Source organism: Sorex fumeus, unplaced genomic scaffold, assembly GCF_029834395.1.
Source record: "Sorex fumeus unplaced genomic scaffold, SorFum_2.1 ptg000035l, whole genome shotgun sequence".
Lineage (NCBI taxonomy): Eukaryota > Metazoa > Chordata > Mammalia > Eulipotyphla > Soricidae > Sorex > Sorex fumeus.
The window spans coordinates 18268571-18340659 of NW_026606092.1; positions in this window are offsets into that span (position 1 = coordinate 18268571).

Consider the following 72089-nt stretch of genomic DNA (forward strand, 5'->3'; position numbering starts at 1 on the left):
GAAAGAAGAATTACTTGTGAAATTTGTAATTTACATGTGAAATTTCTGAAAAATTTCTGGGAGGGAATATTATCCTAGCGTTCTTGTAATTTAGGTGACAGAAAATTTTACAGATTTCTACTATCAATTATTTGGAGTCTTTAAAGTCCTTTCCATGGATGATCAATTATCATAAAATTATTTTATTAGAATATTTCTAATGAAGAGAGAGCATAGCTAAAATAGCATCTGCATCTTTGAGAGCAGGTAGCAGGATGGTGTTAGTGTAAACTAGAAAAGTCAGGAGACTTTTCTCAGTGTATTTAGTATTTTTGAAGTTTACCTTTGGGTGATATTAAGTAGGGTAAGTGTGATCAATTTCTTCCAAAAATGCATTCAAAGATTAAAGAAGCAAATGAAACATTACATGTCTAAATATTTAGTATATAATAAATAACACAGCGGATAGGGCGTTTGGCAACCAACCCCGCTGACCCGTGTTTGATTCCTCCGCCCCTCTTGAGAGCCCGGCAAGCTACCGAGAGTATCTCGCCTGCACAGTAAAGTCTGGCAAGCTACCCATGACAAATTCGATATGCCAAACACAGTAACAACAAGTCTCACAATGGAGACCGTTACTGGGCCCGCTCAAGCAAATGGATGAACAACGGGAGAACAGTGCAACAGTGCAATAATAAATAATATAATGTCATGCAGATACATAGTAGAAATTAGATATGATAGCTTGCTTATTAACTATCTTGCAAATGCATCAGTGTGCAATTCCAGTTTTTTTTTAGCAGATGGGCTTTCTAAAATCCCTAATCTTCTAAAATATATTTTTTTAAAAAGAGACAAATTAATCAGATTAGGATGTGTAACTTCCTCTTGGATAGTTAGTCATGTTATTATGTTGCTTAATAACCTTTTTGGAATAAGACAAAGTATGAATAAATGAATACATGAAAAATCATGGTTCCTAAAGGAAAGTCTTATGAATCAATAATTATACCAACATAAGCTAGAACAATGGATAAAAATGGAATAAATATTTGGGAACATCCAGATTGCTTAAGTTTTTCATAATGTGTTTTTTAGAACTGGAGTTTGAATTTATGAAACGTTTATTTCATATTTTACTTAGATCCCCCTAGTTCCTATATTTTTATTTTTATAATCTATAGTTTATTTGTTACTGACTGAAATTTATTTTATATTAAGACAAATTTATTTTATTTTAAGACAAAAAACTGTATCTTGCCTCTGCCTCTAAGGCAGAGATAACCTCTATTCTGAAACTCTAATGTTCCTCTTATTGTGAAATTCAACTTTAATTTGAACCCATCATATTTATAGAGAAAGTTCTTATTCAGCCCCATATTAAGGGGTTAATGGTAATTTTATTCTGTTCTTTACCCTTTATCTCTTTGGAATTTAAAAGACATCACCATAATGACATATTTATGTCCTTAAGGTACAGGAAACTTGTATACCAGTAAAATGCAGCTCAGTCAACATAACAGGTGCCTGCAATTCAGATTACTAAGTCTTCATTCTTTGAAGGGAGCCAAATGCACAGAAAAGTTGAGATTCCAAACTTCCATGGAGGAAAAGATAGCAGTACTTTGTTCTGCTTACTTATTATTTGTCTTATAGTTATAACAGGTTTATGGGGATAATCTTGGAGTATTTTATTTGCTTTTCAAAGTAACCAAAAATCTTTGAAAATACTGATGAATATAGTGCTAGTATGTGAATTCTTGAGTATGTGATGAGCTTAGGTTTTATGTCCAACCAGCAAGATTATTAAAAAAATTCACCCCACTACTTATAGTCCTGAAATAAGGGACATGCCCAGAGAAGAATAATGTATTTTTTTCTCATTTCTCTTGGCTAATCACATCTCTGAATCCTTTTTATATATTTTAATATAAGGAATCAACAAAACTGCCCACATGAGGCTACAAGTATATTAAAAAATTCATTGTCAAACATGTTACAGGATTGTAGCAAAACATAAAATGCTAACAATGAGTTTGACTCCATATCTGTCTCTCTGATTTTGATCACATCTATACTTGCACACACACACAGACATATCAAGACAATCCATTTGTGCAAGAAGCTTCCTTCTGTACATTACATGGATGGTTTTTGTCTGCTATAGATAGCATTTTATTTAAAGTATACATGCTTACGAAAATTTTCTACTACCCAGTAAGTCTACCCAAAATGAAAAGTGAGTAACTGATCAGGATAGGCTAAATAAAGACTGATACTAGATATTGACACAGTACAAACTGTGTTTAATGCTTTAATAAATGAACTATATTCAGAATCTACAGATAATAAAATTGTAACCTCAATAGAACTATTATGAAAACTAACATTTATTAGGTATTCACTAATTAGCATTTAATTGCTAAACATTTTTAATCTTCATTTAAAAATATTTTTTTTAATTGAGTCACCATGAGATACAGAGTTACAAAGCTGTTCATGATCTGGTTTCTGTCATACAAAGTTCCAACATCCATCCCTTCGTTGTGTTCATTTCCCACTATCAATGACCCTAGTTTCCCTCCCACCACCTCCCTCTTACCCAGCCTGCCACTATGACTTTCTCTCTCTCTCTCTCTCTCTCTCTCTCTCTCTCTCTCTCTCTCTCTCTCTCTCTTTCTCTCTCTTTTTCCCCTTCACCCCTGCCTTGGTTACTATAGTGTGCAACACAGACACTGAGAGGTTATCATGTTTGTTCCTTTACCTACTTTCAGCACACAGTTCTTATCCAGAGTCATTATTTCTAACTACATTTGTCATATGCCTCTGCTCTATTCGAGTTGCTTTCTCCCCCAGTATTTGAGGCAGGCTTTCAACTATGGACTGAAAAAAAATCTTCATTTTTTACTTATTGTCATCATGGCTGAAGTTTATCAAATACTACCTTATTTTTACATAAAAATATGCATTTCATATCAAAAGATCAGAAAAGTTACTTTGCATATGGCAAAGATTGTTCTAAATTCAAGGTACCACAATTACAATTTAATATGTTTTGTATTCTGTAGTTTTACCAGTTCTTTTATATCATCCTTATTTTGCATCCAACACTGATATAGATATATGGTTATTCTGAAACAATTATCTACCTCCCTTGATAGGTGATTTGATCTTAAAGGTAAAATATGTTTTTTACGTGGAATTATTTACATATATACATATATACACACATATGTATGTACTAATTATGTAATAGCATATTATACACATATATAAATGTAACAATTTCAATTTATTCACAGAATTCATCTTAAGATTTATTTAACAACACAATGCAGAGTGCTGAATGAAACAAATATTACATTGTTAGATTTTAAAAGAGAACATAATGTTTAACAGTTGCTAGGCACAATGGGACACTCATTCTCTCCCAGTTTATTAAAGTAATGCCATTTATTGTTTGACTGTGCCAACTATTTCAGATGGCTTTGAATACTAACTTGGTAAATGCTTTACTGAAACAGTCATTAAGTTCTCCCACTCCTGAGGCAACCAAATTTTTATCTCTCCAGATGAAACAAAAGTGATCTGAATGTTGCCCAAATCAGCATCTGAGAGGGATGAGAAAGGTCACTCTTGAATGGAACCAAGTTCTGACTACTTTGCAAAAAAGGAAGTAAGTCAAATTGTAAGTCATGCACTGCTGATTTAACGTGCGGGAACAAGAAAGACAGGAAAAAAAGATTAGAATGCTAGAGTCATGTACCTACTAGTATCATAAAATTCTTTTTGTAATTCAAAAAAACCCGACATTTTGTTGGAAAGAATCCAAATTTGGCAACAATAACTTTCTATTCCTATGTCTGAAAGGTTATCAGTAACTACTATTGGATTTGAGTAATTTTAAAATAATGATTATCTCTTAGGAATTATAAATTGATCACACTTTAAGCCAGGCAATTAATCTAACCCTTTAGTTTGGAAATGTTTTGTGCTCTATGGAGGGTAACTAGAATTTAAGGTGTTGTCAAAGCAGTTTCTTGGCATATAACTATACATCTATTCAGCAAATTCTTCTGTTGTCACAAAGGCGATGCCCTGCCACTTATCTTTCAAAACTGCAACTGTCATTTTCCTTGTACGTCATTCCTCCCTTCTATTTCCTCTTGAACCTATTTTTAAACTGGTTTCACATATTGTATAACGAAAACGGTTAAGTAAATCCCCACATACGGTAGACACTTCTTGCTTTTCTTCAAAAAAACCCAAGTTAGAAAACCGTTCTTGTGTCTTAGCATTTGAGTCTGATGCAGACACAGTCGTGGCAGTACAAACCTGACGTATCTGTGAATATTTGATTTGCCTGATGTTCAAAAGGGCCAATCAACTAACAAACAGAAAAATGTATGGAGAAAAAAATGGTTTTTATGAAGTGGGCAGGTTGGAAGATGGTGTACTTGTTTATGTCTTGTAGAGCAATTATGCCTTCACTATTGCAAGATTATTTAAGAGAAGAAAAATAAAGTCTATTTTACAACAGGATGTAATGCAGATTGAGTACCAGGGTGGATAATACATTTCATTGTAAACTACTTCTCTAATGCATGCATCAATATCTGTTGTGAAAATCTAAAGATTTATAATGGAAGGGTCTAGTGAGATGTCTTTTGTATGTAGACTTTCTGAGGATGGAATAAAATAAGAACTAACAGAACACCACCCATATTCCATTTGTTTCTCAGAATTGTTTTGGCTATTTGGGGAGTTTTATGGTTCCATACAAATTTTATAAGGTTTGTTCCAAGTCCTTGAAGAACAGCATTGGGAGTATAATGGGATTGCTCTGAATTGGTATTATGCTTTGGGCAGGAAGGTTCTTTTGACAAAGGTGATTCTTCTAATACTTGAACAGAGATGATTTTCCCATTTCCTGTCATGTTCTGCTATTTACACAGTTATTTATAACATTTATTGAATAAGTCTTTTACCCTTTTTTATTAAGTTGATTCCTAAGTATTTGATGTTTGTGAACACTATTTTAAAAGAGGTTATCTTTCTTTCTTTCCCTCCTAGCTCACTGTTTGCCTTCAGAAATACCACAGATTTTTTGTGTGTTAGTTTTGTAGCCTGATACTTTAGTGTATTGGCTTATTGTTCCTAATAATTTACTGATGGAGTATCTAGGTTTTCTATATATGTTATCATGTCACCAGCAAATAATGATAGGTAATATACTGTTTTCCAATTTTGGTTCCTTTGATTTTTTCTTGAAAACAAAAGGTATTACAACCCCTAATTTTGAATTGTACTACAAATATATCATAATTAGAGCTGCATGGTACTGGAACAAAGATAGACCCACAGACACATGAGACAAAAGTGAGGTGACTGAGATACACCCTCATATTTGTAAATAGTTAATTTTCAACAAAGGAGCCAAATACTTGAAGTAGAGAAGGAACATCTTTTCAATAAATGGTGTTGGGAAAGGTGGGTAGCAAACCATTTTTAAAAAGAAAAAAGAAACTGGAATCGTATCTCACACCACTCATAAAAGTCCATTTAAAATGTATTAAAATTTATTTTATGGATTTTAGGGCTGGAGCGATAGCACAGCGGGTAGGGCGTTCGCCTTACACGCGGCCAACATGGCCGACCCGAGTTCGATTCCTCCGCCCCTCTCGGAGAGCCCGGCAAGCTACCGAGAGTATTCGATATGCCAGACACAGTAACAACAAAGTCTCCAATGGAGACGTTACTGGGCCCGCTCGAGCAAATCGACGATCAACGGGAGGGCCTTTACCAATTACATGAGAATTTATAAAATACAATACAGAAAATATATGCAGAACGCTCTAGAAAATGGACTGCAGAGGAGATTTCCAACAAACTGACAACAAAGGCACAAACAGCAAACCAAAAATAAACAAATGAAATTATACCAAGTTTAAAAAGGTTTTAAATGGTAAAAAAAAAAACTTCAAATGGGATAATATATTTTCAGAAGATACATTGGACAAAGGATTAACATCCAAATTTGTAAATCTCTAAACAAGAAAATATCCAATAACTTTATCTAAAAAGAGAAAGAGAAGATGAACAGACACTTCTCTCCAAAAGGCATACTAGTAACTAGTAGGCATATGAAAAAGTGCTCATCATATTAAGTAAATGTAAATCAAGACAGATATCATCTGATACTAGTAAAAATGGCATTTATCAAAATGTCTAATATGTTGGAGGTATATTATAGTAAATAAAGCACTTACCTTACATGTGGATCACTTGGGTTAGATCCACAACATCACGTAAGGTCACACAAGCCTCACCAGGAGTGATCCCTTAGTTCAGATCCAGGAGTAAGCCCTGAGCACTGACGGGTATGGTCTCCCAATCACTTAATCACTTAATCACTTAATCCCCGTTATTCATCGATTTATTCGAGCGGGTGCCAGTAACGTCTCCATTCATCCCGGTTGCGTGCTAGCGTAGCCCAATGGTATCTGTTCGTTTTAGGAACATGTAGAGCCTCAAACCGATCATTTAGGGTCTTGACGAAGAAGTCTGACCATCTTATAGGTGGGCGTCCACGTGATCTTTTGATGTCTCGTGGAATCCAATCAGTAATGGCTCTAGTCCAGCGGTTGTCTGTAAACCTCATCACATGTCCAGCCCATCTGATTTTTGATGTCTTGGCAAATGAGACAGCGTCTCTGATTCTTGAGCGTTGACGAAGATCAGAACTCCGGATTCTATCTCTCATTTGAGTGAATCGTGATATTCCAAGCATAGTTCTTTCGATTCCTCTTTGAGAGACCCGAATAGTGTTCTCATCCTGTTTTCGTAGGGTCCAGGTCTCTGAGGCATATGTTAATGCAGGAAGAATAGTGGAATCAAAGAGATGTGCTCGTAGTTGGAGGTTCTTTGTCCTTTTAGTTATTTCTTCAATGCTCTTGAAGGCATTCCAAGCCGCTCTCTTCCTCCTGCGTAACTCAGGTGCCAGGTCATTCATCATGTTGATTTCTCGACCTAAGTATATATAACTGTTGCATTCGGAGATGGTGGTTCCGTTGAGAGTGAATGGAGCGTCAGGAACAAGGCTGTTTCTCATAAACATTGTCTTCGTAAGATTCAGCTGTAGTCCGACCTTTCCACACTCACGGTCAAAGTCCGCAAGCATTTGTGCCGCATGGTCTCCCAAAAGAAAACAAAATAAAGTGTCTGTAAATAGTCAATCTTGTCAGGAGGGTGGCGAGAAAGAAACCCACATTTGCTTTTAGGACAAGTATCATCTGATTTAGTCACTAGAAAAATAATACGATTTCTTGAAAAAGTAAGTTTAGAACTTCTAGCAATTACACCTGTTGACATCTATATTCAAAACACACACACAAAAATTTTCAAAGGTGTTTTGAAAACACCTATGCTTTTTGCAAAACTTAGTCCAATAACTAATACTTGTAAACAACACAAATGTCCAACTTCAGATGCATGGTTAAAGATAATGTGGTATATTTACATAGTGGAATACTATGCAGCAGCAATAAAGGATGTAGCACTGTAGCACTGTCATCCCATTGTTCATCGATTTACTTGAGTGGGCACCAGTAACATCTCCTTTGTGAGACTTGTTGTTACTGTTTTTGACGTATCGAATACACCACAGGGAGCTTGCCAGGCTCTGCCATGCTGGTGGAATACTCTCTGTAGCTTGCCAGGCTCTCCGAGAAGATGGAGGACCCAAACCCGGGTTGGCTGTGTGCAAAGCAAACACCCTACCTGCTATACTATCACTCCAGGAATGATAAAGGATAAAATCAAGTAATAATTTGCCTTTTGACTATACCCAGAAGGTACCATGCTGAGTGAAATAATTCACAATGAAAGGGAGAGATACATATTGTTCTCTACCATATTCAGAATGTAGACTTACACAGTATGGGAGCAACAAAGACCAAAGACCACAGAACTGGAGAGCTGTTCCACAGAGCTGAGTCTATGGGAGAGTTGAGAAAAAGTAGAAGGACGGATCATTGCTACACTGGCAGAGGAAAGTGGACACTCAGATGTTTTGTGTGTTGTTGAAATAATGCATGTAGAAAACTCACTGTATCACTGCCATCCCATTTTTCATTGATTTGCTTGAGCAGGCGCCAGTAATGTCTCCATTTGTCCCTGCTGCGTGCTAGTGTATCCCAAAGAGGTACTGGGGGCTCTTTAATGGTCAGGGGCACAAAAACTAACATTAACAATATTATAAATCATAATACCCCAAATTTTAAAGAAAGAAGGAACAGAACATTTTTCACATTCTTAACAGTTTGCCCAAAGGAATTTGCTTGTTTTAATTTAGAATTCAGATTTGATTTACTTTTGGGATAATTTCACTGGATCACCAAAGATAATTAACTCATATTACCCCTAGCCACCATAAGTATTTATTCTAATTCACACGACTTCTTTACTGCCTGGTACTTCTTAGTTTGATAACTCTTCTGTAATCCAGGACCTAAAATGCTGACATAAATTTACTCTGTATCTCCTGAGTACTGAGTATCAGTAGCCTATCAAAGCCTAAAGCTTCTTCTCTTGTAGGAAATCTATGCAAATATTATCAGTGTTTATTAATAATAGATTTTAGTAATAGATTTTCCTGCTTATCTGAAAGTTTGAGTTATCGCTCCTTTTTCTTGTTACTGTTTCGGTTTGGGTCCCATATGCTACACTGCTTGAGGGCTATTCCTGGATATTTGCTCAAGGCTCACCCCTGACAGTATTTAGAGGGACCATGTGTGGGTCAGGAGAACAAACATGGGTCGGCAGCATGCAAGACAAATTCCTTGCCTCCCATTCTTCTCTCTGTCATTTTTATTTTATGAAATACTTACTGCAGTATCTGTTTGCACTAACTGAAAGACTTTAAAAGAGGATATTGACTCCCATAGCAACCAGTGGAAAGAAATATTAGCATTTAGCAAATTTTGCAGAAGTCCTCATTGAGGTAGCTGTGTACCCAAGGCAGTGAGACTGATTCTCCCAAATTCTTTCAAAAGAAGTTTCTTCATAATGCTGTATGTATATCATTTCAGTTTTTAGTAAATGTTAGTGTTACTTTAGATTTTATATGTGATTTGGTATGATTTGATAGGTATTTTGGGGGTCTGGGAACAATAAAACTTTTTCCACCTGGTAATTGCTTCTTTGCTTTATGCCACATTGGCTTAGAAATGGCAATTATAGAAATGTTTTACTCTGACTAGTGGGGAAAGTTGCATTGCTTTTCTCACACTAAGCCTTCTCATGGCAGGTCTCTAAGCATTTCACTTCGGCTTTGACCTTCATCTACGCTAATCTAGAAACTAATGCTGTCAATGCTACTCTTTTTTCAACAATCAGATGCTACTCCTCCTTTATTTAGCTAAGTTTACTATAAAAATCCGCTACCTGTGCTATCATTATTCAGCTCTGACAGAATACAGTTGATGCATTTACAATCCCTGTTCATTTATTCTCTCCATTTTTTCATGAGGTTGAATTTTTCTTATTTATTTTTACAAATGTTTTATATATCTTGAATCGTAACCCTTTGTCAAATTAGTTTGCTGAGATTAATGGAATAGAATTGGAACCCAAATATAGATTCTCTGGTACGTGGCTTCCTAATCTTCGTTAAAGAAGCAGAGTATGGTAGAGAGCAAGGAAAATCTCATAAATTCCTGTTAAGAAAAATTTTCAACCACATTTTAAAAAAAGAATTCAGACACCTATATTACACCATACACAAAATCCAATTCAACTGTATTAAAAGCCTTGATGTCATTCTTAATTCATATATTCTACGGAGAAAAATGTATGTAGACCCCCTTTATGACTTTGAACCTAGAAGCATCTTCAGAGATTCATTGTCACTGGTCAAACAAACTGAACCAAACTTAAAGAAATGTAACATCAAATTAAAAAGCTTCTACACTACAAAAGAAATAAAATGACCAGAATAAAATGACATACCACTGACAGGGAGAAAGTATTTGTTCTTTAAAATGCCCCTAAAGAGAGGAATTTATTTTAACACTAGTTGTTGATGAAACATTTTTTTCTCTTTTGTTATTTTTTTAATGCAACAAGAGACAAGAAAGAAACTTGATTTGTGCATGTATTACTCATATATGTTTTATCAATCATATATTTTTTCCAGGAATTATATTTGACTTTTTTTTTGCATGGGCTACAGTCAACAAATTTCAGGGCTTACTTCTGGCTCTGCACTCAGGAAAGCTCCGTACTGGCTGGGTTAGGAGACTACATGGGCTACTAGATATCTCACAATGGTCGACTCTGTGCAAGGCAAGTGTCCTACCTGTTGGACTGCTTCTCTAGCCCCCTAAATATGATATTTAAAAATAATTAAATAAAGAGAAATTTTTTGACTCTCAATGGAATAAGCCATTAGAATTCAAAGGAAATTTTTATTTAAATTATGGTGATTTTTACAAAAGATGATATCCTAGAAACTAATGATTAAATATTTATAATTATATTGCATATATAATTATTGCAACTGCTAAACATTTTAACATAACCTTATATTAGAATATACTATCATTCAGATGCTAAAAAAGCAGGAATGGGAAGGAGACAAGGCAGAGGGAACTAGAACTATTATAGTGGGTGGAGAGGAGAGAGACAGTGGTAGAGGGTATGGAATTGGAATGTTGTACCCTTAAAATTCTATCAGTAACAGTACTGTAAACCATGGCTCCAACAATATTTTTTTAAAGAAAGAGTTCAAAAGGATGAAGAGTAAGTGACTTTGTTTCCTATATATAATCTAGGTTGTCACCTCTCTCCCCCTACCTACATCACTTGGTAGTTCTTGGGTAATTCATGATTTATGTAGTCATATTCTGATAATAAAATTCCTTCAGTAACTTTCAGTTGCAATCTAATTTTAACAATGGAAGTGACCACATTCATAGTCACGGGGCTGAAGACTTAAGAATGCTTCTCTTTCTTATTCAGATGGAATTCTAGTGATATGGATGTGGTTAAATTTCTCCTTCAACATTTTCCCATTCTCCCATTTACTTAGTTAAAGCTTCTCAAACTCTTCCAGGAAAGCTGGTGGCAATACGGGCCCAGATAATTAAAGGACTGGAAATCTATTTCTTTATAGGTACGTTTATGACTTGGAACTGATATACTTTGAGGTTGGTAGATATTCAAAACTAGCTCCTTTTTGGTTTTGTTTAGCATTTTTGGCTATTTGATATTGGTAATATTGATTTTGACATCTGACACAAGCACAGCAATACCCCCATGCTCACTCCTGCCCCCAGTGGCACTTCACTCAGCTTCTTGTGAAATAATTGTTGAGATTTCTTCATGACATTTCCAGTCCAATCTCCCACTGTAGTATTCTATTGCCATGGGATGCCCATGCATCCTGACTATTCTAGAGGAGTGTGGTTACTCTGTTGTCTTTTCAATCTTCTTCCACAGGCTACTGCATTTAGTCTTCTCTGGTGGCATTCAAATGCCCTATACCCTCTCACATTTCAGGAAACATATAACGAATAGCACATGGTTCTTTCAGTCTTCTTTGTTCTTGAAATAGAAGAAAAATAATTCTCTTCCTTTCCCCATAGCAGGAAAAATAATCTATAACTCAGCAACTGTCTCTGATGAATTATTATCTTCTGGACTTTTGAATCTGTTGCTTTTTATATGCTTATAAAAATCCATATTTTTCTCTGTGAAATTAATAAACAATTTATATTTTTCTTCCTAAATCTTCTGTAATAAAATACATATCTTTAAATGTTCCACAAGTTGGGCTGGAGCGATAGTACAGTGGGTAGGGTGTTTGCCTAGCATGCGGCTGACCAGATTAGATCCCCAGCATCCCATATAGTCCACCTAGCACCACCAGGAGTAATTCCTGAGTGCAGAGCCAGGAGTAACCCCTGAGCATCGCCAGGTGTGACCCAAAAAGCAATAAATAAATAAATAAATAAATAATTGTTCCACAAATAAAGATTGGTTAAAATGTGTGCTGAACTTTTTCTTTTAATTGAAGCACCATTACAGTTACAGAGATGATCATCATAGAGTTTCAGCCATATATCCCTCCACCAGTCTGCCCGGTTTTCCACCCACTACCCTTCTCCAGCATGTCTCTATAGTAGGCACTTTTCTTTCTCTTTGTATCTGTCATGCGTTTGTCTGTCTCTGTCTATATAATGTCCTTTTGGGGCATTATGGTTTGCAATACAGGCACTGAGAGGTTTTTATGTTTCTTCCTTTACTTGTTTTCAGCACGCAGTTCTTATGTATAGTGATCATTTCCAATTATCTTTGTGATGGTGGTCCCTTCTCTATCCCAACTGCCCATTCCCCCAGCATTCATGGTAGATTTCCAACCATGGACCAATCTCCCTGGCCCTTGTTTCTACTGTCCTTTTGAATGTGCTGAATATTTCAAAGTTAATTGAAAAATGACAGATTTCAATCGTTTCTCAGTACAAAATATGTCATACCATTACCTACTCATCTAACACAATTATATGCATTTCATAGTACTACTTTTAAAGGTTTAATATGATCCATGTTATTTGATCAATGATATCTAAAACAAGGAGTATTATTAGTAAGGAACATTGGATAAGATTACTTATTCATTCTTTTAATGGCAGAATGAAAGTTCTTCTATTTGAAATTTCTATTTTTAAAAGATTTTTCTTGCCAAAGGGTAACACAGTTGGAAGTCTCTAATTCCACTTTCCTTTGGTCAAATGAAGAGGAACTCCATGGCAATAGTCTTATAAAATCTGAGGTTAACATTTGCAATCCATAACAATATGAGCACTGTGGTAAAAGTTTTTTTAAAAACATCAAAAGGGCATTAAATGGATATGCAAAGGAAATATTTGCCTTTTGAGAACAGTATAAGAAGAAAATGCCTTGGCTGTAAAATTTCAGTGTGTGTTGGGGGTGTGCAAGAATGAGTAACTGATTGCCCAATTGCATTCAATCTCCTTCCCTCTCTGAGGCCTGTGTTATCTTAAGAGTATTATAGCTGACAGCAAGGATAAAAACAGCTCATCATTTCCAAATGATTTCACAATCAACCATGAAACTAGAGTTCTTTATAATAAAAAATAAAGCTTATGTTGGCAAACTCAAAAAGAAAACAGAGACTTTGAAACAATTTTTTGAAAGTTTACCTTGTAAAGATTAACCCAAAAGAACAATGTGAAGATATTTTTGATGATTTTATATGTATCTAGAGCTCTAAGACTACTCAATACAATTTATTTTATTGAATAATAAAATTCAAATCTAAAATGTGGTTTATGTCTGTGAGTGAAATAAATCACTAAGGTATGCAAAATTTTTTTATGGTTGTTGAAATTTGTACCTGCCAATAGTCACCATTAAATTATTTGCTCTTTTTTTTTGCTTACATATTAGATCAGTGGTTCTCATACTGTGAACCTTGGAAAAATATCATTATGTCTTTGGAACTTATTAGAACAATAAACTCAGTGGTCCTGTCATAAACTCACTGAATTAGAAATTAAGAAATGAATCAAAAATCTGTTTTAACAAGCTGATAAACTGATAATAATAGCACTAAATGTGAAAACCATCAAAGTAGAAAATAAAGAACTTAAAATATAGGAATTTAGTGAGTCTTATAAAGAGGCTATTTATAAGGCTAATGCATTGCTTTTTAATTGTATTTTGATAGCTCAACACAAGAATATGGTAATGGAATTGAAAAAATAGGGAACAAATTGCACTGGTTGTACATTTGAGACTTATAGATTCAAACATTCTAGAATCTATATCTGTGAGGAATTACTTTAACTTCAAGTCTCTCGAGTTTCCATCCATAATGACTATTGCTGGTATTTACTTCAAAGATAAACTCTTTGAAGAACTTTTTGATGGAGTTAAGTATATTTTAATTAAGTTACTTCACTTTGGGTAAGAAAATGTATTTGAAATGATTGAGTTTGTATCACTTCACTTAATCACTTAATCCCCGTTATTCATCGATTTATTCGAGCGGGTGCCAGTAACGTCTCCATTCATCCCGGTTGCGTGCTAGCGTAGCCCAATGGTATCTGTTCGTTTTAGGAACATGTAGAGCCTCAAACCGATCATTTAGGGTCTTGACGAAGAAGTCTGACCATCTTATAGGTGGCCGTCCACGTGATCTTTTGATGTCTCGTGGAATCCAATCAGTAATGGCTCTAGTCCAGCGGTTGTCTGTAAACCTCATTACGTGTCCAGCCCATCTGATTTTTGATGTTTTGGCAAATGAGACAGCGTCCCTGATTCTTGAGCGTTGACGAAGATCAGAACTCCGGATTCTATCTCTCATTTGAGTGAATCGTGATATTCCAAGCATAGTTCTTTCGATTCCTCTTTGAGAGACCCGAATAGCGTTCTCATCCTGTTTTCGTAGGGTCTAGGTCTCTGAGGCATATGTTAATGCAGTTTGTATATTGTGCCAAAAATTGCACTATGAGTATGGAACATTATTCCATTGTTCTAACTAAATAGTAAATACTATATCACTGTATCACTGTCATCCTGTTGTTCATCGATTTCCTTGAGCAGGCACCAGTAACGTCTCCATTCATCCTAGCCCTGAGGTTATAGCTAGTGCCATATTGGCGGTTCCTTCAGGGCCAGGGGAATGAGACACATCATTATTACTGGGTTTTGGCATATCAAATATGCACAGGGAGCTTGCCAGACTCTGCACTGCAGGCAGGATATACTCAGTAGCCTGTCGGGTTCTCCAAGAGTGAGAACTAGACAATAAAATGTCTTCATTGCCATTTGGTTCTGGGAGCTAGGTTTTATAGTCCCTGGGTCTTGGCTGTTGATGGGATAACATGGCGCCAGGGGCAGTTGGTGGGTGTAACGCCTAGCTACTAGAAGGTGGGGAATCTGGGTGGAATAGGCCCAGACCTGATCTGAGCAGGCTTAGAGATCTCAGCCCTGGGTCCCACACACCTGGGTACCTCTGCCGGTTCCTTCATGAATGAGGCTCGTCTGAACATGTAGAAAGTGGTCTTAAGCATGGCAGTGGCTGGTTCTGGAGGTATTCAGCTGGGGCTCTGCTCGGTGCGGAGGAGGGAACCTGATTGGGAAACTGATCATTTTTTCACTGGCCTGGTGAGGTGGGAGTGGGGGTCGAGCCCCAAGGGGCTCTCGCTTCTGGCACCAAGCGCCTGGCCACACCCATTCAGGTGCAACCAGCTCTGGGGACAGTGCCAGGTGGGGAGTTTGACTGGGGTGCTACACTTGTCAAATGCTAAGGCAGGTGTCCTAAGGTGAGGTCAGGGAGGACAGAAACCTCCCGTTTGTTTTGCAGAAGGGCAAAAGCTCGCTTCATCTTGATTTTCAGTACAGACCATTAAAGCGGGGCCTCACGATCCTTCTGAAATAATAAGCATAGTTAATAAAATAAAATACCCAAAACTACTGTAGGGGTAATGAATGAGAAGAAAGTGATATTAAAAAACAAATCCAATTCACAATTGTGCCACAGATAATCAAATACCTAGGAATCACCTTAACTAAGGAAGTAAAGGTCCTGTACAAAGAAAACTAAAAGATGCTACTTCAAGAAAAAAAAGTGGACACAAGGAAATGGAAATACATCCTCTGCTCACAGATTGGGAGAATTAAAAACAGAAAAATGGCAATACTCCTCAAATCATTATACAGATTCAATGCAGTCCCTATAAGGATACCCATGACATTTTTCAAAGAACTTGATCAAACACTCCTGAAATTCATATGGAACAATACCCCCCTGCCCCTATCTTGAGTAGCTAGAAGAATCCCTGGGAAGAAGGGAGGCATCACCTTCCCCAACTTCAAATTCTATTACAAAGTGGTAGTAATTAAAGTACCATGGCATTGGAATAAAGACAGACCTGCAGACCAGTGGAATAGAGATAAATATCCTGGAAAAGACCCTAAAATATATGATCACTTATTTTTTGATAAGGGAGCAAGAAATATGAACTGGAGCAAGGAAATCCTCTTGTTAAATCCATAACTTGTTAAAGTTATGCTGGGAAACTGGAAAACCACATGTAAGAAAATTAATGCTGACCTTTACCTAACACCATGCACAAAAGTCAGGTCAAAATGGATTAAAGACTTCAACAGCAGACCTGAATTCAGAAGGTACATGGAAGAAAACATCAGCAAAACACCTCATGACACTGAAACTCAAGGCATCTTCAAAGGTGAAACACTGCTGACCAAACAAGTGGATGCAAAGATTAACAAATGGAATACATTAAACTAAGACACTTCTGAACATCAAAAGAAACAGTGATCAAGAGGCAAAGACAGTCATATGGAATTGGAAAAACTATTCACCCAATACCCATCTGATAAGGGGTTAATATGAAAGATATACAAGGCACTGGTAGAACTTTACAAGAAATAACCAACCACAGAAAAAATTAAGGAGGAGAAATGAGCAGAACATTCCTCAAAGAAGAAATTCAAATGGTCAAAAAGCACATTAAAAATGTTCTACATCACTAATATCAGGGGGATGCAAATCAAAACAACAATGAGATATCATCTTATGCTACCACAGAGACTGTCAAACATACAACTGAACAAGAACAAGCAGTGTGGCACAGATGCATAATGGAACCCTCATCCATTGCTGGTGGGAATGCTGAGAGGTCCAGACTTTTTGGAAAACAATATGGATATTTCTCAAAAAAACTAGAAATTGACTCCTGTCTACCCAGTAATACCACTTCTTACAACATACACTGGGGGGTCTAAAACTAGAAAGCAGAAACACTATCCTATCTGCACTTCTATGTTCATTGCAGCACTATTCACAATAGTCAGAATCTGGAAACAACCTGAGTGCCCAAGAATAGACGACTGTATAATGAAACTATGGTACATCTATATAATGGAATACTACATAGTCGTTAGGAAAATGAGGCCATGAAATTTGTCTATAAATGAATACACTTGGAGAGTATCATGCTCAGTGAAATGAGTCAGAAGGAGAGGAACAGAAATAGAATGACTACATTCATTTGTGGGATATAAAAAAAGTATGAAACTAATATGCAAGACCATAGACAAGAGGGCACGAGAACTCCTCAATGGTTTGTCAATGTTGTGGGAGAGTGAGGACAGTGAAGATAGAGGAGAGCACATTATGAAAATATTAGTTGGACCTCTAAGGTCAGGGATGAGACAAAGATGGCTGCTCTCTCCATTGCTGTTCAATATAGTACTGGAAGTACTTGCAATAGCAGTTAGGCAAGAAAAATATATTAAGGGCATTCAGGTAGAAAAGGAAGAAATCAAGCGCTCACAATTTGCAGATGATATGATAGTATACTTAGAGAACACTAAAACCTCTACCAAGAAACTCCTAGGAACAATAGACTTGTATAGCAAAGCTTCAGGCTATAAAATCGATAGCCAAAAGTCCATGGCTTACCTATATGCAAATAGTGAGAGAGAAGAAAGTGACATGAATAAAACAATCCCATTCACAATTGTGTCAGAAAATCACGTACCTAGGAATCAGCTTAACTAAGGAAGTAAAAGACCTGTACAAAGAAAACTACAAAATGCTACTTCAGGAAATAAAAGAGACACGAGAAAATGGAAAGATATCCCTTGCTCATGGATTGGGAGAATTAACATTGTCAAAATGGCAATACTCCCCAAAGCATTGTACATATGCAATGCGATCCCTATAATGATACCCATAACGTTCTTCAAAGAAATGGAGCAAACATTCCTGAAATGCATATGGTACAATAAGCCCCCATGAATATCTAAAGCAATTCTTGGGAAAAAGAACATGGGAGAAATCAACCTCCCCAACCTCAATCTCTACTACCAAGCAGTAATAATTAAAACAGCGTGGTACTGGAACAAAGGCAGAGCTGTAGACCAATGGAACAGGGTCAGATATACTGACATCTCCCCCCAAACATATGATCATTTAATCTTTGACAAGGGAGCAAGAAATGTGAAGTGGAGCAAGGAAATCCTCTTCAACAAATTGTGCTGGCAAAACTGGAGAGCTACATGCAAAAAAAAAATGGGCTCAGATCTCTGCCTAATACCATATACAAAAGTAAGATCAAAAGGGATTAAAGACTTCAACATCAGACCAGAATGCTTAAAATACATTGAAGACAAGGTTGCAAAAACCCTCCACGATATTGAAGTGAGTGGTATATTCAAAGATGTCATGCCAATGGCCAAGCAAGTGAAAACAGAGATAGACAAATGGGACTATATTAAACTAAGAAGTGTCTGCACCTCAAAAGAAATAGTAACCAAAATACAAAGACAGTCTACATAATGGGAAAGGATAGTTGCCCAATAGCCATCCGACAATGGGTTGATATCAAAGATATAAAAAGTACTGGATGAACTCCACAAGAAGAAAATATCCAACCCCATCAAAAAAGAGGGTGATGAAATGAACAGAAACTCTCTCAAAGAAGAAATCCGAACAGCAAAAAAGCACATGAGAGAGTGCTCTACATCATTAATCTTTAGGGAGATGCTGATCGAAACAACAATGAGATATCATCTCACACCACAGAGACTGGCCCACATCCAAAAGAACAAAAGCAACCGGTGCTGGCATGGATGTGGTGAGAAAGGGACCCTCCTTGCTGCTGGGAATGCTGACTGGTTCAGCCCTTTTGGAAAACAATATGGACGGTTCTCAAAAAATTAGAAATTGAGTTCACGTTTGACCCAGCAATATCACTCCTGGGAATATATCCCTGAGAGGCAAAATTGTAGTCGAAATGACAAAGCACTTGTATGCTCATTGCTGCACTGTTCAAAATAGCCAGAATCTGGAAAAGAACCTGAGTGCCCAAGAACAGATGAATGGTTAAAGAAACTTGAGTGCATCTACACAATGGAGTACTATATAGCTGTTAGAAAAGATGAAGTTCATTAAATTTACCTACAAGTGGTACTACTTGCAAAGTATCAATATAAGTGAAATGAGTCAGAAAGAGAGACACAGACATAGAAAGATTGCATTCATCTTGGGAATATAATGTAACATAATAGGAGACTAACGCCCAAGAAAAGCTGAGATAAGTACCAAGAGGTTCACTCCATGGCTTGGAGGTACCTGCCAGGGGAAATGGCAGCTCAGATTGAGAAGGGAGCACCAAGTAAAGGGTGCTTGGAGCATCCTCCCAGGATGGGCGATGTATGCTGAAAGTAGACTATAGATTGAACATGATTGCCACTCAACGCTTCTTTTGTAAACCACAGCATCCAAAAGGATTGAGAGAACAAAAGGGAATGCCCCACTGGGTGGGACGAGGGGATGGGGCGTGGGAGGGATACTGGGATCAGTGGTCATGGAGAATGGGTGCTAGTGGAGGGATGGGTACTCGATCAATGTATAACTGAACCCCAAGCACAAAAATTTTTAAGTCTAAAACTGTATAATAAAGTGTTTCACAAATAAAAATTAAAACAAAAAATATTAGTTGGAAATTATCATACTAAACAAAACTGAATGTTGAAAGCAGGTAAAGGGATATATATGATAATATTTCAGTATCTGTATCTAAAACCATGATGCCTAATATAAGAGAGAGAGGGAGAGAGAGAGAAAGAGAGAAAGAGGATGAGAGAGAGAAGAGAAATGCCTGCCAAAGAGGCAGGCGGCAGGTGGCTTGAATGGGTGGGAGAGTAATGGAGGACACTAGTGCTGAGAAATTACACTGGTGGAGGGATGGATATTGGAACATTGTACCAATGAAAAGCAGTCATGAGCAATTTTTTAATTCTCTATCTCATGGTGATTTAATAAAAAACAAACAAACAAACAACAAAAAAGCCCTTATCGCTTGTACACCCAGATCCCTCATTTTTCAGTAGCTTGGCAGTCACACCCACAAACTGCCACCTGGTGCCATGTAATCCCATCAATGGCCAAGATCTAGAAACTATAAAACAATGCTCCCAGAAGCGAGCGGCCAAGAATGACTTCTTATATTCTAGCCCACTTATGTACCAAAAGCAGCACACATGTGTTCGGTTTTAACATATTTTCTTGTTTTCTCTTATATACATTCTCTGTCCATCTTGGAAAGCCTGGCAAGCTACCGAGAGTATTCATCAGTATCTGCTTGACAGGCAGAACCTGGCAAGCTCCTTGTGGTGTATTTGATATGCCGAAAGCAGTAACAATAATGGGTCTCATTCCTCTCATCCTGAAAGAGCCTCCAATATGGCACTGTTGGGAAAGACGAGTAAGGAGAGACTGATAAAATCTCAGGGCTGGGATGAATGGAGACGTTAGTAGTGCCCGCTTGAGCAAATCTACGATCAACAGGGTGACAGTGATACAATGATACGGTGATATCTCTTGTAGGGATGTTTCTATTTCTAGGACAATAATTTAGGGCATTGATTATGGTTAGAGATGTCCAGGATAACTATACCATTACAATGTAACTTATGAGTCTCCGAGCATAACTTCTAAATATGATATTAAACACTAAAGGTAAGAAAAGATGAATTAAAATGATGTGAAATAGTAAATATACCAGAATGAAAGGTTTATTACATATGTAAAATGTGAAACTTTCTGGCTATTTTCAGTATAAACTGCAGATTTATTGTGACTTGCTCAGAAAACAAAGGTAAACCATGATGATAAATTTATGGGGAAATTGCATAAAGAGTTGCTATAGTTCTCTATCTTCTTTTTTTTCCCTCAAGACTGGTGGTGTTCTGATGTTTAACATTCTATCTGTGTAAAATGTGTGGCCCCTGAGGGGTATATAGCACATTACTTGGGGCTGATTGAACTTCTTAAGATGCTTGAAGTACATTAGGTTACAGGAAGGATCAAGGTCACCTCTGGGTCTCTGAATCCCTTAGGCTAAAGATAAAGGAGATGAGTGTTATAAGATGATTTCAGTGGGTATTGTTCACACCTCTCCATAGGGCTATTCGGCAAGGCAGAATAATATTGAATGATCATATAGGTCAGATTAGGATTGAGTTTTTATAGAGAAAGCTGTCCAGTGAAGAACGACTTATAGAACAAGAAATATTAAGAATTTTGTAAGATTTTCATTGATTTTTTATCTACAGGGTGATACCACCATAAGTCAAATTTTCAAGTTTACATCTTCAATGTGGAGGTTTCTGGACAACAGCAGGATATCATATTCTGAATAGAAAACAGAATAGAATGCAATTTTGTTCATGGGTTATTTAGTAAACTATTTGTAAGAAGGTAATTAGGTTGGGTTAATAAAAATAGCATTGGAAGTATATACTGTGATGTAATACACAAAATATATATTTTATTCCTGAGAAAATATAAGAAGTTAATGTAACAACAATATTTTAACCTAGTGTGAACTAAATTAGGAATTTGTGGTTAGAAGATGTATAAAGAATAAGGTATATGCATTAATTCCAGAAAATTTGGTAAATTCTGCCACCTGTACAAATAGTAGGTTTTCATCAGTGTATCCCAAATTTTCTGCTTTGCAGTAATTCTGTGGAGCCAAAAGAAAAAAAACCTTTACTATATTTTTCTTTTCCACATAGAATCAATTTGTAGATTGCATAAACCACAGGATATAATTCCACGATGTCAGCCAGAAACTTTTCCATCTGACCAAGACAATCACAACTAATACTAAACTGCTAAACTTGCTTTAACGAAAAGAAGTCATTCTTTACATAGCTTACATGGACATAAGATGACACGTCACTCACTGGAATAAGGTTTCTTTGTCTGAATGAAACAATAAGCCAGCTCTTACACACACACACACACACACACACACACACACACACACACACACACTATTCTATTCTGAACTGAAATCAATTTCAACTAATGCTGCCTTCAAAACTCAAACCAAAAGGAGGCCCATCTGCTCAGAAGACCAAGAGCCCATTGTATGGCTTGTCAGTCCAGTCTGTCATGGAAATGGTAATTTAAAAACTGTTTGCAATTTAAAATTTAATACTGAGAATTCCGTAACCTCTATTGACTGACTTCTGTCCAATGCATAGTAAGAATGCTTTTTGCTGGCTTTCTGCAAAATGTGCTCAGGACATTCTGATAGGTATATTACTGCAGTCAATTGCCATAGCCTAATGTTTCTCTTTCCCTGGAATTATTTGAGCACTCACAGAATATAACTTTATGTGATAATTGGAGGGGACAGGCTGGGTCCAGAGGCAAATGCTGATTGAACAAGCTCAGGATCCTCCATGGTGAATTCTAACATCTATTTTCTCCAATTAGACTCTAACTCTTAGAGTGAAAATTTAGAGCTTAGAACTTGTCAAGCAAAAGAATGAAATGATGAGTTTAGTCAATTGCTACATGGTAAATATGCAAGTGACTCTGCTTCTCAGTAAATAAAGTACACCTTTAACTGAGTGACTGTGACACATTTATTTTCTTGAGTCATTTAATAAAACATTATAGTGTTAGTAAAATTATCCATTCACGGGTTAATTACAACTTAATTTTCATTATAATATACTTTTATTATTGAAAAATATTCTAAAAGTTTGATTAGTATTTTCCATTTTTGTTACTAATTTTGCCTTTTGAATGATTTTAGCAATGAGGTAAAACTACACCTCCTAGGAATGTTCATTAGGCTAATTTTACTTAATTAATTTTTTAAGAAGATGTTTTCAAAACGTCTTTCAGAGTAAGTGCACATAAACCAAACTAACCTCTTTCAATTTTTGTATTGAATACAGTATATGATAACATGCTATTTCTTAAATTTACAAATTCAACTGAAATACTTGATAAAAAATGAATTTAATCATATTTGTATTATTCTGCTAAATAATTTGAACAACTGTTTAAATTCTTCTTTCAATTTCTTTACAAAACAAATTTACAAAAATATCAATCATGTACCAAATGTTTATATTTCTTAGAAGTGATCACAATTTATAAATTTCTGATAGACCCTATTTCATAAATTTTAAGACACTTATTTTTTTGGCATTTTGGTTCACACCCGGTGATGCACAGGAGTTACTTCTGGTTCTGCACCCAGGAATCACTCCTGGTGGTGCTCAGGGAACCATATGGGATGCTGGGAATTGAACTCAGGCCGGCTGCATGCAAGGCAAATGCCCTGCCCGCTGTGCTATTGCTCCAGCCCTTAAGACATTTTTTCTTTATTACATGAAAACACTAATTTCAAGCAGTTAGGTTTTAATAAAAAGTAGTACTTTTAAAATACAACTGGTTTTAACTCAGAAGTTTGAATTTGATTTCCAACTCTTAGATTCTTTTTACTGGCTTTATTACTTCCTAAAATTAATTTAATCATTGTAACAACAATAGCACTGTAGAACTATAGCACTGTCCTCCCGTTGTTCATCAATTTACTCAAGCGGGCACCAGTATGTCTCACAACAAATTGTGAGACTTGTTGTTACTGTTTTTTGGCATATCGAATACATCACAGGTCACTTGCCAAGCTTTGCCGTGGTGGCGAGATACTCTCGGTAGCTTGCTGGGCTCTCCAAGAGGGGAGGAGGAATTGAACCTGGGTCAGCCCCATGCTAGGCAAACGCCCTACCCGCTGTGCTATCACTCCAGCCCAACAAAAAAAAAAATCATCATTTCTAAAATAAAATAATATATAAACATTGCATATAGGAAAGAGGAATATCTTTTTTTTGTTTATTTATTTTTTATATATAAGTCAGGCTTGGTTGGGGCCAGAGAAATAGTGCAGAACGATAGGTGCTTGCCTTGTACAAAACTGACCCAGTTTCCATCCTGAACCTCATAATCCCCAGAGCCAGGGGTAAACCTTGACCAATCTGGATGTGCCTGCCAAATAGACCAAAAAAAAATTAAGGGTTGCCTGGAGAAAGAAGACAACACAAAACGTTCTGACTAACTTAAGACAGGTTCTAACTTGCCTGCAGTTGCAACAGATAGACTATTTTCAGTAGTGGGAAAATTTTATGGTAAGGTAATAATTAAGAATATACAAACATGGAGGAGTAAGGTAATTCTCTGGAAAAAATAAAGGTTTTTTTTTTTTAAAAAAATGGGGGCAACTACCAAACAATGCTTAGGAAATCCTGAGGCGCAGTGTTGGCAGATGGGGCGCTCTCTTGGCAATAGTCAGATAAGCGAGACATTTCAATGACTAGGCCCAGCTGTGTGGTGCTGCTTGGACCCAGTAGTGCTTTGTGGGTAGGGAGCGTGAACAGAAAAAATCATGTCAGAAATCAAACTGAGGACCTTGCACAAGCAATGGATGCACTCAAGCTATCTTAGCCAAATCTCTGACTTATCAATAACATTTTGTAGAAACTATTATGGCACAAATAATTTATGATTTTGGTGCTAAACGTAAAATGGAAACATCTGATTAAGTTATAAAAACTAATAGAGTAGCTTTCTAAGTCTTGAAAATTGGACCTAAATCATCTCTTCTTTGCCTAACAGCTGATGGAAGTTGACTTTGTAAGTGTGTTTCCTTGCCCAGAAATTAAACCTTGTAGGTTAAAGTGCTGGAGAAGAAAGATGCCTTTTTCTTGGTTTTAGCATTCTTTGCTGGTCATTTTTGTGTGTAGTGCAATGTTGCCTTGATTGAAATTCTAGTTACTAATAGAAAAGTCTAGTTTCTCTAGGGACAGACTCCTGTAAGTCTCAACATTTTGTAATGTCCATCCATCTATTGTTTAAAGCAATCTTTCTTCTCTGGTCTGGAATATCGCCTCTCCAAAACTGGGCACTTGGACTATAAAACGTCCAGCTGAATACAGTGATCAGCAGCTCACCAGCACCTCTTCTGGTGCCATCAGGTAAGAAACCTCTCCTTGAAGAAGCTGTCTGCCATCTCTTAGGACAACATTGGTCTGAATGCAACAATTCCCTGATGATTGATTTATCTGTTATGCAGAGGACAAATTTCCAGCAAGTACCACCACAGTGCCTTTTTCACCATCCAGAGAGCTCACACTATGCCAATTCCAACGAAATCATAACTTTAGTCCTAGGAGCTGGGCACAATAGAGTCATCGAGGAGTCATTTTTATTTATTCTACTTCAGCGCTGTGTAGGGGCTCTTCACTAAAGTCCCTGTAGCTCAACCATTTGCATTTTCAAGCTAATTATTACTATGATTCTTATATTAATAATTCATTTAAAAATTTATAATGTCCCCAAACACAACTAAAATAATATATTTTGTATTGTCTGTTATGAAGAACTCTGAACATACTTACAAAAAAGAGCCATTAAGACATTCTATAATATATCACTAATATGTTGTTAAAGTTTGGGTGATGTGAGCTGTGGTATATATATATATATGTATATATATATCTGAAAATATGTATATATGGTATGTATAATGGTGGTGGGATTGGTGCTTGAATATTGAATGTAATCAGATATTGTGAACCAACTTATAAAATTTAAAAAAATTAAAAAATAATAATTCATTTTAAAGTTTGCTCCTAAAATTGCTGATTTCTATTTCCTGGTTGGAGTCAGATGTAACTAATCTACTTTTCCTTATCTTTAATTAATACCATAAACAGGCATCTGGGTGCATTAGAATCAGAAGTATATAAAAAGATCCTTCAAATTTTAAGTATTTGTTCACTTACTGATAATTATTAAATTAATTAAGAAATGATTCAGATACTGTTTTAGAGAGCTCATATACATCTTAAAGGTAAGATAACTGCTAACGTAATTATTTGGCATAAGAACAAATTTGACTGTGGTTAGGGCCACTTAATAATGGGTTTATTGTGATTTTATGTAATAAAATTTACCCAGAGCCACAAATCACCACTAAAATTTAGAAATAAAACAGTTACATTGATTTGAAAATGTATATTACTTCTTATCTGAAATTCAAAGCCTGAGTATTTAAAAAACAAAATAAATCATCACTTATCTCTTATTAAAAATATTAAATACAAATCTGCCATCCTACTTTTAAATAAAACTAATACATTTTCACATACAAAATAGTTTTTATTAGTGTATAATTTTAGAGTATTGTGACTACTTTTAAACTTCCTTTGTCCTTGCTGTTTCTTAGGGTATTTATATATTTTAATTGATTTTTATTAAAATACCATGATTTAAAAAGTTATTCATTATATAGTATTTTACACAATTAATGGTCGAACATCACCATGTCCTTTCACCGATATTCCCAAATTCCATCCCAATCACAACCTGCTCCCTCTGGCACATAACAAATTTACTATGAAGTACTGCTTATTTCAACAAAACTATCAAAAACTAAATTAGAAAATAACAATTAGTAATACTATATGATTTTTCCTGTGTAAATAAGAAAATTAAATCCACTTAAAACCACTTAATGCAATATAAAATGCCTATTCTTATTTACATATGTATGTTCTCAACTCAAATATAAAGTATATTACGTTAAATTTTCTTTTATACTTTCATCTTATGGTAATAAAAATGTCTAGCACCTGTCATTAATAAAACTTTAAAACAATTCAGCTCTAAAATATTTTGGAGTTTACATGGAACCAGCCACCACCATGCTGAGACCACTCTCTGCACACATGAAGGTACCGGCAGAGGAACAAAGACACGCGGGTCCCGGGGCTGAGATCTCCAAGCCTACTTGGATCGGGGCTAAGCATCCTCCACCCAGATCCTCTAAATTCCAGCAGGCGGGGGTCATACCCACCAACTGGCCCCCTGGCGCCATGTAATCCCATAAACAGCCAAGACTCAGAGACTATAAAACCCAGATCCCGGAAGTGCATTTGCGGCCGCACAACATCTTATCATCTCATTCCTACTTTGGACAAACTGGCAGGCTACCGAATGTAACCTGCCCACACGGCAGAGTCTGGCAAACTCCCCGTGGCATACCCAATGTGCCAAATACCAGTAACAATGAAGGGTCTCATTCTCCTAACTCTGAAAGTGCCTTGAATATGGTACTTTTTAAAAAAATCTCAGGGCTAGGACAAAGGAGACATTACTGGGGCATGCTCAAGGCAATTGACGAATAATAGGATGGTTGTGATTGATTGATTGTGATTACATGGAATAGTTAAAGCCTACATATATAAATTTTCCCCTTACAAAGTTGGTCATGATGATTAGTTACAGGCATTTAATATTCCAGCACCAATCCCACCATACTTACACCTTCCCTCTACCATTGTCTCCAATTTTCCCAACTACCTTTTAAGCTAACCTCCATTGTAGGCCTCAGAGTTTTATTTTATATTGCTTGTTATCAATAATTTGTTAGCAGAAGGATGAAAAAATGTATCCTTAGAAGAAAGTTAGTGAAAAATGTTTTTCACCGTGGAGCCATTAAGTTCTTAAATACAGTACTACTAAGATGTTATTACAGATAAGGCTTCTGTGTTTATATTTTGTTAATTGAAATTAATTGTCTTTTGTGTTACATCCTGTCCAATTTGGTATGTGACTCCTTGTTTATAACTGTTGTAGAGTTTGAGATGGGAGTCCAGGAAGTCCAAAATTTGTAATGGCTTAATACAACTGAAGATAAATTTTTAACTGTGTGGTAAATTTGGGGTTTGTATGTGACTTTCAGGGCTTCAGTAGTACAGGGAGATGAGAGTAGTAGCCCATCCCTGCTCTGTAAAAGTTTGGAGATTTCAATCACAAAAATACCTGCACACCTAAATTTTTCAGCAGGTTAATGCTTGGCTCCAGGTAGTGAAATCTGGCTGGGGCATGGCAATGATTGTGGAGTGTGGGAGCTTTTGGTTGCTAATTCATTGTTTCATCCAGCACTGTGCTCACCCACCCTCCTCAGGTTGCCCTGGTCAATTCTGTTATTTATATGTTTGACTGTGGATAAACCTTTTTACTTTTTTATAATTCCTGTGTCAAAGACATAAATAATAGTTTGTTAAATTAAATACATATGATGGTTTTATGAAGTATATTGAGAATAACTATTGAATGCAGAGATAAAAATAATCCATGAGCATTACCAAGTGTGATACACAATGTCCCCTAAAGTTTTTAAGCTAAGCAAACCAATAAATATAATAATATCTTATAATTTTATATTGGTAATATATAAACAATATGGTTACTGAACCATTATATATTTTGCCAATTCAACTATTTTCTATGTATTATCAGTATTTTCCTTGATAAAAGAAAATCAGTTCTAACATAGAGTATGTTAGTCATTTATTGAATTATTAAATGTTCTATACCTGAAAATATCTCTTAATTCTATAAAATACTAATACTAATAAGTTTAATGTGGAACAATATATGATATATAATCATATAAATGGCATCTTATTTCTCAAAATAGTGTAATGTGCAACTATCTTTGGATGTAAAAACATAAAAAGGGAGTGATGGAGCTGTATTTCTGCTTAACCATCAAATAGGATCTCCATTACAGAAGCATCATAGCACTGTCCTTCCATTGTTCATCAATTTGCTCGAACAGACATCTGTAATGTTTCCATTGTGAGACTTATTGTTGCTGGGTATTTTTATTTTTTATTATTATTATTTTTTGCATATCAAACACCTCCACTACCTCCACTATCCATCTGCCACCATGCTCCAGGCTGCTTTCTGGACTCTCAGGCTGAGCCTCACAAATGAGTGAAGCCCCACAGAACCAGGTAAGTGGAACTTTGTGATCTTGGACTTCAGGCCTAACGGAACCCGGAAACAGAAATCCTCTGCCTGCTTCCACCAATCTCCTGCGACCCAGGGATCACACCCCGAAGCCCTACCCTGCCAGAGCCAGTAAACTACCTCATTGGCCGACCTCCACTACCTCTACTACCTCTACTACCCAGCCACCGCCATACTCCAGGACGCTTTCCGGACCGTGTGGCCATGAAACGGCTGCCAAACACATCATAAGACACTTAATACGCATCTTCCAAGACTAACACACCATATTTGATGGCATTCAAATACGGTAGGAACACCTATAAGGGCAATTAGAGCCTGCCCTAAAGGCCTCCATCCCTCTCGGAGAGCCGGACAAGCTATCGAGAATATCTTGCCCACACTGCAGGGCCTGGCAAGCTACCTGTCACGTATTCAATATGACAAAAACAGTAAAAACAATGGGCCTCATTCCTCTGACCCTGAAGGAGCCCCCAGTATGGCAGCGTTAAGAAGGATGAGCAAGGAGAGGCTGATAAAACCTCAGAGCCCAACTAGGCTGCCAAAACAAAGAAGGAATAAAATGACTGTCTGTTCTTTCAATGCACGTACGCTGGCATCGGAAGCATCCATCAAGGACCTGATGGTGCAGGTGCAGAAGATCAAGAACCACAACATTGGTCTGACTGAGATGTGAAGGTATCAATCACATTATGCCATTTTCAACACTGGAAAAGAATTGTTCCTCGGAACACGCAAAAAAAAAGAGGCATTGTTGGTGTTGGTGTCCTCATCAATACAAACTTGGTCATGAACTTTGTTTCATTCAAATGCGTAACATCCCAAATCCAATGCTTACACTTGAATAGATGTGGCTCACTGCCGGCAGTTTCTATCTTCGTCGTCTACGCACCAACATCTAACTATGTAAAAAGTAAGTAAAGTAAAGTAAAGGCCCTCCCGTTGATCATCGATTTGCTCGAGCGGGCCCAGTAACGTCTCCATTGGAGACTTTGTTGTTACTGTGTCTGGCATATAGAATACTCTCGGTAGCTTGCCGGGCTCTCTGAGAGGGGCGGAGGAATCGAACTCGGATCGGCCATGTTGGCTGCGTGCAAGGCAGACGTCCTACCCGCTGTGCTATCGCTCCAGCCCTATCTGGATGTGAGGGCAATCTGGCTGCGACATCTATCGCATCTAACTATGATGAAGAAGAAATTGAGAAGTTCTGCATGGAGCTGAAGAAGTTCTATAAAGAAGACCACACTTTCTACAATATCAGTGTTGGTGATATTAATGCCAATATAGGACCAAGAAGATCGCCCGAAAAATCCACATTGGGATCCATGGCCTAGAATGGAACAACCAGGGTGAGAGACTGTCTGAGTTCATCATGTAGACCAAGACTATCCATGGTAACTCAGTTTAAGAAGACTGAATCTAAACGTTAGACATGGGAGTCTCCCACTGGACAGTTCCACAAAAAATTGACCACATCACATTCAATTGACGGTTTTTCCTGACAGAGGTCACAGTTGTCCTAAAATTCCAAACAGAATTGGACCACCATCTCCTTTGTGCAAAATTCTACTTCACAGAGCAGGGAGAAAAGGCTGCAAAGTTTAAGAAGAGAACTCCCAGAACGACCACCGACTGGGAGCTCTTTGGCACTATTGCAGCAACATGGGAAGATGCCGTCATTGGCAACATTGATGAAGAATACAACTAACTGGTTCATTACATCCATGATTATGTGAGGAATGCCAAGAGAGAAAAAGCCACAAAAAAGATGCCTGTCTTCAAAAGCTCTAGAGCTCGTTCGCCAATGTGGCTTGGCATGAGCCTCAGACAACCACAAGTGAACGTTTGAGCTCGCAAAGCAGTGCAGAGAAGTGATAAAGGAAGACCTCAAAGAGAGAAAAGTAGCAGTGCTGGCCAAAGTGGAAGAAAGAGGGAAAAGCATTCGCAATGCCCACCTGTTCTTTGCCAACAAGACCAAATTGACTGCCCTCTAATGTCCTGATCAATCTATCACATCTTCCAGAGTGCAATGGAGAAGATTATCAATGACTTCTACTCGGATCTCTTCAATTCCCACATCCACTTGCCCACATACCAAATTCCACAGGATGGATATGTCGTCCCCAACGTTCTCCCTTCTGAAATCTAACCTGCCATTTCGTTGGTAAAGAAACGGACAGCATCAAGCCCAGACAAGGTAAGACCCGAACACCTAAAGAATCTGCCATCAATACACTAGCTCGGCTCCTCACAAGCTACCTGTCTGAATGAAAGGTTCCATTCGAAAGGAAAACCATCAGGACTATTCTACTGTACAAGAAGGGAGATATCCATGACACTGGCAAATATCTCCTGATCTGCCTGTTGTCCATCGTCCACAAGCTGTTCACTCAAGTCATCCTGAATAGGATTGGCAGAACACTAAATGAAGGGCAACCATACGAAGATGCCAGGTTCCAAAAAAGGATTCACCACAATCAACCATATCCACATGATATCCAAGCTCATTGAGCATTCTTAGGAGTTCAAGATGCCGCTCTATCTAACATTCATTGATTTAAAGGCCTTTGATTCAATTCAGACTGAAGCATTCATTGAAGCCCTAGCCAAACAGGGCATTCAAACTCAATACAACAGGATCTTCCGTGAGTTTTGTTACGGATTCACTACCAGGATCTAACCATTCTACAAGAAAGTGATCATCGATGTAAAGTGAGGGGTTCGGCAGGGTGGTACCATTTCACTGAAACTCTTCAGTGCCACCCTGGAGGACATCATGCGACCACTAGAATGGGAAGGAATGGGAGTGAAGATAGATGGTCAGCAACTACACCAACTCCGCTTTGCTGATGACATTGTTCTAATAACACCAAATATTAGCCAAGGAGCACAAATGCTGGCCAACTTCAACCATGAGTGTAGAAAGGTCAGACTGCAGATGAATCTCATGAAGAAAATGTTCATGAGAAACGGACTCATTATTGATGTTCCAGTCACTCTCAACAAAACAAACATTTCTGAATGCAGCAGTTATGTGTACCTGGGTTGAGAACTCAACATGTTGAACGACCTGGCACCTGTGTTGTGGAGGAGGAAGAGAGTGGCTTGGAACGCCTTCAAGAGCATCAAGAAGTTGTTAAGACGATGAAAAACCTCTTGCTCTGGGCACATCTCTTCAATTCCACCATTCTTCCTGCGTTAAGATATGCCTTGGAGAACTGGGCCCTACAAAAACAGGATGGAAACACTATTTGCGCCTCTGAAAGAGGAATCGAAAGAGCTATGCTTGGAGTATCACACTTCACTCAAGTGAGAGAAGGAATCTGGAGTTCTGACCTCTGTCGACAATAGAGAATTAGGGACGCTGTTTCCTTTGCCAAGGCATCTAAAATCAGATGGGGTGGATATGTAATGTAATTTGGAGAAGACCGCTGGACTAGAGTGGTATATACTGACTCTATTCCAGGGGACGTCAAAAGATCGTGTGGCTGCCCACCTACAAGATGGTCAGACTTCTTCGTCAAGACCCTGAATGAATGGTTTGAGGCTCTTTGTGTACCTGGAGCTAGCAGATGCTGTTGGACTATACTAGCACTTGACAGGGACAAATGGAGTTGTTACTGGAGCCGCTCAAGCAAATCTATGAGTAAAGGGATATCAAGTGATCGAGTGATCAAATATGCCATGTGAAGCTTGCCATGCTCTGCTGTGCGAGCGGGATACTCTCAGCAGCTTACCAGGCTCTCCGAGAGGGATGGAGGAATCAAACCCAGGTCTGTCATGTGCAAGGCTAATGCCCTACCCACGTTTCTATCACTCCAACCCTCTCAATTATAGTATGCAATAACACTTCCATTTAATAAAAAAGGTGGATCTCTTGCTCTCTTATAGCCTCTGATAACCTTCCTACAAAACACTTTTATATAAAGTAACAAGTAACTATGAATTCCTTCACTGTTGTTGGAAATGGAAAATCTATAATAAAAAAAGCTTTTAGGGACTATGAAAATTTCATGTTTACTGTTTATTTGTATTACTTACTATGTCATAGAATTTTATCTACTTTTTTATAGTTTTGGGGTATCAGTGATTTCTAGTAACATACAATAGTGAATTACTTTGTCCAACCTGCTGCTTTTTAACCTACTGATAAGAAAGGTTTGTATTTGTTTCTGTGTTAGAATGTAGATAATGGGAATCACATTCATGTGGTAATTGAGTTTGTTGTACTTCAGTAATATGATGCTTTCTGTGTAAGAGTTACATAGAATTGTGCTATGAGTTAATGATTTAAATTGGAACCCTTCTACCATCTCTATTCGAAGTTTTTAATTATGATACTCACATAATTCTGTTTCTAATCATTGTGTATACATTATTTAGGAAACAAGGCAATGTCTAATTCACTATAATTTGATTTCTTCTTCACATTGTGCCAGTAAGGTCTTTTCATAATCTCATATTGCCAGCTTGCAAGGGAACTTACCTCAATTATACCTTGCTTATTTTTGAAGTTGCCAGTCAGTATAATCAATGTACTATTTCATGCAGGGCTATTTCATTTATATCTGACTGATTCACACACACACAGTAATGTATAAAAAGCGCTAATTACACACATATTATTTTTATTGAATCGCTGTGGGAAAAGTTACAAAGCTTTCAGGTTTAGGTCTCGGTCATGCAAATATCAATCACATTTCCCCTTACCAATACTGATTTTTCACCACGAAGGACCCCAATAACCCCCCCACCCCCCCAATGCCTGTGGGGCAGATGAATTCTAGTTAACACTCTATCTACTTTGACAAGCTTCATTGTTTTGATAAAAGTTGCACCATTATTATTTAGACTTTACCCCTGCCCCCCAAATCAGCCATGCTGAAAAAGCATTGTGAAATGATTTGCTTTCTACAGCTGGGTTCAAGAATTAAATGATGTCACACAGCCGCAATAGGTTTTGGATTTCTGATATTTTATTTATTAACCCTGAAAGTATTTCTACTGAGGGTCAGATAATTAAGAGATTGGTTTCTGTGCTTCTGGGCCGTGGCCGTGCTGGAGAGCCGCTCGTGGGGGGCAACTGGTGACCTCGGTAGGGTGTGAAGGAACGGCCGGAACGACCCTGTCCCATGAAGTTTCAGTCATGCCCCCACCCCCGGCTCAGACCTGCTCTCCACAAGGCTCCCATGCAGCCGCCATCTTTCTTTCCAGAGAGGAGAGGGCGAATGGGGCAACACCCTTTCTCCTCCGGTCAGCCAAGATGGCATTACACATATCTTTTGACTTCAGATATTATACTATTAGTTACATAACGATAGTCTCTTCAGAGCAATTCTTTTGGGGTTGGAAATTCATAATTTTTATTTATTAAATAAATGAAGGTAGGTCTTATTTCCATCTCTGTCTGTACTCAGGGATCACTCCTGGCATGGCTGGGGGACCATATGTGGTGCTAGATGTCAAACAAGTGTTGGTCACTTGCAAGGCAAGTGTCCTATTCCCTCTACTTAACTCCAGCCCTCACATTCTCTCTTCTATTCTAATATACAAACTTACTTGTAAGTTAATTTTTTTCTCTCTAAAATTTTTCATGGACATCGTTTTATATCTAGAGTCATTAGGTACTCAGATGGTTGATAGGTTTTAAAAATCTACACTTTTATTTGTAATATTTATGCTATACAGTGATTGGAGCTGGAGCGATAGCACAGTGGTAGAGCGTTTGCCTTGCACACGGCCGGACCGGCTAAGCCCAGTTCGATTCCTCCACCCCTCTCAGAGAGCCCGGCAAGCTACCAAGAGTATCTTGACCGCACAGCAAAGCCTGGCAAGCTACCTGTGACATATTCGATATGACAAACACAGTAACAAGTCTCAAAATAGAGACTTTACTGGGCCTGCTCGAGCAAACCAGTGAACAACAGGAGGACAGTGCTACAGTGCTAGAGTGATTGATTTCTTTAAATTTTAAAAGAACTCAGATTTCATAAAGCTACTCTTTTCTCAAAAATTGGTTTTAAGATAGTTAATTACCCATTCATTTATATTTAATTAAATGTTAGTTTATCTCTAAGCAAATTTCATTTTACACTTTTGCATTCATTTCTCTTACACTTACCATAACTAAAGAGTTTTTTTTTTAACTAAGTTAATTTATAAAAAACAAAAGGTGCCTTCAGGCACCTATCCACCAAACTGATCATCCTTCATTTCTGAGATGATGATTAACCATTCATCCCTGAGATTATTTATGGACAGTTGGGTATTGTTTTTATTAAATGAATTATTTTAACACCATTTTAACACCATGATTTATACCAAGTTGGTCATACATAAGACAATTGCTTTAGTCATTCAATGTTTAACACAATTCCACCACCAGTGTGACTTTCCTTCCATTAATGTTCCCAGTTTTTCACTCACCCCCCCTTAGCAGGAACAAACAAGTTTACTTCAATTTTCCCATTATGATACAAAGGCAAATGGAATTATAACAAAATATATTAATAAAAGTTAATTTGTGACAATTGTTATTATCTCATAATGATGCAACGAAAGTCATTAAGCCTGGCTAGTGTTAGTTGAGCCTTCTGTGTTGTTTTCGCTTACTGAGTTTGGTGGTCTTATTAAGTGTTTTGCAGTTTGATGGAATTCAGTTGCAGAACTGGACCATTTGTATGTCCGGAGGGTATTGGATTGTGGCTGTGAGGTGCTGTGCCTTCGGGCAGAAAGGAGAATCTGCCTGCTCCTATTCCAAAAAGGTCCCAGAGATTTCAGCCCAGACAGGTCTTGCTGGGGAGATTTAGCAGCATCCTTCTTTTGCAGACTAGTTGCAAAGAGTTGCATGTTTTTCTAAGGTAACCAAAGAAATACAATTTCAGAGCTTCCATAATAGACAAAAGAATTCTGACTTAATCAAAGAGTAAAATGGAAATTAATGACTTACTGTTCTAAGATACAGGTTCAGGTATCCTTGAAAACATATTAGTCAAACAATATTAGAAATTATGGCAGTATCTTTGACACAGTGCTCACTTGAATTCTGCAGAATATGCTATAATTATCTGAGGCAGATTGTTTCAGATGAAGACGCAAGTTTAAAACTCAAAAGGGAGTTCAATTTTTTTGGACCCGAATGTAAGGAGGAAAGTGATGAGAAATGATACCACAGAGAACAACAAATAGAAATTTCCCTGAATGATTTCTAAAGAACATATTTTAGAACCTCTTCTTCATCTTTATTTTAATAATTATTAATTTAAAAGCAGATGATTCAAGAAGGAAATAAAATAAACACTATTCAACCATTTGAGTAACTACTTTTGATGCTAAAACAAATGAATAAAGCTTTATTACACATTGAAAAAATTCAAATGATAGGGCTGGAAAAATAGTCCAGCTGGTAAGGCATTACTAAGGCATGTGACCAACCTGGGTTTCATCCCCGGCATCCCATATGGTCCCCTGAGCACGGCCAACAGTGATTCCTAAGCACATTGCTAGAAATAACTCCTGAGGTTTGCCCCCAAAACCCAAAAGAGAAAAAAAGAATTCAAATAATACAAAACATATACAAAGAGAATGAAAAACTCAATCCATCAAAATAATCAAATGCTTTGAATTTAAACTACTTTTAGAATGTTGTAGTTTCCTCAAGGATGAAGAATAGGATTATGTATATTAGTTATTTATATATTTTTATAATATTGAATACCATTTTCATGCATATTTAATGTATTTTGATATAACAAATATTGACACATGTATCTATTTTTAAGTGCTACATATTATTCTATTATATTTATATAGTTAATTATTATTTTGAGATTTTAAACTTATCCTTCTAAACTTACACTTCTTTATGGAACTATGTAAACCATGATTCCCCTTTCATATGTTGTCTGTCACACCACTCTTAGGCTTAGATAATGAGGGACAGTGAGAGAGAATGAAGTGTCATCCCTTAATTTTCTAATTACTAGTCTATTTTCCTATTCCTAATCTACTTTCTATTCCATTCTATTTTCTTATTCCTATTCCTACTTACACTCCTATTCCTACTATAGTCCTATTAATATTTCTATTCCTATTATGCAATCACTTACTTTTTCTCCTAAAAGTAGAAGTATTTAAATGCATTTTCATTTTCCCATACACTCAGATGACAATTCTTTGTAACCACTCTGAGGCAGAAATATCACTTGAAGAAATTTCTTAGAAATCCTGAAACATACCACAAATTTTCCAAACCCTAGTTATGTATGTCTTTATACATTCCTGTCACAGGAAAGTTTAAAAATACTTTATGATAGCATTAATATAAAGACAAATATACTGTTACATTAATATATTAATATTAATAGATAAATATTTTCTTTGACCTGAAGTTTTTTCTTATTCCTAATTTAAAGTAAATGAATTTCCTCAGGCATTTGCATTTTTGAAATATGAGGAATTAAGCATGCTTATGAAAAAATACAACTAAATATTATATTTTAGTTGGGGGTTGGATTATATCTACTGATGGTAAGAAGATGCTGCTGCCTCTGTGCTCAGGGATAACTCTTGGTGGTGCTCAAGGGGCCATATGAGGTGATGGGTATTGAAAAATGGGGGACTGAACCAGGCTTGGCCACACTCACTGCATGTGTCTTAACCTCTATGCTATTTCTTCAGACACTTAAATATAATTTTCATTTGTATTGATTTGATCATGGCAAGATGTTTCTAATATGTATTTATTTAGATTTTTTCTGTAAACTAAATAGTTTTCTGTTGAGTGTTGAGTTTTCTAATTGAGTTTTATTTTGTAGCTATTATACTTGATTTCTTTAACTTTTCTTATATTTTCACCTCACTAGTTAACTTATCATTATCTTCGTCTCAGGCTAAAATTGTTCTATGATCTCTCTTTCCAAAACACTAGAACAGTAATTCACTCTGTATATTGGTAATATTTAGTCATGCGTGGGCTCTTAAGACTTACTTATATAGGGTTAAAATAGCTTTTATTTTCTTATTTACCCCACTAGGTTCACTGTCACTGTCACTGTCCTCCTGTTGTTCACCGATTTGCTCCAGTGGGCCCAGTAACCTCTCCATTGTGACACTTGTTACTGTGTTTGGCATATTGAACACGTCACTGGTACCTTGCCAGGCTTTGCCATGTGGGCAAGATACTCTTGGTAGCTTGCTAGGCTCTCTGAGAGGGTGGAGGAATCGAACCTGGGTCGGCTGTATGCAAGGCAAATGCCCTACCCACTGTGCTATTACTCCAGCCCCCTACTAGGTCATATTTTCCAAATCAGAGCTCTTGTTTGTTTCCTGAATAATTTTATGTGATTAATTGTATCTGACTTTTTCTTTTTATACGGGACACACTCACGTGTGCTTACTCCTTGCTTATTCCTATCTTTGCATTCAGGAATCACCCTGGCAGGGTTCAGGGACCACACTGGGTGCCACTCTAAAACTGGGTAAGTCACAAGCAATGCAAATGCCCAGATCACTGTATCTCTTCAGCCCCAGCATCAATGATTAAAAGTTCCTCAATAATTGATTGGATAAAGAAAGAATGATAAAAAATGGGAAAAAATAATATCAAGTAGATATCTTGGTTTTAAGCTTGAAAACTACTAATTTTTATTGAATATCTAATTGGTTAGGACATTTCAATTGTTTACTTCTAGGTCTTAATATTTAAAAGTAGCATAAATAAAGTGGTTTTACTTATTTCATATTTTTCAAAATTTTCAAAAATATTTTGATTATTTGCAGGTATGGTAGTTCTTAATAGAGGAAACTCTGAAGAGCAGTTACAGATGAAACTCAGGACTCGTATTTCAGTCTTAGCTTCACTAATTGTAGTTTTGTGACCCTACCCTTCATACTTAATTGGTCTGATACATTGTCACCTCATCTTTAAAATAAAATCATATAATTATCTGCCATATAGTGTTACTCAGAGAATTAAAAGATATAACATCTATTAAGCAGAGCAATTAGGATACTAAGATATCATTATTATTAATAATGTCTTTCTTTCTTTGGGAATTAAAGCTTCTTTAGAGTAAGGTAATTGGGGATTTTTTTCACTGACCTCTAACTTTTTAAGGATAAGAAGGTAATGTATACTTAGAACACAATGGAAATTAAGCTAGTAATTAGTACAATAAATGCTATATTGTGAAGAAGAAACCAGCCTATTAACTTGAAATAGAGCTTGAACTAATAAATAATGTACATCATGTACATATCTACATGCATTCTTGTAAACATGTATGGTGTTCAAAACATCATTATATTTCCAATTTGTCTCTAATTATGTGATTTCTTTCCTCCTTTAAAATGTTCCTAGTATTTATTTTAATCTATATAAGATATTTGATCACTTGACTTTCCATTAATTGTCGATTTGCTTGAGCGGGTGCCAGTAACATCTCCATGTGTCCCTGTCACATGCTAGAGTAGCCCAATGGAGTCTGTTCATTCTAGGAACACAAATAGCCTCAAACAAATTGTTCAGAATCTTGATGAAGAAGTCTGAACATCTGGTAGGTGGGTGGCCACACAGTCTTTTGATTTCCGGTGGAATCCAGTCAGTAATGGCTCTAGTCCAGCAGTTGTCACCAAATCTCATTACATGTCCAGCCCCTCTGATTTTTGACGCCTTGGCAAAGGAGACAGCGTCCCTGATTCTTGATCATAGACGGAGGTCTGAACTCAGGATTCTTTCTCTCATTTGAGTGAAACATGATACTCCAAGCATAGCACTTTTGATTTCTCTTTGGGAGACCCAAATAACATTCTCATCCTGTTTGCATAGGGCCCAGGTTTCTGAGGCATATGTTAATGCAGGAAGAACAGTGGAATCAAAGAGATGTGCCCAGAGCTGGAGGTTCTTCGTCCTCTTAGCTATTTCTTCAACGCTCTTGAAGGCGTTCCAAGCCATTCCTTTCCTCCTGTGCAACTCAGGTGCCAGGTCGTTCATCATGTTGACTTCTCAACCTAGATACACATAGCTGTTGCATTCGGAGATGGTCATTTCATTGAAAGTGAATGGAGCGTCAGGAACGAGGCTGTTTCTCATAAACATTGTCTTTGTAAGATTCAGCTGCAGTCCAACCTTTCCACACTCAAGGTCAAAGTCGGCCAGCATTTGCGCTGCTTGGCTAATGTTTGGTGTTATTAGAACAATGTCATCAGCAAAGCAGAGGTGGTGTAGTTGCTGACCATCTATCTTCACTCCCATTCCTTCCCATTCCAGTCATCGCATGATGTTCTCAAGGGTGGCACTGAAGAGTTTTGGTAAAATGGTATCACCCTGCCAAACCCCTCTCTTGACATCAATGATTACTTCTTTGTAGAATGGTGAGATCCTGGTAGTGAATTCGTAATACAGCTCATGGAGGATCCTGATGTATTGAGTTTGAATGCCCTGATTGACTAGGGCTTCAATGACCGCTTCTGTCTCAACAGAATCAAAGGCCTTCTTTAAATCAATGAACGTTAGAGTGGAATCTTAACTCCTGAAAAACCTCAGTGAGCTTGGTTATCCTGTGGATTTGGTCGATGGTGCTGAATCCTTTGCAGAACCTGGCTTGCTCGCATGGTTGTCCTTCTTCTAGTGTTCTTCCAATCCTATTCAGGATGACTTGAGTGCACAGCTTGTAGACAAAAGACAACAGGCAGATCGGGCAATAGTTGCCAATGTCATGGATGTCTTCCTTCTTGTATAGTAATACAGTCCTGCTGGTTTTCCATTGGGACGAAAGTTTTCATTCAGACAGGTAGCGTGTGAACAGCCGAGCCAGGGTATTGATGAGTACTGATGGCATGTTCTTCAGGTGTTCAGTTCTGACCTGGTCTGGGCCAGGTGTTGTTCGTTTCTTGACGAAATGGCATGTCAGATTTCAGAAGGGAGAACATTGGGGACGACATATCCATCCTGTGGAATTTGGTATGTGGGCAGGTAGACATGGCTATCGAAGAGATCTGAGTAGAAGTCATGGATAATCTTCTCCATCGCCCTTCTGGAAGATGTGATATATCCATCCGGACGTTGGAGGGTAGTCATTTTGGACTAGCAGTTGGCGAAGGACAGGTGGGCATTACAAATGGTTTTCCCAGCTTTTGTAGCATCTACCAGCATTTCTGCTCTTCTCTCTTTGAGTCTTCCTTGATCGTATCTCTGCACTGCTTTGCAAGCTCTGACTTTCGCTTGTGGTTGCCTGAGGCATGCACCAAACCACTTTGGCGAATAAGCTCAAGAGTTTCCAAAGACAGGCATTTTTTTTGTGGCTATCTCTCTCTTGGCGTTCCTCGCACAATCATGGAGGTACTGAACTAGTCGATTGTATTCCTCGTCAATGTTGTCAACAATGGCATCTTCCCATGTTGCAGAAATAGTGCCAAAGAGCTCCCAGTTTGTGGTCATTCTGGGAGTTCTCTTCTTAAACTTTGCAGCCCTTTCTCCCTTCTCTATGAAGTAGAATTTTGCACGAAGCAGACGGTGGTTCAATCCTGTTTGCAATTTGGGGAAAACAGCGACATCGATCAGGCAAAACCATCGATTGAATATGATGTGGTTTATTTCGTTGTGGAACCGTCCACCTCGAGACTCCCATGTCCAATGTTTAGATTCGGCCTTCTGGAACTGTACAAATATTTGTGTTGGGGATATGGTGCCACCAGTAGGTCAAACTGTACCTGTGGGGCAAGTGCATTAGCATCCTGATGGTGCCTTCAGACTTCCAGACACACCCAAATTGCTGCTGTGCCTTTGGCCAGACCCCAACAACTTTGGCCAATTTTACGAAGAACTTCAGAGGTCAAAAGTTAGGTATGTGGTACCCACAAACCACCTCCCACTCAGCTATATAAGCTCATTTATTGGCCTTATTTCAGAGACCCATAAATCTCAAAAGAGATCAAAAGACACAGTTAGGGCTGTTGGCATGGAGGTACATGGGAACCCATGACTGAGATCTCCAAGGTCACTAGGATAGGGACTGGGCCTCCTCCCACCAGATCCCCAGTCTTCCAGTATCTTGGCAGTCACACCCACTAACTGCCCAAGTGTCATGTAATCTCATCAATGGCCAAGACCCAGGGACTATAAACTAAAACTCCCAGAAGAGAATGACACAGAATTTCCTGGACATTATAGTCTATCCATAACAAGCAATACAAAACAAATAGTCTATCATTGACTTTTTGGCAGGTTTGAGTGATGATGGACTGGTGTCGAAATATTGTTTATAACCAAAGTACAGAGAGAGTATGGGGGAAATTGTCTGCCACACAGGCAGGGGAAGTGTTGGAACGGTGAGTGTGGGGGGGTGAATACTGGGAATTTTGGTGATGCAACTCATCATAAGACACTTCCTACCCATTTTCCATAATTAACACACTATGTTTCATGGAGTTCAGACAGTAGGCAACAAATCATAGAAATCATATAAATATGTATATGTACATTTAATATATGTATATATATTATATATATTTATATATGCCTCTCAGAGAACCCATATTTATGTGTAAATATGCCTCTCAGAGGACCTACATATATATATATATATATGCGCCTCTCAGAGAGCCTGTAATATATATATATATGACCCTCAGAGAGCCTAAATACACACACACACACACACACACACACACACAGAGTATGGGTTGGAGAGATAGCACTGCTGGTAGGGTGTTTGCCTTGCACGCAGCTGACCAAGTTCGATTCCTCCGTCCCTCTGGGGGAGCCCGGCAAGCTACTGAGAGTATCCTGCCCGCACAGCAAAGCATGGCAAGCTCCCCGTGCCATATTCGATATGCCAAAAATAGTAACAAGAAGTCTCACAATGGAGATGTTACTGGTACCCACTTGATCAAATCATTGAAAAAGAGACTACAGTGCTACAGTGCTATGTACACGATATTGGTCTATTACCTATATATGTACATAAATAAATATGAGAATAAGTTGATTAACTTAATGATTTTATTTTGGATCTATTGATCATATAATTATTACCCTAAGATTAAAAAATTTCTTAAAGTATCTCAATATAAAATTTTTAAAGTCTGAAATTTAGTTTACTTCATCTGTCTAATAATGTACTTATCTATTTCAACTTTTTCCCCTTACCTTCTAAATATTTGAAATATGATGAAAATGTATTTGTTATTTTAAAATATTTTATTTTCTATCTGAAGCACTGCGGTTTACAAAACTTAAGTTAGAAGGGAAGAAGTTTTAAATCCCAATTGAATTTTTACCAACACAAGGAGTTGAATTGTACTAGTTAATTCTTTTGATCAGCCATAAGGTAACTTGTCCTTTACAGACATTGAAATGGAACATCAGGTGATTCAAACTTAATGACCTACTGTGTAAAGTTACAACATAATAAGTATAATGAATACAATACAATACATGTAGACAGTAAAATGCAAAGTTTATATCACTTCTATTAATTTTAGCTTAGCAAATAAATGCAGAAAAAATGTATTTACAAATGTTAGTTTTAAAAACACAAAGTGAAAAATTTTTTTCAAGCTACATATAAAATTAGTAAGAACAATTTAATTCAATTTAGCAAACCTTTATTCTGTCTCTACTGTTTATCTACCTATACAACAAAATATGCCTAAAATAAAATGTACCTAAAATAGTCTCCCAATGGTCCCTCTTGCAGTCTCTCACTTTCGGTTATAATTTCTTCAGAATATCGTGATATCCTGAAACATGAAAGCTCCATCATATTTTTAAAGCCTTCCAATTATTTCCCATCACTGGTACCATAAAACTTAAGATCTTTGCCATGCACAACTATAATAACAAGTTGCCATATTATTTTGCTACAGAACTAAGTACATTACATTCATTATCTCTATAACACTCATACTAGTCCTCAGAGATACTTTTATTTTCACTAGTTTATGAGGTGTTTATATCTTAATGAAGTTAAGTAATACAAGTCACACATCTGGCAAATAGCAGAGCCTGGGTTTAATTCAATTCTATTTGATTCCAATACTTTACCATACATATCGTCAAAATATTCAACTTATGGAAAATTTCAAATCCTTGTACTTACTTGCAACAGGTAATTTTCCTGCTCAGGCAACTCTTTCAATTATAAAATCATTATCTTATCCATAACATATTGATCTAGGTATATAAAGTATTCAATATATATGGTTGTTTTTAGAGTATGTTTGGAAAATATTTGTATAAGTTGCTATGTTCAGACAGGAACTCTAAGATGTACACTAGTCAAATGACCAGTTCTAGGTATTGAAATTGGTCAGAACATAAAGTGTCTTATCTATCTTTGAAAGGAAAGAAGTCTTCTATGACTTTCTCTCATTGGAGTTTATTGATGGAAAAATTCTATCTCCACATCTTTAGCCATTCACAGTCATCGTATTCCAGAGAAGTATTTTTCAGACAATAATAGAATTGACCAAGAGCTAAAGAGATATCTAGGAGATTATCATTGCTTTATTTGGAGCCTACTCAGCAGGCTAAAGGGATTATATGTTCTTAACCAAAGAACAACTTGGAGACTGTAGTCTTCTGGTAGTAAAAATGCTGGTGGTGAGAATGAATCCATACATTTAACTAGTTTTCTGTTTACATGTGAGTCATTGCATTTATCAGAATTGAAAGACTAAAGAATTGACAATTTGGAGTATTATAGTACATCTGGCAAAATTTTCCCAATTCCACATGCAAATAATTATAAATAAAACAAAAAGTCAGAAGAGCTGGTAGTTAATATTTAATGACCACCAGTTCTCTGGCAGCAGTGTACATTCCAAAGATTTCCCAAATGGTTGTGTTTATACAGCTATAAACTCCAGAAGGCATGGATTTCTTTGACATTTTAGAGCACACTTCAAGAGCAAGCATTCCCCTTACCTGAGAACTTTAAAAATATTTTAAATGTCCATCACCAGCAATATACTGGTTTCTTGCTATTTCTGAATGTGTGAAAATTGGAACAAAAATATCTTCTTGTTTATTAGTGAATAGATTATAGGAATACTTAATTTTGCCAGCTTCATCAAAGAAAGGACCTTATGTCCAAAGAAGCCAAGCTATTTTATGATCAGGTACACAAACTTTGTGTTCTTGGAAAAATAGGGAAACAAATTGAGCTTTAAGGAAATGAAAGATTTAAAAAAAATTGTAAACCTTAATATTCTTACTTAATAGTTTTAAAAAAATATAGATAATGAGATCCATCAGAACAGCACTAAAAGTTTTGTAGCTCTTGATATAAAAAAAATACTTCAACATTTTTGTCGTTATTTAATAATTTAAATTTATTTCCACTATGATCTCTCATTTTTAGTATACAATGAAGATTAATAAAATTTCAGGGGTATATCAAAACACTTCTGTATGTATATAATATTTATTGTACACATCACATTTTTGAAGCAACATGAACAGTATTTATATATATATAAAATATATAAATATTGTTACTTTTATAGAACAATAGTAAACCACCACTGAATTTTCCCCTTGTAGTTTTATGGTATTACATTATTTCTATAACTGATTTAGATAAAGAATTTATTTAGCATTAATAAATAGTCTTTGAACAGTTTATTTCTAATTAGATATACTATATGTGTATAAAAACTTTCAGTGTACACAGACCAAGCCTTTAATTATTAGTATGAGTAACTCTAGAAGTGATATGGCTTATGGGAAAACAAAAGCAGATATAAATTAAGAGATGAAAATGCTTTTAAAAGTAATAAAAATTGCAACAAATATTTATTTAGTTTTTAGTTCAGCGGGTATGGCGATCGCCTTACAGCGGCCAACATGGCCGACCCAAGTTCGATTCCTCCGCCCCTCTCGGAGAGCCTGGCAAGCTACCGAGAGTATTCGATATGCCAGACACAGTAACAACAAAGTCTCCAATGGAGACGTTACTGGGCCCGCTCGAGCAAATCGACGATCAACGGGAGGGCCTTTACCTTTACCTTTTACCAAAAAAACTGCTGTAACTTCTTCCTTGCTCATTTAATCTTTGTAACCACCCTCTAGGACAAACATGCTATTCCTGTTACGCAGAAGACACTGACCAATAGAGAGGTTAAATGACTTGCTCCAGGATGTTAAACTTCTAAATAGAGTTGCCAGAATTCAAAATCTAGAAAAATAACTATGGAGCCCATAGTATTAACTGCTCTGCTAAATTGCCTTTTGATTAGCAGCTCAGTGAAGCTGGCAAATATCACTTATTTTTTTTCAATCTATTCAAATATGATGCCTGCCATGCTATTTCTACTAAGTTGTTTTTAGGATTAACTGTAATAACATATTTAAAAGCACTTTAAAAAAGATAATGTGCGCTTCAAATGTAAGGTGATATTACATTGTATACAATGGGTAGTTACTCAGAGCAATCATCCATTAAATGGTCAACGATGAGCGTATTTGGTATACTAATAACCTGAACCACTCTAATAGTTTTCTTCTAGATATACACACATTAGTTCTTCTCTGAACTCATAAGCAAGTCAAGACTGAAATTGTCTTTACACACAGTTATTTGGAGACACACCAGCATATTTCTAGAAACAGGAAAGAACTGCTGTAATTGTTTGCACATGCAGACATTGTCTCAAATATGATTTTGCTATTTCTGAGATTCCCTTGTCATAACTACCAAAATGACACAAGTAGTACTTTTTTGTAATCTCCATATTTGACGCATGAAAGAAGACTTAATTCCTGTTTGAATAAACAACATAATAAGGTTATTGAGATTAGAGACCATTACTATATAAAATTATGTCTAAGTGGCAGATATAATTAACATTGGATTGTAATTACACTAATTACAAGTCACATTAAGACACTCCAGTAATGACAAAGTGAGAACCCTATAATTGAATGGAATAAGTAGGGAAACATGCTGCTCACACTAATTACCTAAATGAGCTAATATGTCTTCAGAGTGACAGTCATGTTCAGTGTTATTACGCAGACAAGGCAGCTGAGTGAGGTATTTTTTTTAATATATATAATTTTTTTTGCTAATTGTCTTCCCTTATTCTCCATAGGACCTAATTCAAATCATCAACTGCTTCAGAATTTCTCTCTTGAGCCAAAGAAACAAAAACTGCAGTCAGAGCTTTTTCTAACCTTGTTAAAGGAGAACACAGACAGCAACAATCTGCAAAGCCAGGTAAGGTAACAATGTTATGGGGATAGGATACACTGAACTCCTCTTGGTTCCTTGAACAGATAAAGGCCGTCCAACATCTTTACTGGTGCTTTCCCAGTTCACCAAACCAAACCACTCCAGCTCACTATATAGTTTGCAGTGTTAAAAATCATCATGTTGCAGACTCTGAATTACCAAATATGGTTTCCAACAGACCCACACCAGAGAGACCCAGGAGACTGATAAAAACCTGAATTATTCAAGGCATTTAGTACTAATATTGCACTGGAACTCGGATTTTTTCAGTCCAAGCTGTTAAGTGAGAACATAAACTAATAGGAAATATGAATTTATGACACTGTGAAATTGTTTATTTTTTGTTTTCTACCACACCCTCCAGTGCACATAACTTTTCTTCATGCACCTCTAACCTTCTGGAATACCACTTGGATAAAACAAGAAAATGAATGGAGCCAACTGCAGCTATTTAAAACCTTTCTTTGAAAAGAAAGGTTTCTTTTTCTCTCTCTCGTTTTTTCTATTTCCCCAGGCAGGGAAACCACAATATGTGGAAAACAGAATTGATACACTTGAATTGATAAACAATGCTGAGCACAGCTTTTCTTTTTCTTGTGTTGGTTAAGAAAGGAATTTTTGTCAGGCATGCCTTTGTTTGTGAGATTATGGAAACAATTCTGTACATTTTCAATAGTCTTGCAATAACACACCTGAGATTTCCTTTTCCTTGTCCAGAAACTGCAGTTATGACTTTATGTATTTGATCTCATGAGCTTCTAATATAAAACAGTAAACAAAATATGCAAGGTTCATTAATAAATAGATATTACATTAGTCCAAAGATGGCAATTTGACCATTCCACTTTGTTACTATTTGACATGTAACTCAGAAACAATGACCCAGTTCTCTTGAAGTACTCTATTTCTAGGGTTCTGGAATTTTTGTAATCAATCATGTTTTAGTTCAAGAATAGAGTTAATGTTGAATTTGAATTAGAGGTTATACTCAATTAATTCTGCGGTTGTATAATCAAGCATTAGGAGTTTACATAAGAAGATGTTGATTGAAATAAATAGAGTTGGAGGCCAGCCTTCTGTTAATGGCCATGCAAATAAGAGCCTAATGGAGCTTGGCATGTTTAATCTAAGACCAGGAGTGGGGTGACTTAGATTTTATCTATAGACTTTGTTTTGTTCTTACTGATGATTTTCCAAATTATTCATTTACTTCTGTTTTGGTAAGATGTGATTTCAATGGTTTCTTACAATTTTTTTAGAATCCCGAGGCTTAACAAAATTCAGAAACTTACTTCATTTATGTTACTACCTCTAAGTAAATAACTTAATGAAGATGACTGAGCACACAATACCTCATTTCAGGATTGGCAATTTTTTTCTGTAAGGAGTAGATCACAAATTCTTGTTTTTTTCATGTCACAAATGGCTTCTGTTTTTCATATATTTATATGTATGAATATATATAATGTAATATATTTTAATTATTAACATATATTTTTATTTAGTCTTTAAAATTCAAAAATATTCATTGACTATTCTTATATTTCCAACCTATCTAATTAGAGCTCATAGGCAGAATTTGAATGACAAGCCAGTGCTTTATTCAAACCAAGAACATATGTATTACAGAAATGAATAATTGCTTTAAAACACAAAGTAAAACTATTTAAATTAACAGTTCCTATAGCACTGACAACTAAATATAGACCTTATATGTTTAAAAACAGAATTTTCTTCTGTTGATACTCTATAAGTTACCATACTGCATGTGTTAGAACTTACAAGAGAGTGGTGGGATCTTCACAGTCCTGGAAGCAGCCTGATGTGAACGAGTGATTAACTTGTGTGATGAAACCTTCTGTGCTAGACTATAAATGAGGGTCTGTTTAAACATAAATACTTGATAAAACAATGATATTAAGGATAAGGTAATACAGGTATAGGAACAGAGTCACAAATATGGAAAGGAGAAAAAAATTTGAATGAGTCATAAAGTTTTCAATATGTTTGGACATAGGAAGACATCAATACAGATACAAACTGTGCATTCACACACAAACACTTATAAATATGTTCACTAGCTCTGTTTACTTTCTGAAAGTATCTGAGAGCAGAAATACTATAACAACAATAGAAAGATATTTACCCAGATGGTAACTCCTAAGTATAATTCTTCATTTAAAGACAAGGTTAATTGATAAGTGACTGATCCAAAAACTGAGACAGGGAGCATATCACTCCAGAAGATAATTATTGCTCTAAAAAACAAAGTCACATAATGTTTGAATTATGTATCAGAAATCACTTTGGAAACAAATACATGATACAATGAACAATATTAGTGAACAATAGAATATGAAACATGAATAAATAAAGTGGTAAAGATAGGAACTTTGAACTTTTTCAATGTTCTTCATTACAAATGCTTTTATTTATTAAAGGGACCTTAAGGGGTTAATTTCAGAGGAAAAGTCTGGCAGACACCATCGTTTTCATTGATCAAAGTTAATATAATCATTCCCGGACCAACCCGAACTGTGCTCCAATTTAAATCTGAAAAACACAGTATTACAGTTGTATTAGACTTAGAAAGACATAAACAGGAATCTAATAACAAGAAAATATTAGAAAAAAATAACCTAAGAAAATTTGACAAAGTAACTGGTTTCTAGTTCTTCAAAAAGCCATAAGAGTAATGAAAGGAATGCCAGTGTGATAAGAATAAAGATATCTGTTAGTTCAATAGCACTATAGCACTCTCCTCCCATTGTTCATTGATTTGCTCAAGTGAGCACCAGTAACGTCTCCATTGTGAGACTTGTTACTGTTTTTGGCATATAGAATACACCATGGGGAGCTTGCCAGGGCTCTGCCATGCAAGCAGGATACTCTCGGTAGCTTTCTGGGCTCTCTGAGAGGGCTGGAGGAATCAAACCTGGGTCGGCCACATCCAAGGCAAACTCCTTACCCGCTGTTAGGTTGCTATTGCTCCAGCCCTGTTAGTTCAATATGGAATATAATTAAAAAAACATTTTCTTTTTGTAAAAAGGATATAGAAATATCTAACAAAACTTGCATGATCTCTAAGGATTAAATGATAACAACATTTTAATATTAGCTTTCTTATTTTGATTAGTACATATGGGAGAATACTCTAGGAAAAAATGCATAGAGAATGATGGGACATCATGTTAATAAATTACTATTTAATATCTCAGAAAAAAATTATTGACCTACACAAGACATATAAGAATTTAAACATTTTCTGTGAGCTTGCAATAATTTTAAAACAACATAATTTTAAATGAATTGCCTTATAAAATACTAAAATTATATTAAAATGAATGTTCTAGGAGGACATACCTTAATGATATAGCACAGTAGAATGGATAGAACATGGATCTTAAAATCTAGAAAATATGTATTTCAATCTGGTTAAAGCAAGCATTCAACAGTTAAATAGTTGTAGTGAAGCCATTTAGCAGCCTTAAGTGAAAATCATACATGCTGTGTCTAGAGTGTAATCAAATGAATGAATTATTTAATGAGAAATATATTGTATCTAACACATAGAAGATGTACACTAAAGCTAAAAACACTGATAGATTAATAATAATAGCATTATTAATAACAGCAGTAATAGGATGATTAGTAGCAGTGATAATAGCATTATCAATGACGCTATCATAAATATTATCAATAATTATATAGTAGCAATAATGGTGGCAACTGCAGGCTCTTTATTAACATGGCATAAGTAGCTATTCTTTGTCATAGGTAGCTTCACAAGATCATTATGGGATCTCTCTGGCAGAAAGACAGCTGATTTAGACATACAGCTGTATGGATTGGCCTCAGTTACCATAGTCTGTCCTAAGAAGTACCAGAGAAGAAGATATGTGGACATATTTATGTGGGTGGAAACCATCTTCATAATCAGTGATGAGTTTATTGCCTGAAAAACTTGTGCTAAAATTTCATGATATATCCATTTAGTGATTTCACAACGCCTAATACTAAGTTTTATAGAAAGATGCTGGTACACCTTCCATCCCAAGTCAAGGATGTAGATACATACCATTCTTAATCTTCACATTAAGCACACTCCTCTCCATATACTCTGTGGCTTTCTCTGTCAGTAAAATATTGTTTTTTCAGCTAGTAGTGAATTTGGTGAGAGCCATTAAGTTGTAACAAAGGGTTAGTGAGGGTTTCTCTATTTCTATTATGAATTTTCTACTATAATTCTAGGTTTTAATTCTCAAATCTTAGAGCATATTTAAATCTTCCTTGTCTGGACTTCTTCTTTGACTTTAAACCAACATGAACTATCTCATATTTCTTTTGCAATCCCTAGGAATTGATTTTTGAGTTGCAAACAATGATTGTATCTATATCCAATATGACTTTTGGTTATAAACTTATGCTGAAAGCACTCTACAAATCATCTCTCTATTTAGAACTAGATGAATGATGAGTCGTCATCTGGGTCCCTGCTTAAAAGTCCATTTGTAGTGATATCTGCTTATGCTGGAGAAAAATAGACATCTAGATGATTAATTCCTTATTTTCACTATTTTTAATTTCCCTAACACTTTCAGATAGGAACAGTCAAACCTTGCAGAGGTAGACTCAATCTCCTGTCAGTTTCTGCAATATCTTGACTAAATTAGGAAATACCCAAATGCTTCAGTCCTTCCATATGATGGGATTTGGGATGAAGACTGTCAGAAGAAGAGTTGATTTTGTCATGTCTAATGGTATTTCCAGTGGCTCTGTCAAAATCTTTGCTGGCAAGAAACCTGCAACCAGATCCCCAGGAACTTACCCACTGAGCTCCGTGTCACCGTGCCCACTGTTTCCTGTTCCTTTTCCCAGTCTAGCTTAGTCCAAAGCCTGAGCATTTTCACAGTTTCTGCTTTTACTTCTGGCTGTAGCACAGTCTCCTTGTCAGAGGACATATTTTCTTTTACTTTTTTGGTGCCAGCCTTTTTACTCAGGAAAAGATTCCCGAACTGTATACAACCTAAGTTGGTGGTTGGCATATTATTCCTTGCAGACAGTTAATTTTGAATAAAATATATTTCCCCACCGCCAAAAGTAAACTATTTGAAAATCAGTCTATATTTGGTTTCTTTTTGGTACTTTATGCATATGGATACCGTTTTTGTGATTCCCCCATAATACGCCCAATCCTGGATCCTAACCTGCCTTCTTTATCTATTGAGACCCCCTGCTCCCTAGTTGCAGCCAAGTTCATGTGCTAGTTCTTGTTTTGTCATCACCCTTCAATTTAAGGATCACCCTGCAGCATACACTATCCTACCAGACTAATATTACTTTTCATAACTTTACATGTGAGACTATCAACTGGAGCGATAGCATGGCGGTAGGACTTTTGCCTTATATGCTGCCAACCAGGCCAACCAGGATTCGATTCCTCCACCCCTCTTGGAGAGCCTGGCAAGCTACCAAGAGTAACTCGCCCACATGGTAGAGCCTGGCAAGATACCCATGGCATATCTGATATGCCAAACACAGTCTCAACAAGTCTCAAAATGGAGACACTACTGGTGCCTGCTCAACCAAATTGATTAACAATGGGAGGATAGTGCTACAGTGCTACATGTGAGACATCATTTATGGAATCTGCTAAATTTCCATTGTACATTTAAATTTCTTCCCAGAACACCAAATACACATAGGAATCATTTGAGAACTAGAGGAAGAGCTCAACAGACTTAGCACTTGCTTTACACTTTGGAGTTCCAGATTTGATCCCTGGTACCCCATGCTCCTCTGAGCACCACACAAAGTATCTTCTGAGTATACAGTCAGAGATGGTCTTAGCACTTCTAGGTGTGCCTCCCCAAAAATTGAACGAACCAAACCAAAATGAGCCTATTTGAGTTAAGTCTTCACCTTGATATCAGTTCTGAACAAGTTAGTTAACAGTTCAGAGCAAGGGAGTACATAAGATAAGAATAATAAATAGATCACATGGGTATTATTCACACATATGAAGGTTGTTAGGTACTGAGAGCAATAGTTATGTATAGCATGCCACTGAGTGAGAACACTGTTAAATATTTTACCTTGGTCTTTCTAACTTTGGAATTGCACTGAAATGCACATTGTGTTCTTCTTGTTCTTTGGATGATGAAATAGAAACACCATGTTGTTAAGTTATTTGCCTTAGGTTACCAAAATAAGCAAGAAGCAGTGTTGGAATTCAGCTCCCAGGACTGGTTGATTCTTAAATTCTGGCATGTTTCTCTGTATTTTGTCACCTCTGACGGGAAGGATTTTCTGCAAAAGAATCAAAGAGCCACACTTCTCTGTGGCATTTCCTATTTTCCTATTTTGCTTTTTCAAACTGTTGAATAGTTTCAGGATCAAAGGTATTGATGTTGGTATTGCAGGACTGCAAAACTGCAGGCTACAAAGAAGCATTTTTATCATGTTCAAGTTTTAACTCATTCACTAATAATTAGCATTTTAATACCAGAAATGGTGACACTAAACATGACTTCAGTGAAAAGTTGTATTTCTTCTCCTTATCTAACTGAATTAATATCTTGAATAAAGATTGAACTCTGGACTTTCAGGAGTTTTTAGAGGAATTTGTGGGACCAGTGAAGTTATAAGGACTTGAGCCTATTGCATATTAGGGACTGCAGCTAATAGGACCGTAGCACTGTCTTCCCATTGTCTATGGATTTGCTCAAGCAGGCATCAGTAACGTCTCCATTGTGAGACTTGTTATTACTGTTTTTGGCATATAGAGTATGCCACGGGGAGCTTGCCAGGGCTCTGCCGTGCAGGCGAGATACTCTCCGTGGCTTGCCCGGGTCTACGAGAGGGATGGAGGAATTGAATCCGGGTCAGCCACGTGCAAGGCAAACGCCCTACCTGCTGTAAGAGGAATATTTGGGAAAGAAAATATTCATAAAGTTCTGGTAATCTCCTTAGGAGAACGTTTTCTGACTCTACGTACTCTTTAAACCTGGTGTTAGTTTTCTATTTTTATTGGGGGGAGGCAAGTTTGACCCACAGATGGTCATGCTCCAGGTTAATCTGTGGCTCTCTGATCAGGACCACTACTGGTGAAATTAAGATGATCATATTCTGTGCTAGACATAGAACTCCATAGGTGTGTGTGAGGCAAGTACCTACAGTACTATTTTTGGGGCTATCTTAGTGTTCTTCCTCTCAACTTTTTAATTTAGTTTTATTTTCTACAATTTATTCCTTTTTCCCCTAATGTCTCCACCTTTCCAATCTTCGCAGGAAAATGGGCTTTCTAAAGACCAGGGCAGGTCTCAGAGCAATTGGAACATAAGTATACTAAGTAAATAATAATCTAATTAACCATGACAAAATTCCAGAGAATATTCCTTTCCTTTATGAGAAGACACATGTCAAGTAATGCTATAGAGTGTTAACAGGCCTGATAATACAATGGTCTTTTTATTGGTACTCCCTTTGCACATGCGTCTTCACAGAAATAGTATGGAAATAGAATATTATGTGATCTCCCTTACATGAACAGTTGGGAAGAAAACAGAACAACAGGTGGGGCTGAAAAAAATGGCTACAGAAATGTTTGATTCTGGTACAGCTGTCCAGAAATTCCAACATATACTTCAAAGGGTTTTAAACAACTGAACATATTATTTCTTTTTTCTTGTGCAACATTTCCCACCAGTCCCCTGATACAAGTTCTGATATAGGTCTGATCACATAGATATGATGGAGTAGTCTATCAGATTATGCAAGTGATTTGTCAGACTATACAAGTGATGATGGTCCAAAAGTGGTTCATATCAACAAAACCCCAAAGTTTTCCATGTTTAAAGGACCATGTCCTGTCCATTGGACAAGAAGCAGAAATGTGAGAAATAATATATGCATTGTGTGAGTTACCTGGATTAATGATATCCACTGTAATTACTTTTTTTTTCTAAACCAATTCAGATAACTAGAGTAGACATGGAAACCATAAAGATATCTCCTGCCCCAGCACCTGACTGTCTTCACTGGGGCCCCTTGGAGGGGCATGAGTTGAGTTTCTCTCCCTGCCTCGAGCAGAGCCCCAGGAACTGAAGACTTCTGGAATTCAGCCACAGCCATGCTCAGGACCACTCTCCACATGCTCGGACAAGCTTCACGCATGAAGGAATTGGCAAAGGAACCCAGGCGTGTGGAACCTGGGCCTGAGATCTCCAAGCCTGCTCAGATCGGGCCTGCTCCACTCAGATCCCCCATCTTCCACTAGCTAGGCAGTTACATCCACCAATTGCCCCCGGCACTGTGTAATCCCATCAATGGTCAAGATCCAGAGACTATAAAACCAAACTCCCTGAAGAGCTAGACCTTTTGTTGTCTAGCTCTAACTCTTGGAGAACCTGGCAGGCAGAGTCTGCCCAAAGGGCAGAGTCCGGCAAGCTCCCCGTGGCATATTTGATACACCAAAACCCAGTAACAACGATGGGTCTCATTCCCCTGACCCCGAAAGAACCTCCGATGTGGCACTTGCTAAAATCTAAGGACTAGGATAAATGGAGATGTTACTGGTGCCTGCTCAAAGAAATCAATGAACAGCAGTGATACAGTGATACAGTTAAGGACCAATTTGGGCTAAATAGATAATGCAGTTGGTAGGGCACTTATCTTGCATGTGTTGGACCCTGTTTTGATCCCTAAAACTATAAGGCTGAGATTCCCTGAGCTTTTCTAGGAGTTATTCCTAGGTAGAGAGCCGGGATTGGGCTCAAGAGAATGCTAAGTAAGGCATTAAATGATAATAGGCAATGTAAGTTTGCACCTGATTCCTGTGCACAGGATTTATCACATCCATAAATGACATATCTGACCTTGGAAACTTCATATCCTGTTACAGGATTTGTATGAGTAAGAAAATATTCAAAACAAATAACTGAGTGACAAAAGAATTATATAACCACATACAGCCTTTGAAGAAAAATATCTTTTTTTATCTACAACAGTTTATGAATAGGAAAAGAATAGGTAGAAAATGAACATATGATGGTGGTATGTGCAATTATTAGCAAGTAGTAGAATCTCAGGTGATACATGGTTTCATCTTTATGGTTTCCATGTCTACTCTAGTTATCTGAATTGCTTAGAAAAAAATGTATTTCCAGTGGACAGCATTAATCCAGGTAACTTACACAATGCATATATCATTTCTCACATTTCTGTTTCTTGTCCAATGGAATGGGTATCTTGGATCTTCTCTGGACTGCAGGCCTGGAGTAATCTGCTTTATCAGACCACACCGTTTTGGCTCATAGCCCCAAACCCTTCTATCTTGTGATTCTGAAGGTGCTCCTCCCTGTTTTCCTTTTTACCCAGCACTCAGTAACTGAACACTCCTGTCAATGCTACCAGGTAAATTTGGGTCAAAATTTCACTTGTCAATGTCTCCTTAATCTCAGCCACATCTAGTGTCTAGACCATATCATGGAAGTCCTTGAACCAACTGATCCCCTGCCAACTTCAGATGAACTTTATATTTGTGGTAACAAGGACACCAGAATTTAATGAACACTGAAAGAATCAGAAGCACTATAGATGATGAGGTAGCACTACAGATGATGATGTCCATCAATGGCCAAAACCCAGAGACTATAAAACCCAGCTCCCAGAAGATAACAGTGCAGAGTCTCCTGCCCCTGAGCCTGTCTGTCCTCACGGGGGCCCCTTGGAGGGGGGCAGATTGAGTTTCCCTTCCTGCCCCGAGCAGAGCACCAGAAGCCAAAGACCTCGAGAACCAGCCACAACCATGCTGAGACTACTCTCCACGTGTCCAGACAAGCCTCAAGCATGAAGGAACTGGCAGAGGAACCCAGGCATGCAGGTCCCGGGGCTGAGATCTCCAAGCCTGCTCATATCAGGACTGGGTCTTCTCCACCCAGATCCTCCATTTTCCAGTAGATAGGCATTATACCCACCAGCTGCCGCCGGCACCAGGTGGTCCCATCAACAGCCAAGACACGGAGACTATAAAACCCAGCTCCCAAAAGTGCGCAGCCGCATTTGCGACTGTGTGACATCTTATTATCTTGTTCTTACTTTGGAGAACCCAGCAGGCTACTGAAAGTATCCTGCCCTCATGGCAGAGTCTGGCAAACTTCCCGTGTCATACTCAATATGCCAAATATCAGTAACAATGATAGGTCTCATTCTCCTAGCCCTGAAAGAGCATTGAATATGGCTCTTTTAAAATCTCAGGGCTAGGAAGAAGGAGACGTTACCGGTGCCTGCTCGAGGCAATCGACGAACAACAGGATGATCGTGATCATGAACGTGAAAGAATCAAATATTGAATCTGTTGTTTTATTTAAAAAAAATCAATCACTGGTCTAGAAACATGGATGAGCATATTTTGTGTTTTTCCTTAGGCTGGAAAGGACAAAGAGACAGGAATTCATTTCTCCCATATTTACTGCCTTCCTGTCAGCCTCTAGTTGACCTTCATTGTTATATATTTTTATTTTATTATTATTATTATTTTTATTAAAAAATTTTTAATAGTGAGACATAATGAGGTACAGTTGCAGACTTATCCATTTTTATGCCTGGGTTTCAGTTATACAAAGATCAAATACCATCCCTCCACCAGTGCCCACTTCCCACCACCATGTATTCCAGTATCCCTCCCCCCCCCACATCCCCCCCATCCCGCTCTGTCTCTGTGGCAGGGCATTCCCCTCTGTTCTCTCTCTCCTTTTGGGTCTTGTGGTTTGCAAAAGAAACATTGAGTGGCAATCATATTTGGTCTATATTCTACTTTCAAGCATGCTTCTCCCATCCTGGGAGGATCCTCCCAACACCTTTATTTGGTGTTCCCCTCTTTATCTGAGCTCCCTTTTCCCTAGTATGTGTGGTTGGTCTCCAAGTCATGGAGTAAAATTCCTGGTACTAATCTTGGCCATTCTTGGGTGTTGGTTTCCTATTTTGTTACTTTATGTTCCCCAGATGAATGCAATCTTTCTATGTCTATCCCTTTCTTTCTGACTCATTTCGCTTAACATGATACTTTCCATGTACTACCACTTGTATGTAAATTTCATGACTTTGTCTTTTCTAACAGCTACATAGTACTCCATTGTGTAAATGTACCAAAGTTTCTTTAACCAGTCATTTGTTCTCGGGCACTCAGGTCTTTTCCAGATTCTGGCTATTGTAAAGAGTGCTGCAATGAACAAACAAGTGCAGATGTCACTTTGACTATACTTTTTTGCCTCTCTGGGATATATTCCCAGGAGTGGTATTGCTGGGTCAAATGGGAGCTCAATTTCTAATTTTTTGAGAATCATCCATACTGTTTTCCAAAAGGGCTGAACCAGTCGGCTTTCCCACCAACAGTGAAGGAGTGTCCCTTTCTCACCACATCTGGTTGCTTTTGTTCTTGTGGATGTGGGCCAGTCTCTGTGGTGTGAAGTGATACCTCATTGTGGTTTTGATCTGCATCTCCCTGATGATTAATGATGTGGAACATTTTCTCATGTGCCTTTTAGCCATTCGGATTTCTTCTTTGTGAAAGTTTCTATTCATTTCATCTCCCCATTTTTTGATGGGATTGAATGTTTTCTTTTTGTGGAGTTGAACCAGTACTTTGTATATCCTTGAAACTAACCCCTTATCAGATGTGTTATTGGCGAATATCCTTTCCCATTCTGTAGACTGTCTTTGTGTTTTGGTCACTGTTTCTTTTGAAGTGTAGAAGGTTCTTAGTTTAAGATAGTCCCATTGTTATATATTTTTAAATTATTTCTACGTTTATTACTTCTTAAGCGAGCCTTGCTGACATATTTGCCTTTTATTTAAAATATGATTCTTATATTTTGTCCTAGGGTTCCTCTTAGATAACTGATTATTTGAGTTTAAGTGAGGTGTTGAGGAAAACTGATAAGGAATAGGTATGCTAATGCCTACGCTGGTAACATTAACATTTCTTCAGTGACCTTAAAAATCTTGGATCTGGTGGACCTTTTGGATACTAAGATATGCTCTGAAATTTAAAAAAAGATGTAAGAACAAACAGAACTTTTATAGCCTCTGATGGTTCAGGCTGCAACTATTTGAGCTGAATATTTGGTCAGTTCTTACTTTCAGAACAAGTTCTCTAGATTCTGCAAAGTTTGTTTCTGATTTCTGTGCCATGTCTAATACCTAAACCAGTATTAAAATAGCAGTTGTTTGAGATTATTTCTAATTTTTATTTCAAAGATAATTTGATTTTTCTCTGAATTTGTTTTATTAATATGAGTACTGTGTACTTTATCAAAGGACTAGTAAAAATGGGAACATAAAGGTATCTGTGACCTGGTATATTAATAACGCATTATTTTGCAAGCAAGTTAGGGATAGAGAATTGTAGTTGGCTAGAATAATAAAATCAGTCACAAAATAAAATTGTGTTACAAAACCTCTGATCATATCTGAAAAGTCAATTGAAATGGGCTGATTGTAGTTTGCAATTAAGAGGTCCTTAACCTATACTGCATTGCTCTTAACTTCCTTGCAGTGGCCTTCTTTGCTGAAATTCACACTTATATTTCTAATTATATTTTTATTAATTATTATTCTTATTAGTTTTGGTATTAGGAAGGAGTAAAGACAACCACTTTTTATTCCAGTCATGCATTCTTCCAATCTACCTTTTTTCTACGCTTTGACTTCAGTTGAATTGATTGCTCATGTCACTTTATTTTAATGAATATATCAATTTTTGCTTTTTATCATGCTAAGATACATGACAAGTGAGTCTACTTTTATATTTGGCTATCTCATTATAATTCAGTGATGTGTGTATATCAATTTGAAATTTAAAGAAGTGAAAAAAACAATTTTAAGACTTGTGAAAAACATTCTATTTCTTTGTCAAGTTTTTTTATTTAGAAGTTAAGACTATTAGTATCTTTTTTATCTCACAGGGTAGTTGTCAAATTCACAATGAAATAATAAAATTGAAAGGTTATTTTTTTTAATTATAAAATCCTGTTTAAGGACCAGGGAGGTAATTTAGAGGAATGTAGCACTAGACTGGCATATGGAAGGCATTGAGTTCTACCCCAGTATGGTTCCTTGAGCACTGCTTGAAGAGTCATGCGGCTGTCAGGACCACTGGACCTGACCAATACCAATACATAGACAGGGCCAAGCACCATTGGCCAGAGAGCCTTGTCAATATTTTAGGGAGTGCTCACCATATCTTTGAACTTTGCTTGGCCATCCCCTGTTCTCTCACTCCCATCTACTTAAACATTCTAAAATCCTGTTTAGATATAGAAAATATTTTACTTACATTGAATACATTTTCATAGATATCATTTTTAAATTGTGTTTTAAATGCAAATTGTTATTTAAATTAGTGTTCCTCAACTTAATAAAACCTTGACAAAGACTTAACAACCCTCTGATGAGATATAAAAATTTTCACATAAAAACTGAATTTTTAATATTTATTGATTTTAATCAGAATCAACAGAATCAAAGGTCTTCTTTAAATCAATGAACATTAGACAGAGCAGCATCTTGATTCTGTTGAGGCAGAAGTTGTCATTGAAGCCCTAGCCAATCAGGGCATTCAAGTTCAATACATCAAGATCCTCCATGAGCTGTATTACGGATTCACTAACAGGATCTCACCATTCTACAAAGATGTAATCATCTATGTCAAGAGAGCGGTTTGGCAGGGTGATACCATTTCTCTGAAACTCCTCAGTGCCACCCTCGAGAACATCTTGCCACGACTGGAATGGGAAGGAATGGGAGAGAAGATAGATGGTTGGCAACTACACCACCTCCGCTTTGCTGATGACATTGTTTTAATAACACCAAACATTAGCCAAGAGGCACAAATGCTGGCAGATTTTGACCTTGAGTGTGGAAAGGTCGGACTACAGCTGAATCTTACGAAGAAAATGTTTATGAGAAACAGCCTCGTTCCTGACACTCCATTCGCTCTCCACAGACCGACCATCTCCGAATGCAACAGCTATGTGTACCTAGGTCGAGAAGTCAACATGACAAATGACCTGGCACCCAAGCTGCACAGGAGGAAGAGAGTGGCTTGGAACACCTTCAAGAGCGTCGAAGAAATAGCTAAGAGGACGATGAACCTCAGGCTCTGGGCACATCTCTTTGATTCCACTGTTCTTCCTGCATTAACATATGCCTCAGAGACCTGTGCCCTACGCCAACAGGATGAGAATGCTATTCGGGTCTCCCAAAGAGGAATTGAAAGAGCAGCGAATAAGCTCAAGACTTTTTGAAGACAGGCATTTTTTTGTGGCTGTCTCTCTCTTGGCGTTCCTCGCACAATCATGGAGGTGCTGAACCAGTGGATCATATTCCTCGTCAATCTTGTCAACAATGGCATCTTCCCATGTTGCCGCAATAGTGCCAAGGAGCTCCCAGTTGGTGATCGTTCAGGGAGTTCTCTTTTAAAACTTTGCAGCCCTTTCTCCCCGCTCTGTGAAGTAGAATTTTGCATGAAGGAGACAGTGGTCGTCTCAAAATAACTATTCAAAATTTAATAATCTAAATTTTCATACATGTATTTTCATACATGTATTTTTTCGACACTCCCTCCACTACCCAGCCATCGCCACACTCCAGGATGCTTTCCGGACCCGCGTGGCCGCTTTGCGGCCGCGTGACACATCATAAGACACTAAATACCCATCTTCTGGAATTGTCGCACCATATTTGATACGGTTCAAATATGGTAACACCTACAAGGGTGATTAGAGGTCGCCCCAAAATCCTCTATCCCTCTCGGAAAGACTGGCAAGCTACCGAGAGTATTCCGCCCACACGGAAGAGCCTGGCAAGCTATCCGTTGTGTATTCGATATGCCAAAACCAGTAACTACAACTGGTCTCATTCACCTGAACCTGAAGGCTTCACCGACATGGCAGCACTGAGAAAGATGAGAAAGTAGAGGCCGACAAAAACTCAAGGCCGACCTAGGCTGCCACAACAAAGGAAGACAAAAATGATCGTCTGTACTTTCAATGCACGTACGCTAGCATCAGATGCATCCATTGAGGACCTCATGGTACAATCGCGAATGATCAAGTTCGACATCATTGGTCTGACCGAGACAAGAAGGCACGAATCTCACCATGCTGTTTTCAACACTGGAGAATTGTTCCTCGGAACATGCGATAAAAGAGGTGTCAGACGTGTTGGTGTCCTTGTCAACACAAACTTGGCCAAGAGCATTGATTCATTCGAATGCCTAACAACCCGAATCGGACGTTTACATTTGAATAGATGTGGCTCACTGCCTGCAGTTTCTATCTTCGTTGTCTACACACCAACATCCAATTATGATGAAGGAGAAATTGAGAAGTTCTACATGGAGCTGGAGAAGTTCTATAAAGAAGACCACACCTTCTACAAGATCATTGTGGGTGATTTTAATGCCAAGATAGGACCGAGAAGATCAGCTGAAGAACTTCACATCGGGACCCATGGCCTAGAATGGAACGAACAGGGTGAGAGACTGTCTGAGTTCATCATGTCGACCAAGACCATCCACGGTAACTCACAGTTCCAGAAGGCAGAATCTAAATGATGGACATGGGAGTCTCCCAGTGGACGATTCCACAACGAAATAGACCACATCATATTCAATCGACGGTTTTGCCTGACTGATGTCACTGTTGTCCCAAAATTTCGAATGGGATCGGATCACCGTCTCCTTCGTACAAAATTCTACTTCACAGAGCGGGGAGAAAGGGCTGCAAAGTTCAAAAAGAGAACTCCCAGAACGACCACCAACTGGGAACTCTTTGGCACTATTGCGGCAACATGGGAAGATGCCATTGTTGACAAAATAGACGAGGAATATGATCGACTGGTTCAGCTCCTCCATGAATGTGCGAGGAACTCCAAGGGAGAGATAGCCACAAAAAATCGCCTATCTTCGAAAACTCTTGAGCTAATTCGCCAGCGTGGTTTGGCGCATGCTACAGGCAACCGTAAGCTAACGTCCAGGCTCGTAAAGCAGTGCAGATGCGATCAAGGAAGACCTCAAAGAGAGAAGAGCAGAAGAACTGGTAGATGGGGCAGAAGCCAGGAAAAGTATTCATAATGCCCGCCTGTCCTTCGCCAACTACAAGACCAAGATGACTGCCCTCCGACATCCTGATGGATCCATCACATCCTCCAGAACGGCATTGGAGAAGATTATCCATGACTTCTACTCAAATCTCTTCAATAGTCATGTCCACTTGCCGACATACCAAATTCCACAGGATGGATATGTCATTCCCAATGTTCTCCCTTCCGAAATCCGACACGCCATTTCGTCGGTAAAGAAACAAACAGCACCTGGCCCAGACAAGTTCAGACCTGAACACCTGAAGAACCTGCCGTCAGTACTCATCAATACACTGGCTCAGCTCTTCACTCGCTACCTGTCTGAATGCAAGGTTCCATCCCAATGGAAAACCAGCAGGACTGTACTACTGTTCAAGAAGGGAGACATCCATGACATTGGCAAGTATCGCCCGATCTGCCTATTGTCTGTCATCTACAAATTGTTCACTCGAGTCATCCTAAATAGGATTGGCAGAACACTAGATGTAGGACAACCATGCGAGCAAGCCAGGTTCCGCAAAGGATTCAGCACCATCGACCGTATCCACACGATAACCAAGCTCATTGATGATTCTTGGGAGTTCAAGATGCAGCTCTGTTTAACGTTCATTGATTTAAAGAAGGCCATTGATTCTGTTGAGACGGAAGCGGTCATTGAAGCCCTAGCCAATCAGGGCATTCAAGCCCAATACATCAGGATCCTCCGTGAGCTGTATTGCGGATTCACTACCAGGATCTCACTATTCTACAAAGAAGTGATCATTGATGTCAAGAGAGGGGTGCGGCAGGGTGATACCATTTCACCGAAACTCTTCAGTGCCACCTTCAAGAACATCATGCGACGACTGGAATGGGAAGGAATCGGAGTGAAGATAGATGGTCGGCAACTACACCACCTCCGCTTTGCTGATAACATTATTTTAATAACACCAAACATCAGCCAAGCGGCACAAATGCTGGCCGACTTTGACCGTGAGTGTGGAAAGGTAGGACTACAGCTGAATACGAAGACAATGTTCATGAGAAACAGCCTCGTTCCTGTTGCCCCATTCGCTCTCAACGGAATGACCATCTCCGAATGCAACAGCTATGTGTACCTAGGTCGAGAGGTCAACATGACAAATGACCTGGCACCCGAGCTGCGCAGGAGGAAGAGAGTGGCTTGGAACGCCTTCAAGAACGTCGAAGAAATAGCTAAGAGGACGAAGAACCTCCGGCTCCGGGCACATCTCTTTGATTCCACTGTTCTTCCTGCATTAACATATGCCTCAGAGACCTGGGCCCTACGCAAACAAGATGAGAATGCTATTCAGGTCTCCCAAAGAAGAGTAGAAAGAGCTATGCTTGGAATATCACGTTTCACTCAAATGAGAGAAAGAATCCGGAGTTCTGACATCCGTGGAAGATCAAGAATCAGGGACGCTGTCTCGTTTGCCAAGGTGTCAAAAATCAGATGGGCTGGTCACGTAATGAGATTTAAAGACCACCGCTGGACTACAGCTGTTACTGACTGGATTCCACGGGATGTCAAAAGACCTCGTGGCTGCCCACCTACAAGATGGTCAGACTTCTTCGTGAAGATCATGAACGATCGGTTTGAGGCTCTTCATGTTCCCAGAGTGAACAGATGCCATTGGGCTGCACTAGCACGCGACAGGGACAAATGGAGATGTTACTGGCGCCCGCTCGAGCAAATCGACGACTAATGTGAAGTTAAGTGATTAAGTGATTAAGTGATTTTGTCCTTATAGAATTGCAGTGACTAAGTTATAGTTCATTAAAATGATGTAATGCAAATTCTGATTAAGCTTGTGACTATTCTGTTTTGCCATGTAACTAGGAGACAACAAAACATGTGCTTTGGAGAGCTATATAGTTAAGGAAAATTGTTCTATCACTTGAAAACCTTCTCTATTAAAATATATCCTGAGCGATAGCACAGCGGTAGGGCGTTTGCCTTGCACGCAGCCAACATGGCCGACCCAAGTACGATTCCTCCGCCCCTCTCAGAGAGCCCGGCAAGCTACTGAGAGTATCTCGCCCGAATGGCAGAGCCTGGCAAGCTCCCCGTGACATATTCGATATGCCAAACACAGTAACAACAAGTCTCACGATGGAGACGTTACTGGGCCCGCTCGAGCAAATCGATGAGCAATGGGAGGACTGTGACTGACTGTGATTAAAATATAGCCATTTTGTAAATTACTGAGAAAATATTCAGCATGAATTTTTAACCAACAGTTTTAAGATTTTTCTTTTGATTTTGAGACTCTGCTTCTATTTATCTATTAAGCAGGTCAGATTAATATCTGATTTCTTTAAAACATTTTGTACCACATAATCCCTGTATAGTCAGATCTACTTAAAATGAATGAGGAATAAGATAAGAATTCATGTTCCTTGGGATTCTAGAAAAGAACAAAATATCGCAATTTTATGCAATAAATATATGAGAACTTATATCGACAAATATATATTAATGTAAAACGTATTCACATTTTTCAAAACTTAAAATAATTTTATAAACTGGCTAATCTGTCATTTCCTCCATGAAAGTCTGCATTTAGAAAGAATTTCTATAGGATCTGTATATGTGACCTACTTTAAATAGATATTTTTAAAGTTTTCCAGAAAATAAACAGGAAGCAAATCTAAAAGTAATTTAGAAAAGCCAGAAAGAAAGATACTTTTCTTTCCTTCCAAGAATCTAACTCAGTTTCCACTCCTCTCCCTGTCTCTATGTACTTCTCATACAGGTTTTAGTTTAAAGAACAAGGAGACAACTACAAATTAGGAGGATTTGAGCTCCTCCGAATACCGCAGACCAAAATTACCCACATTCTTTTCCCCCCTCTTGTCATAATGCCCTCCTCCAGTTAAGATGGAGAGTTGTATAAGCTGCAAGAAACTATTTGATCACTGAAGAAAGACATAATGTTCTGCTTTTCAGCACATTTTAATCCACAGCTGGTGCACAGATTGGCATAGAGTATATGTTAGTTTTAGCTGTGAATTTTTTCAAGTTGAGGTTGCCTATATTTAGATTTCGGGAGTTTCAGAATTGCTGAAAGTAAATGTTTGAATGAGAAAAATATTGACTAGTAGAAATACTGTTTAATAGAAGTGTTGATTTTGACCAGCCTAAAATTTTCTCATGTTTGATTAACATTGTAATAGGAGAGATGAAATTGTAGTATTGCTAGGAACCCATCTTTATCCCATTATCATGTATTAAAGATTGAATTGTGGTGTGAAATTTTTTATTTAAAGAGTGTTTGAAATCTACGGAGAAAAAATGCTTTTGTAGATTTTCTTAGAAAGCAAGGTCTTATACCTTAGAGACAGAGAACTCGACAAATAAGTTTGATCTAGATTTTCGAAGTTATTTTCAAATTCATTGCATTCTGAAAGTAAAGATTTGACTATTGATTTTTTTGACTGCCTGGTAAAACAGGATCTTAACCTACAGGAGTGAAAGCAATGTTGATCTATCTTATGTCTTTTGCAATAACTTCGAATTTATTCAACAAATATTTGTTGAACACTCAGTTTAATACCAGGAAAATTGCTAAACACTGAGGATAGGCTAAGTAAGCACTCAAAACAATTTTACTGCTATTGTTCTGAGGTGTAAATGAAACAGAATTTTTAAATCTTAACCATGTATTATTTAGACTTTTATCTAACTATTTTTATTATACAAGTTAGCCTTTTAATTCATATAATTCAGACATATTGGTTTTGTTTATAGTTTGCTGCAGGTTGACTTTAGGTTGACCTTGCTGGAGCGATAGCATAGCGGTAGGGCGTTCGCCTTACAAGCGGCCAACATGGCCGACCCGAGTTCGATTCCTCCGCCCCTCTCGGAGAGCCCGGCAAGTTACCGAGAGTATTCGATATGCCAGACACAGTAACAACAAAGTGTCCAATGGAGATGTTACTGGGCCCGCTCTAGCAAATCGATGATCAACGGGAGGGCCTTTACCTTTTTACCTTTTATTGGTTTTGTTCAGTATGAGGTGCATGAAATGTAATCTGTTAAAGCAACAGAAACTATAAGTCTATAATGCTAAACTTTTGTATCCCCATTTTTTCATACATTAGTTAAACTGAAAAAGACTGTTGTATTCCAGTTTGTAAATTTATGTGTACTTAAACTGGAATTGTTTCAAAATAAATCTATATAAATTGACTTCTTTCGATAGATATCTTCATTTTAAGACAAGTAATTTTAATTTATTTACATCATCACATCATGAATTATATATTTTAAATTAATCTATCTATTATTTTAAATTAATCTATCTACCTGGGAAGATAAAAAATGGCAAAATACATTTAGAGTTTTTACAGTGTTCATAGCCTTTAAATTAAAATATCTCAAATACGAATGTCTTAGAGAAATAAGCATATGTTATTATTTACACAAGGATCTTCAATATTATTGTATAGCAAAAAATAGATGCAAACTAAGTATATGAATAAAATATTTATTAGATGTATTATCATACCATATAAATAATTATGATAGTATGAAAAGTAAACTTTGAAATTATGATCATGAAATGGAAAGCTAGCACAGGGGCTAAGGCACTTGTCTTCATGCAGTCAACTATAGTTCAACCCCTTGCACTACATATAATTCTCTGAGCATAGCTCAGAGTGTCCCTGAACAGAGAATGAAGAGTTTATTATCTTTCCAATATAACAAATTATATTTCTATTAAGTACCAATGAAACTTTGTGTCAAGATAATAAATAAGGTTTAGAGAGCAATTAGCAATGTTGCATTATTCTTCTCAGATCTTCTTAGACTTTTCTGTGACATCTCTTACACAACTGACCTCTCCATTTGAAAAGTCGTCTTGGAATTGGCAGCACACATTCTAGCTCTTTCAGCTTTGCTGTAAATAATGGTTGTTCCTAGGATCTCCCTTTTCTAGCTATATTTTCTGTGTGATTCATTATGTTAATGATGCTGCGTGCAAGTTTGTAAGTCAGTAATTTTAAAAAGTTTGGTCACAGACTTGACCTATTGAATATATTCAATGATCTATTTGATAGCTCCACCTAGGTATCTGAAAGTAATTTTAAATTTAACTTAGCCAAGAATAAAACCTGAACTTTTTGACCACCCAATTAAAATGTCCTCCAATTTCTAAAATCTAGTATTACTGCACACCAATTTTATCAATTTAAAATTAAAGATCATCTTTGATTCATTCCTTCCCCTCCACCTTCTCAGATGCTCATTTATTCCATAAGCAGTTTTTATCAAATAATATTCAAAAGTAAAGACTTCCGATTTATGCACTAGAATTTATTTATTCAGCCCATCCAGCTCTCTTATTATTAGTTCAATTTTATTTATTTATATACTTCTTAAAATCTAGACTTTTTTTACAAAACATTTATTACTGGTTCTTTTTAATACAGTAAAAGTCTTTAAATAGAAACATGATTAAGCAGTTTTTTCTACTGTAAATTTATTATTTTCATACTATACTACTGAACACATTTGGATATTGCCTACAATGCTTTCAGTTTAGAAGTAAGTATTTTCATTAGAGAAACAACAAATGTATTTTGTTGTGTCTGATTTAAACTCTATCATTGGAAGCACATTCATTCTTTAATAAGACACAGTAATATCACTCCTGGGAATATACCTGGGTATCACAAATCACTTAATCACTTAATCCCCGTTATTCATCGATTTATTCGAGCGGGTGCCAGTAACGTCTCCATTCATCCCGGTTGCGTGCTAGTGTAGCCCAATGGCATCTGTTCGTTTTAGGAACATGTAGAGCCTCAAACCTCTCTTCCTCCTGCGCAACTCAGGTGCCAGGTCATTCATCATGTTGATTTCTCGACCTAGGTATATATAACTGTTGCATTCGGAGATGGTGGTTCCGTTGAGAGCGAATGGAGCGTCAGGAACAAGGCTGTTTCTCATAAACATTGTCTTCGTAAGATTCAGCTGTAGTTTTGGGTATCACAAAACACAGCAAAAATGTGATCTGCACTTCTGTGTTTATTGCAGCACTATTCATAATAGTTGGAATCTGGAAACAACCTGAATGTCTGAGAACAGATGACTGGTTAAAGAAACTTTGCTATACCTATACAATGGAATAGTTTGCAACTGTTAAGAAAAATGAAGTCATGAAATTGGCTTGTAAATGGGTGGATATTGAGAGTATTAAGCTGAGTGAAATGAGTCAGAAGGAGGGGAACAAACATTGAATAATTGCACTCCTTTTGGGGATGTGAAATAGCATAATATAAGACTAATACACAAGAAAAAGTCCAGCAGGATTGGCTCATGGTTGAAAGCCCTGCTCAATGCTTAGAGAAAGGGAAATTGGGACAGGGAAGGGACCATTCTGACAAAGATAGTCACTTGATCACGGGTGCCAGTAATGTCTCCATTCATCCCTGTTGCGTGCTAGCGTAGCCCAATGGCATCTGTTCATTCTAGGAACATGCAGAGCCTCAAACCGATCATTGAGGGTCTTGACGAAGAAGACTGACCATCTTGTAGGTGGGCGTCCACGTGATCTTTTGACGTCCGGTGGAATCCAGTCAGTAATGGCTCTAGTCCAGCGGTTGTCTGTAAACCTAATTATGTGTCCAGCCCATCTGATTTTTGATGCCTTGGCAAATGAGACAGCGTCCCTGATTCTTGAGCGTTGACGAAAATCAGAACTCCGGATTCTATCTCTCATTTGAGTGAATCGTGATATTCCAAGCATAGTTCTTTCGATTCCTCTTTGAGAGACCCGAATAGCGTTCCCATCCTGTTTTCGTAGGGCCCAGGTATCTGAGGCATATGATAATGCAGGAAGAACAGTGGTATCGAAGAGATGTGCTTGTAGCTGGAGGTTCTTTGTCCTCTTAGTTATTTCTTCAACACTCTTGAAGGCATTCCAAGCTGCTCTCTTCCTCCTGCGCAACTCAGGTGCCAGGTCATTCATCATGTTGATATCTCGACCTAGGTATATATAACTGTTGCATTCGGAGATGGTGGTTCCATTGAGAGCGAATGGAGCGTCAGGAATGAGGCTGTTTCTCATTAACGTTGTCTTCGTAAGTTTCAGCTGTAGTCCCACCTTTCCACACTCACGGATGAAGTCTGTCAGCATTTGTGCCGCTTGGCTGATGTTTTGTGTTATTAGAATGATGTCATCAGCAAAGCGGAGGTGGTGTACTTGCCGACCATCTATCTTCACTCCCATTCCATCCCATTCCAGTCATCGCATGATGTTCTCGAGGGTGGCACTGAAGAGTTTTGGTGAAATGGTATTACCCTGCCGAACCCCTCTCTTGACATAGATGATTACATCATTGTAGAATGGTGAGATCCTGGTAGTGAATCCGTAATACAGCTCACGAAGGATCCTGATGTATTGAGTTTGTATGAAGTTTGTATGCCCTGATTGGCTAGGGCTTCTATGACCGCTTCCGTCTCAACAGAATCAAAGGCCTTCTTTAAATCAATGAACGTTAGACAGAGCAGCATCTTGAACTCCTGAGAAACCTCAATGAGCTTAGTAATAGTGTGGATATGGTCGATGGTTCTGAATCCTTTTTTGGAACCCGGCTTGTTCACATGGTTGTCCTTCATCTAGTGTTCTGCTAATCCTATTCAGGATGCCTCGAGTGAACAACTTGTAGATGACAGACAATAGGCAGATTGGGCAATAGTTGCCAATGTCGTAGATGTCTCCCTTCTTGTATAGTAGTACAGTCCTGCTAGTTTTCCAGTGGAATGGAACCTTGCATTCAGACAGGTAGCATGTGAATAGTTGAGTCAGTTTGTTGATAGTACTGATGGTAAGTTCTTCAGGTGTTCAGGTCTGATCTTGTCTGGGCCACGTGCTCTTTGTTTCTTTACCGACGAGATGGCATGCTGGATTTCAGAAAGGAAAACATTGCGAACGACATATCCATCATGCAGAATGTGGTATGTGGGCAAGTGGACGTGGCTATTAAAGAGATCTGAGTAGAAGTTATGAATAATCTTCTCCATTGCCCTTCTGGAAGATGTGATAGATCCATCAGGATGTTGGAGGGCAGTCATCTTGGTCTTGTAGTTGGTGAAGAACAGGTGGGCATTACGAATGCTTTTCCCAGCTTCTGCCGCATCTACCAGCACCGCTGCTCACCTGACTTTGAGGTCATCCTGGATGGCTTCTCTGCATTGTTTTGTCAGCTCATCTTGGTCCTATCTTGGCATTAAAATCACTGACAATGATCTTGTAGAAGGTGTGATCTTCTTTATAGAACTTCTCCAGCTCCATGCAGAATTTCTCAATTTCTCTTTCACCATAATTGGATGTTGGTGCATAGACAACAAAGATAGAAACTGCTGGCAGTGAGCCACATCTATTCAAGTGTAATCGTCCGATTCGGGTTGTTAGGCATTTGAATGAATCAATGCTCATGGCTAAGTTTGTGTTGACAAGGATACCGACACCACCGACGCCTCTTTTATCACATGTTCCAAGGAACAGTTCTTCTCCAGTGTTGAAAAAGGCTTGATGTGATTGATGTCTTCTCGTTTCGGTCAGAACAATGATGTTGTACTTGATCTTTCACGCTTGTACCATCAGGTCTTCGATGGATGCATCAGATGCCAGCGTACGTGCATTAAAAGTACAGACAATCATTTTTGTCTTTCTTCGTTTTGGCAGCCTATTTCTGCCTTGGGATTTTATCAGCCTCTCCTTCCATATCCTTCTCAACTCTGCTGTATTCAGGGTCAGGGGAATGAGATCCATTTTTTTACTGGATTTGGCATATCAAATATCAAATAGACCACAGATAGCTTGCCAAGCTCTCCATGTGGGTGGGATATCTAAGGTACCCTGAAAAATTAAATGAATGTAAATAAAAAGTCGCGTGATCACAAATGCGGCTGTGCGCTCCCAGGAGTTTGGTGTGATAATCTCTGGATCCTGGCCGTTGTTGGGGTTACA